General features: G+C 41.2%; 1 protein-coding gene across 5 annotated transcripts; it reads right to left on the bottom strand.

Annotated features, from left to right (window-relative positions):
• Positions 1–26,289: 26,289 nt before the first annotated feature.
• On the bottom strand, positions 26,290–56,144 carry LOC148039995 (BTB/POZ domain-containing protein At3g50780-like). 5 transcript variants are annotated; one of them, XM_087695723.1, is made up of 5 exons: positions 55,890–56,144; positions 27,690–28,155; positions 27,194–27,449; positions 26,882–27,094; positions 26,290–26,698 (listed from the first exon to the last, which is right to left on the bottom strand). In XM_087695723.1, the coding sequence occupies exons 2-5, from the start codon at positions 28,011–28,013 to the stop codon at positions 26,400–26,402; spliced, it is 1,092 nt and encodes a 363-aa protein (XP_087551849.1). In that variant the 5' UTR covers positions 28,014–28,155; positions 55,890–56,144; the 3' UTR covers positions 26,290–26,399. The 5 variants fall into 5 exon arrangements, with proteins under 5 accessions (XP_087551849.1, XP_087551826.1, XP_087551842.1 ...); XM_087695700.1 differs by adding an exon at positions 28,599–28,751 and having other exon boundaries at positions 26,882–27,449; positions 55,890–56,143; XM_087695716.1 differs by adding an exon at positions 28,599–28,751 and having other exon boundaries at positions 26,882–27,449; positions 55,962–56,143.
• Positions 56,145–72,089: the final 15,945 nt, after the last annotated feature.

The following is a 72,089-nucleotide window of genomic DNA, read 5'->3' as shown; positions in this document are numbered from 1 at the left end:
GTAAATCAACTTAGTACCAATGGACTTATTACCAAGAGGCAAATCACATAGAACCAAGTGAGCCAATGATAGGTATCAAAAATATATTGATGTGCAACATAGGTATAATGAAGTTACAGTAATTTTGTTGATATAGTCAAGAATTCTGCAATATCGAGTACCACACTTCCTAGATCCAATGATCTCATGAAATGAATATGTTATTCTGTGAGGATTCTTCTAGCAAGGGAAGGTCCAACTAGCTTTACACCTCACATAGTGATGAGTACTCCTCTAGATTTACCCGGCCTCCCAAAATTTATATCTTACCAAATTGTTGTTTTAATATGTTTTGCTAGTTACCACCAATACAACCCATACCATGACCTCTTGAAGAGGATCTACCATGTCTCCTTCTTGAACTTAAGTAAAAAGCTTGGACATTTTCACTACTTCTTTCAAATGATTCACCTTGTATATTGATCTATTGAGTGATCATGAGAGAGACCAACTCATCAAAATCTGGAAACAACTTCTGTACATACACAGAAGTAACAAAAGATTTCTAGGTCTTCTCATCATTAAGGCCACCCAAAGTGGATGAAACCAAATTATCATCATTAGTTATTGCATCAACATCTATTAAAGCATATATAATGCTTCTCACCTTCAAAACATATTCACTTACAAGCATATTCTTTTTCTTCAAAGTATTCAACTCTTGCTTGATTTGAATCTTCCGTACCTTTGTATTTATTAAAAACATATTCTCAAAGATTGTCCAAGCTTCATATGAACTTTTTGATTTTTTTCGTATGCCCCAACATAGTGTTAGTAATGATTACAAATAGTTGATACATTACCTTTTTGTCTTTTGCATTCCATTCTTTCCACACCTTTAATTATTCTCACGATCACTTAGCTCTAGTTTCTTTTCTTCATTTGAAACAAACTTGAAGAGGCATTTTTCAATGAGGAGGTTTATCACATGGAGCCTCCATGATGGGTAGTTATTCTTGTCTAGATTCTCAATAATAGAAAATTTTCCACTATTCTCAATCATAATGACACAATTGAGTACCAAGTAGCAAGTAAAACTTCTACAATCCTTCACAAGATGCGTATAGAAATAAATAGAATAGCCTTTTTTGCTAACTACTCAATAATACATACAATCTACAACATGTTTGCATATAAAGCTTGTATTTGCTTCTTGACAAATGCCTCAAACTTACACATTTAAAATATCCAACTCACACATCAGAATCCTATGAACTAAAACAAGGCCTTAAATCTAAGATTTTTGTTCTACCTTGCTTGTATACCAAATCTCACAAAAACATAATATTTTTGCTCTACCCTATCTCTAGTGCCTCCATAGGCATATCTAAGGGAATGAGAGAGAGAATGGGAGAGCTTCTTACCGATTCCTTGCTTGCTTGAATCCTTGCTTCTTCTCCTTCACTTCAACCTTCAAAACTAGCCTCTCTTTGTTGCCCCACTCTAATACCATGTCACGAATCGCATGGTGGGGGGACCACAGGTAAGTTACTCATGAATATATGTGTGCATCACATGGGTTCAGAATAAGATATTTTTAAAATACCATTTTTTACATATATTAGGGTGTAATACAAAGGGGTTATTTATAGATTGAATAGAAAAGGGTTATTTTTCATTCAAGTAAATTTTATAGATAAGGAAATTTATAAATAGGCCTTGAATGCATGTGATGTAGAGGATATATATATATTAACTTCCCTGAGAGGGGGACTTTCTTGAGCTACTATATCAAACACATACAATACACATAAGAGGAAGCTCACTCAAGAGCAAAGTGTTGAGATTTATTAAATCACACTCCTAAGACATCCTGTTTGTATGGAACAGTAGGGCAAGGGATATGCAACAGTCTTGGAGAAGCTGTATGAATCCCACATGCACAATAAAGAAAGTGGAACCATCCTACAACTATAAAATTATGTACTGGACATTGACTTAAATGATGAATACTATTGTATTTTATACTTTTAGTATTGTCTCTCTACTCAAGATTGTGTTTATGAGTCCAAGCTAATCTATCTTGGAACCTAATTCACTTGAGGAATAGTAAGTGTCTAGTCTCAATCATCATGCTTCTTATCATTGACTTATGTTCTCCATAGATAGATCTTGCTCAAGATCTGTGTTTATCAACATGGTATCAAAACCATAGTAAGATCAGTTTAGCTCAGCTCACTACTCCAATTCCCCACAACCTCTAGTTAGTTGAGCTCCATAAGGATGGTTCGTCTCTCACTTCATTTTCACTTTACTATTCTTGATCTCCATAAATAACCAATAGCACCTACCTCTGTTGGAGCAATCATATCTCTTCAATTTTTCTTCTCGAGAGTTGTTCTTCAGGTAAGGCACAACCTTTTGGCAAAAATTTTGAGAATATTAATATGCATCATGCCCGAAATTTGCATTTTTTCAAATTTGGGTGCAGTTTTGACAGCGACCACTTTGAAGGCTTAGATCTCTCAACTCGGGCAAAACAAGTACAAACCCTCTTAGAGAGACTTAGATCCATTAGTGAGTGTTGAGAATCTGCCAATCACACCCTATGTATGCCCCTTTGTATGGAACAACTAGGCTAGGAAGATGCAGTTCATTCTAGGAAGAGAGACAGATCCCATAGGCACAGTGATGAAATGTGCTACCAAGCAATCCTATATAATGATGTACTTGACTATCACTTTTATATGATGATAATGCAATAGAACTTGTCTCTTTCTGTCAAGTCTCTGTGTCATTGTCAGTCCTACACAAGATTGTGTTTATGAGTTCAAGTCTCAATCTTGAAACCTAATTCACTTGTGTAACAGTTGTCTTCTTTGTCAATGTCAACATGAGTAGTACCTTCATCTTCCATCCTCCATAGCTTCCGTCTTTGTCATGCTCTAGATCCCGCATTTCTAACATGGTATCAGAGCCCAGTTGGGCATGGCATTGCTTCTCCAGCCTCTCTTGATTCCTCTCAACCTCTATCCAGCTCACATCCAACTCAATGTCAGCTCATGACTCCATTTTTCAACTTGACCTTCATCTTGAATTGTGTCTGCCATAGCCAGGACTGCACCCTGCCTCCTTGGAGCTTCTTGATCTCCTTCCACACTCAATATTTTGACCCGCTTTCTTCTTGAGATATCTTGTCTAGGTCAGGGCGAAGCCTCCTGGTACATCAAAGTCTGATGTTGGTCCGTCTATGCTCCAGCATTGCTCAGATTCGTGATTGCTGTCCAGATCTGCGCCTGTGCTGGTCGTACGTCTGACTCTACCTCTGCGCTACGCGATTTACCCTGCGGGTTTAGGGCTTTTGAAGCTTACCCCATAGGCTTGCTTCTCATCAACCAGCACGCCAAATAATCCATCCCACGAGTTGCAGCAGCCCAAAAACCAGTCGGCTTGACTACAGAAACCCTAAAGCTCCACCATAGCAATGTCAAGTTCAAGCTCATAAACCACTTGAAATTTTCACTTCTATCAAGCTATTGGCACTTAGACAAGGCTATTGCAACTCAAATCTGAAGCTTCCAGCATCAAATCAGTAAAGGAAGATTCGAAGACATCAACACCAAGTCTCAAGCTTCTTCCTCCATTTGGCAAAGCAAGTACTGTCACTCTGATCCACTGTGTTACTGAAGTTCCTAGCAAGAAAAAGATTCAAGAAGATAAGCATCAACAAAATCAAAGCATCAAGAATCATCATCAAGTTCAACCATAGTATCTTTTGATACTACATAGTGTGTTTTCACACTGCCATTGGTTGTGTCTTCTGACACATTAGATTTCAACTCTGTGCTGGAAGGTTCCAGAAATTTTAAGCTGATTCCATCATGGAATTGCCAAGCATGAAGTCTCTTGGGTGGTTACATGTTATAAAGAGTAACATTACTCTTGGTGCCCATTTACATTGCATGCAAGACTTGGCTATCTTAACTGCAGAAAGACATGGAGCTGTCTACATCAAAGTTCAATCAATGAATCCATCAGAAGATTTTGAAGACATTTCCACTACCTCAAAGAGGATACCTTTGCTTGAGGGGGACATCGACATGAAGACTAAAGTTGCAAGCAAAGTCAAAGAAGAACTAGGACAAGAAGACCATAAGATCAAAGAGCAAAGGAAGAAGGACAATAAGAAGATCAGCCATGAAGACCAAAAGACCACATCATTCAAAACTGAAGAACCAAAGATGAAAGACAAGAAGATTTTCCATGCTGACAAAGAGAAATCATATGCTGAAAAAGACCACAAGGGCCTATCGGTCCTTGTCTCTCATTTTCTGTTTTAAAAGCATTGTACTTGCCTTAATGTTCCTTTCATAAGCTTGAAAAAAACTCCTCATGTAGCCTTGTACTATAGCCTCTGTACACTTTGTGAGGCCCCTGTTACAGCCTCTGGATGTCCACCATGTTTATGGTACCCACACTTAGCCTTTTCTGCGACAACCTCTGGTGTTTTGCCATGTTTGTGGTATGCCCACACTTTGCAGGTACTGCTCTCACTAAAGCCTCTACACACTTTGTACTTTCAGGCTGTGATTGAGGAGGGGTGTTGAGAATCTGCCAATCACACCCTATGTATGCCCCTTTGTATGGAACAACTAGGCTAGGAAGATGCAGTTCATTCTAGGAAGAGAGACAGATCCCATAGGCACAGTGATGAAATGTGCTACCAAGAAATCCTATATAATGATGTACTTGACTATCACTTTTATATGATGATAATGCAATAGAACTTGTCTCTTTCTGTCAAGTCTCTGTGTCATTGTCAGTCCTACACAAGATTGTGTTTATGAGTTCAAGTCTCAATCTTGAAACCTAATTCACTTGTGTAACAGTTGTCTTCTTTGTCAATGTCAACATGAGTAGTACCTTCATCTTCCATCCTCCATAGCTTTCGTCTTTGTCATGCTCTAGATCCCGCATTTCTAACAGTGAGGATCCTCCACCTCAAAGGTTTTGAGTAGATTCAACCTGTAGAGCTTGTGGAAGCTAATTTACAAGTCATTGGTTCTTGTTTTGACATGACAGTCATAGCCACTTTGATCTCAAGCTCAAAATTTACTTCATTTTCTCACTCACTTGGCTCAAAAAACCCATTGCAACTCTAATCCACTATACCACTGAAGTTTTCGCAAGTGCAACCCTCAAACTCAGCAAGAAGAAGGTTCAAGAAGATCATCAACATTCAATATTAAGCTTCAAGCTAATATCTCTTGATACTAAATAGTGTTGTCTAAACACTAATTTTAACTATTGTGTCTTTTGGCACAATTTTTTCTTTTTCAACTCTCTTACTGGATTTACCTCAATTATTGAAGTTGATTTGTTGTTGTTCGTATCATCTACTATGGGGAAAGATTCACCATCATGTCACTTCAAAGGAACAGGCTTCCACACTTGGCAAACAAGGATCAAGTTAATCCTGATGAAGAAGGGTCTTTGGTCAATAACCACATGCCATTAGAAGAAACCTAGAGATGTTACTCTTACAATAGTATGGAAAGAGAATGATGACAAAGCCCAAGCCATCATCAAGCGTGAGCTTGATGATAGTTATATCCACCAAGTAGACACATGCTATACATATCATGCCACTTGGAAATAGTTGACACACTATTTGGTGCCCAATCTAAATCTTCAAAATATGGATTTTTTATTGAGTTTTTCAAGTTGGATATGAAGATTAATACATCCCTTGCAACTCATCTTAATTATATGGAAATTTTTCTAACTCAACTTGCAGGGATTAACTTAAAAATGAAACAAGACGTACAAAATATGGATTTTTTATTGAGTTTTTCAAGTTGGATATGAAGACTAATACATCCCTTGCAACTCATCTTAATTATATGGAAATTTTGCTAACTCAACTTGCAGGGATTAACTTAAAAATGAAACAAGACATATGCATTGGAGCCTTGCTCAATAGTCTTTCTCAAGAATTTGGTACTGTCTCAACCACACTAGTTAATATGCCAAATCAAAAGCTAGTAGACATCAAAACATCACTCCTTGAAGAAGAAAAGAAACTCAAAGGTAAAGAAGAAGCAAGCATTTCAAAAGAAGAATAGGTTCTCTATGTCAATAACAAGTACAAAGGGAAGAAAGACATTGTTTGTGAGTTCTGCAAAAGAGCAGGACACATTGAAAATTTTTGTTATGCCAAGAAAATATCATAGAAGGCCTACCTAGCAACTGCCAAAGAAGAAAATACCTTGAAGAAGAAAAAGAAGAAGAAGACACTCAAGAGCAAAAGGAAAAGCCTCATCAATCCTTCTATTCCCACAATTCAGACTGACTTTTTAAAGCCTTGTATGTACTTGCATTAATGCTCCAATCATAAGCTTTGTAACCCTCATGTAATCTCTGCACTGAGCTAGATTTGATTATTTTAAGTGACCGTGGAAGGTGGAATTTAAAAGCGCTTCTAATGACAGATCTCGCAAAAATTTCAAATCTTTAGTAATTGTTTTGGGTGCCGAAACAGAGTGGAACAAGTTCCAGGTAGTGCAAGACTCCGAGGCAGACATGGAAAAATTTTCGGACTTCAATTCGATCGCCAAACGCATAAGATGGCTCTACTCGAGCAAGAAGGGTCGAAAAGAGAGTATAAAGAGACTTAATAGAGGGGGGGGTGACCCTTGGCCTCCCTATCCCCCCCCCCCCCCATATTTCACATGACAGGGGGAAAGGGGGCATTTTTTCAATGGTGAAAAAAGAAAGATAGCATCCTCCTACACAAAGATTAGAAATGGAGGGGGAGGGGGCTAGAGAGCTAAAGAATACCTATATCAATTGACTATACCATCCTCCTCTAGTATTTTTTTGCTTCCAATCACCACCTCTATCTTTGCAAATGGTGGACTAATCAAGTAGATCCAAAATCTATCTTTCTCTCTCCCCTCTTATGGGCTATTCATGTGGGAATTCTTGTGGGTGAGAAGATCGAGATGGAGGCTTGAACCATACTGATGTGGGACCATGCCAATGTTAGTAGTGATGACCAACACTATTTGAAGACCAATGTCGAGTCCGATCGCTGCTCACAAAGTCAAATCTCGAGACCCGAGATATGCAAAATGGCAGTAACTCTATTTATCAATTAAAATTTGAATCTTTTTTTATTTTATGATTCAAATGGTGTTCATATGTGATGAAATTTTGTTTGAAGCCTCATTGTGATGTATTTGAGGGGTGCAAATTATAAAAATGTAGAACTCATCTATGTTTGTGAGTTATTTATATTTTAGAATGTCAAAATGCATATTTTGAGAGGAAAATTGATGTTTTTCTTGGTTTTGGGTGATCAGATCATGTTCATATGGGAAAATATTAAATGTGATTATGGACAAGGGTTCAAACTAATTTCTTCAATCTAAAAAACTAGAAAATACAGCATTTTATAAAAAATATGAAAAATAATAAAAATAATATTTGAAAACAAAGAAAATAGAAATTTTTTGTTTTTGTGCATAAAAGATTATGAAAATTTAGAGATATGTTTGTGCGAGTAGAATGGAGGCAAGGTATGAGAATTTGTCTCAATTTACTTCCATTTGTATACTTTAGTGTGTATTTTTTACTTACATTATGAAAAAACATACATGGAAACACCTCTTAACCTACCCATTACAAGCAAAACCTTAAATGGTAGCGAGAGAGGGGGTTTTATGTGCTAGTTATGGTTTGAATCTAAATCTTTTGCTTCCCTTTTCATATAGGTTTCAATCTTAATTTAAGTATTAAGAGGCAGTGGCACAGAGTAGTCTACCATAGCTGATAAGCTGGTGGTGCTCCCTTTGTCTGCGTTACAAGGTGCTAGCCACCTATATATTTGGGTACTCTCTCTGCTTGAAGTTGGAAAGGATATTACGTTGGACTAAAATCTAAATATTGTATCTACAAATGCATTCTTTCAATAAATCTGTTCATAGTGTCTATACGCTCCTGGCGCATAAGGCCATGGGGTTGTTTGGGTGAGTATAGGAGGCTTGGCCAGAGCCCTAGAGTGAGTGTCAGGCCCATTTTTAGTCCTGATAGGTGATGCATTTATTGAGAGTCACTAATAAGTGGTGGTTTTTGAAGCTTGGCTAATTAAGAACTAGTCAATCATTTTATACCAAACAGCGTTGAGATAGACCCATTATTTCTTTATAAGCACTGTCAAGCCAAGGTCCAAAAACAAGAAAGAGCCAAAGGGCTAGATGACCGACTGAAATCCTTAGGAGGTTTTTCTCTCAATGTTGCATCCTGATATCCCTATGAGGGAGAGGTCTTAGTGACCCTAGTGCCACAAATAGTCCATTACGAGAAAAAGGAAGCTCTAGTACTTCTCTTCTTCCAATAAGTCAATCCATTTCAAGTGGGATTGTAGTCACATCGTTACAAACTCCTATAGCAAATTTGATTGTCTTCATGATGCAACCTATTGAAATTCCTATAGGAACACCAAATTTGCCGGCTTTAGGTTCCCCTCTACCCATTTAAATGGATTAACAAAGGAGGATGCGGAGCTTCACATCAGTGAGTTTAAAAAACTCGTGTTTAATTGTCAAATTCAGAATGAGGGACATCTAGTGATGTTCTTTAACATGACCTAAAAAGAGAGGACTGTAATGTGGTATCATGGCTTAGAAGTTAGTACCATAACCACAATTGATTTATTCTTTGCAATCTTTCAAAGGGAATTTGCCTATGAGAGAGGTGGACAATATTGGCTATGTGTGCTAAATGTGACACATCAAGAGCCCCATGAAAATACCTGAGCATACGCCAAGAAGATGAAAGAGGTCTTTCGTAAATTGCAAGCCTCTATCCCTATCCAACTGCAATATTTCTTACATGGATTGGACCTCAATATCCAAGTGTAGTTGAGTAGTGTCCCTCTAGCGAATATAGATACAACTATAACTCGAGCAAAGGAAGTAGAGTCCTGCTTACAAGCGACCTACGCATCGAGGAGGGCAAAACTAAATTTGAGTTTTAGTTTTGGAAATAATTTGGAATTGGTTAGTGGAGATCAAGGTGTGATCAATTCCCGTATGACCAACCCAAATAGTAGAGGAAGCATGATATAGAATGTGCCTGTGTTGCTAGATCCTCTAAATGTTGTTAAGCCATTAGCTAGCCAAAAATCTCCTTTTGTAAACTAGGGTCAATACAGGTAGTGTGGGGGGTAGCTCCTAAATCCACTGGTTATGAGTCCTCTGCATCAAACGTTATAAAGGAAGTAAAATATATGATGAAACATTATACAAATATGATCACTATGTAATATCACCAAATCACCCTGGATGTTACTTTTTTAAAGTATTAGCAAAATCTGATGGATACTAGAAAGCATAATAAACTACCTATTGGAGTAGGGCCAATTCTCTTCAACAAGGTAATTAGAAATCTAAGTCTGTGAATCATCATGCGAATAATGAGAATCCTAAAGAGATCCCTAAGAAAATTTTGCAATCCATACTCAAGGAAATGCCCAGTGGGGTAAGTCTGGTTAAAACTTTGCTAATCAGTGAGACTTTATCTCCTAACAATATTAGGATAGTAACTAGGGGATCAGGAATTGAAAGACGATTAGAAAGATGACCTTAATACAAGCAAAGTTAACCCTAAACCTAGCAGGGATGATAAGAATATCTTGGATGACTAGCCGGGTCCTCTTAAAAATGATATTGTTTTAGAGGAGCTTGCAATTAAAGAAAATGAAAATCAAAAGAAAAGGAGGGTACTAAGATTTTCAAGAAGCCAAAAGAGCAGTTGGTATGAAAAGAGAATAGAGTAGTGGCAAAATTTCGTGAGTTTGACCTAGTAACTATACTATGTGAAGTCAAAAATAGCATGTGAATCTGCTACAACTAATCCAACTGTCATCGAACATTCATAAGGAGTTCAAGAAAATCCTAGAATGGGTTATATCGTAGAAACTTTTGGTGTCCATCAGGTGGGTAGTGAATGGTGGGATCATGCAGAGAAGCACTATCCTAGGATGCAAGTATATGTCAATGGAATCTTGATATAAAATACAGTGGTGGACCCCAACTTCTGTAAACATTATAAGTATGGATTTATTGGAGAGGTTGGGTCTACCAATCCAAAAGGATATCACAACAGTTTTCAAAATGGTTGATGATAGCCTAAGGCAACCAAAAGATATGGTAGCACAATTACATGTGACAATTACTAATATTAAGTGTGTTCACTAGGAGGCCAAGCTATGACTTATTGCTTGGATATCCTTGGATATTATATTCCAATTGTTTGGTGGATATCCCAACTGATCGGCTAATTTTTGGGCATGGGTTAAAGAGAATAATTCTTGATGTATATCTTGAGCATCTATTGGATAAAAGGGCATTACCTCCCACTATAGAATGGAAGGTACTCGAGGGAACTTTAGCTATTACAACCTCAAATTCCAGTGATTGGGAAGAGGATTCTACTAATACTGAGGAGGTTTACCAAGTATGTTTAACTGAGCCACTAGAGGCAAAGGACAGGATTTGTGATGCTCATGTAATAGGGCTAGATTTTGGGACTCTGAATGATCCCCATCCCATTAAACTCGGAACTATGTTATCTGCTAATGAGTGTGTAGATTACGTGGCACTCCTATAGGAATCTTGGGATATATTTACATGGATTTATGATGAACTAAAGGGGATTATCCCCTCTATTTCCATGCATACGATTCCATTGAAAGAAGGTAGTAAGCCAATGAGGCATAAGGTTAGACGTATGCTTTTTGAGCTTAGAGAACCTCTTTTTGAGGAGTTAATGTGTTTAAGGAAGGCTGGTCTGATCTTTCCCAATGAGCATACAGAATGGTGCTCACCGGTGGTAATAAGAAAGAAAAAGAATAATCAAATCTACATATGTGTCGATTTTAAGGAATTGAATAAGCAAACGGTGAATGACTATTATCCTCTGCCCTTTATATTCGATCAAATTTTAATCAGTTGGTAGGGCGAGAGATATACTCTTTCATGGATTGTTTCGTGTTTTATAATCAAATGGCAATAGCTGAAAAGGATAAGTTAAAAATAACGTTCATCACAGTTTTTGATAATTTGCATACCATGTGATGGCTTTTGGCCTATGCAATGCTCTAGGTCTTGGTAGCAAAGAATGATTGACAAGACATTTGCTTATATATCCCCTAAAGAGCTAAAGGTTTTCATAGATGATTTGAGGGCAACTACCATGACCCATCATAGATAATTAATTGTCCTATGTGCATGCTTTGAGTGATATCGTGAGTATTGCATAGCCTTGAATCCTTCGAAGTGTGTATTCGGGGTGTCTTATCGTTTGCTATTGGATCATGTTGTAAGTGCAGCTAGTGTTGCCACCAACCCTAAAAAGGTGGCTTTTATTATGGCCCTAAGCCCACCCACTTAGCCCAGGGAAGTTCACAATTTTATTTCATCCATGGGGTGTTATCGTCGATTCATTAATGTATTGGCTGAACGTTCATTACCCTTGACGAATCTTTTATCTTAGAGCCATGTTTTTAAATGGACAGAAGCATGCAAAGGAGCATTTGAAGATGTTAAAATGGAATTATCTAAAACTTCGATTTTAAAAGCTCCAAAAAGGGGAGCCGTGAGGATTTTTATGAATTCATGGTTGCACAACAAGGTGTAGTATTAGCTGTTGCCTACTATCGCAAATCTGGGAGGCAGATCTTTATCATCATATTGCATTCACAAGCCATAAGTTGAGAATTTTAGAGCTTCATTACAGCTATTTAGAGAAGGTTTGATTGGCTATGGTACCAAGAAGTTCTGACACTATATTCTTTATGAGAAGGTGGTGCTCTTCACCGAGGTAGAGAGATTGTGCTTACTATATCGAACAAGCTTCAACCCCCTAATGGCCTAGGCAAGTGGTTGATCTCTTTGCACGATTTTGACTATGAGATTAGGAGCAAGCCAACAAACCGCAGGGTATCCCAGAGTGAGTAGTAGATTTTGGTGAGCCTAAGGAAGAGTGGCTAGCCGAATTAGTGACTATGGGGATTTATGCAAAATTGATATAGCCTCTATTTTTTCATGCTATGCATCTATCACACATTATCTATCAACAAGCAACCCGACAGAAACTCTTTCTAAATCTGAGAAAAGAAAGATTAAGCAGCAAGCACTTCGCTTTTCAATAATAGCAGTGTTTCGCAAGCGGTGATTAGGAATAATCCCTCACACAACTCAAGACACACAAGAAAAAGGAGCGTTGACATTACAAGTTGTGGCTTGATGCTAGATCTCACAAAACTTGAATGCTACCCAGAACAAACTGTGTAACTATCTCCAAGTTACAATACAACTCAACAGTTGAATAACATTTCCCCAACCTCAATGCATGAGAAAATCTTCAGAGCTGTGTCTCTCGTGGCTCATAGAGATAGAGAACATCAACACAACCAAGAAAGAAAAAAATATATTTTCTTACACAAGCAACACTTCAAATCTCAATAACAACTTCAAATACCACAAGTACTTCTTCTAAGTACGAGTTCTTAGAAAAATCATAACAAAAGCTGACACATGTATGATATTCAAAGACTCTCGGCTTCTTCTATTAAACTTCCTCTAACTCGTCCGCAGGAGTTAATCTACCAATTATTCGCAGGCAGCCTCAAGACGATAATAATATGTGTGTTTCAATCCGAGCATAATATTGTAAACAAGGATGATTAATATGGTCTTCAACTATGATGATAGCCTAGTTTTTAAGCGACACAGCAATGGATAATCCGATCCCATCAAACGAAATGAAATCTTTTAAGCTTTTCCTCCCATCCAACGACCTTTGAAATTCTCCTTGCACTATTATGCACACATTAGATAATTCACTAGACCCCGCTGTACACTCACTATCCTCTCAATACCAACCTAAACACCCACCCTATTCTTAAGTGAGGGTCCAAGGGGAGGAGGCCCTAGTGTAGTGTATACTTATATGCGCACCGCACCTACTTTAGCATGCACTGGTGTACACACATTACCCTATTTGTAAGCGAATTGATATTGAGTATAGAAAGTTCTTTCAAACTTTCATACATCTATGTCTCTGTTGGAAGAATGCATAACGAAAAATCCATATATATGTGCCTTTTTTGGAAGAATGTATATTACAGAGTGACAAATCAATTCTTTTTTACAAACAAGGATGAATACTGGCTAGGTTAAAAACATAGCCAAATTTTGTATGCATAATGCTTAATATACTTATCAATGACTTCAATGTTTGCCACTCCACACTTGTTGATAGGACCATATCTGTAAAAATTTCTCATGAATAACCTTAATCTTAGTTAAAATAATAACACTGCAAATTACCAACTCAATCATTGCCTTACAATAGAGTGAAAGATATTATAGAATAAATTTTTTTTGTTGTTTGTTGATCTTTTGAGGATCTTTATAAGAGAGAAGCCCTATTAACCAACCATGGAGCTTATAGACTATTGGATATCACATATCATCCACTCTTGCATTATAGCATTTACATGCCTATACAGAGTTAGATGGTTGCTTAAAAGAGGCCATGAAAGAAGAAGCCTCAAGTATTGATGAGAAATGAGATTAGAATAGAGTAGAGATAGTGCAAAAAGGCATTTAGAAGAGCTAAAGTGCCAAAGTAATGAGAGTTATGAGACAAATGTACAAAAATGGCATGAACTACAAAAACCTTTGAAATGTCTCTTATATCAAGATAAATTATTTTTAGTTATTTTAATTTTGAGACCCCTATCTACTGTAATTTTTCCCATACAACCATACTGGCAAAAGGTCTCTTCTAAGAGAAAAGTACACATTGCATTTGTTGTCTTAGTACGTAGAGCTCTCCCTTCTACTTGATTAGTCAAGTCTTCACGAGCAAGTACAAGATATCTCATTTGCCAAAGACCTATAGGCATCGTGGCTAAATCCACCACCCACTTAAAATGAAGAGACAATGGATATGTGGGCTGCAATCCATCCCGATGTCTCACAGATGAATACATTTGACATGTCATACATGTTTCCACAAAGTGAGCAACATCCTTATACATACCCTACCACCAATATCTTTCTTTGATCTTTGCAAAAGTACCCCAAACACCTCTATGGCCAGCCCACAAGCTTTCATGAAATTCTTGCATAACATTTACTTGTGAAGCTTTGTCACCCAAAACTCGCAATGGCATACCCTATTTCTTTCTAGCATGTTTCCATAAGTATCCATCTTTTTTTTAAAAAAAACCCATACGCTTTCCTCTTGATTTTCTTAAACTCCTCATCTGACCATTCATCTCTCTTTGTTAATGTACTGAGGTATTGACCAATTCTTAGCCACTCTCCTGCATATTTGTCTTCCAGAAACACTTCTACACAAGATACAAAACATCTAAAGTGTCTTCTCTTTGTTGTCCGAGTTTTTGTTAGTGCTGTAGCAACTCCTTGCATTGCTAAATTCACTCTTACAACATCATTTTCAGCTGCAAGAAAGTCATCTTCTTCCTTCTCATCCATCATCCCATCTTCATTCTCATAGCGTGCCCAAGATAACATGTCTACCACTGGGTTATCTCTTCCTGCAATATGCTGAAATTCAAGGTTTAGCGATTTGATGTATGCAATCCACCAAAGCATAGCAATGTCCGGGGTAGCACAACTAGAAATCATACCCCATACTAGCAAACAATTGGTCTCAATGACTACACGAGCTCAAGTGGCCGTGGTAGTACATACAACTACTAGCAACCAAAATGTTAAATGATATTCATAGCTCCATGAAGTTCTCTAAAGCTTGAAGATCCATGGGACTCTCCTGGTTTGTACAAATTCATGTTTTGGCATATTTTCAAGGCTAGCAATCCACATCATTGTCCTTCTATGTACATTTGTAAAGATATAGGTGAAACATTCCTTGCATCTATAGTTGAATAAGGCTCAGATTAGGTGGACATGTGCATAGAGGTGATGTATACTCATGTCAGGTGCCTGGCAATATCATTACACTTTGGTATTTGATTGCACATTCTTCCTTGCATATGTACTTCCATTATTAATGATGGATGAAAAAAGCGGGTAGTCGGATCCCTCTAAAAACAAAGATGGTGAATCAGCCTTTGACATTGAAATTTATATGCCAAGCAGGTTGGTAGAGAAAGCCTCGATGAACAAGTATTGGATCTTATTTAATGTCCATGAACATTTAACTTTGATGGGAAGTGTGGATACTAATCGTTTTAGCTTTTGAGTTGGACGTAGGAAGGTATATTTGTTTGAGTTTACATGTGATCTTCTATGTCTTGATGCATGCATAAGAGTTTTAATTTTACTAGTAGATAGGGGGGGCAAGGGGATTTTGGAAGAGATGCTGCCCTAGCTCAGTACCTAGGATGCATCCCCCCTTGTGATATTAATGTGTATATTGACTTCACCCCTTCCAATCGTGCTTAGCTTACTATTCTCCAAGCACTTTCAAAGGTGATGTGTGTCTCCAACATCACTGCAAATGCAAACAAGATCATCCTCGTGGAGAAGGAGATGGTGAGACACATATTTGGCACACGTTTACATGGGAGGATGGTCAACTCTAACACATTGGGAGCACATTCAAGGCTCCAAAAGTGGAGATTGTGGGGCTAATGTGATGGAGGGGCAATTTCCTATAGCTAAGAGATGCCACAAACAAGCAGTTGAAGCCATCAAAAAGTTGCCTCTTCGTCTGTGCAACTAGTGTATTAAAGCTTATTGCCTTGTACTTCCTCTAGTTATACACTGGTGCCTAGCTCAAAAACCACTCATTGTAAAAGCAAGTTATATATTAATATATTTTTATTTTCATATGACGTGTGGAAAATATGGTGTCCTATTATTGTTCCAATTCAGCTGTGTACATGTCTAAAATTATGTGACGTTATCAGTTAGATCATAGTCATGGATATCTTGCATTAAACCAATGATCGAATTTAGTCCAAGTCATGCAATACGGTAGAAATTTGTTGCCAAACTCATTGTCTACCACTTGGAGAGCACGAATGGTGCTATCAGAGGATTATTGGGGGGGGTGCATGGTAAAAAATCCTGCCATGGCATGAGCACTGTGGTGAGGTTTTTTGCCTTGCATCCCCCTCGACAATGCTATTTGTGCTCTCTGAGGGCGAAAGAATGAGTTCAACAAAATTTCTACTGGATTTCATACCTTGGTCTAAAATCAATCCCGTGGTGGGGGTTTCTTACGCAACACACCCTAGAACCGCGAGCAACCCCCCAACAATGCAATTCATGCTATCTAAGTGGAAAGTAGTGCTTCAATCATGAATGAAAAAATATTTATTTGTACATACCTTTGCAATAATTATCACAGGAGAAGCAGGACAAGCATTAAGTACATTCGGTTGATGTAAGTGAAAACATGCATTACTAAAAACTCACTAACATATGCAAAAGAATATATACAATAAAAAAGAATTAGATTTCATTAAAGTAAAAATAGAAGGCTCCGCAAATGGATTACAAACTGGATTTATCACGCAAAAATTTACAACTTCAGGGAATCTAATCTCTTTCCCCTCTAATCCTCCTAGCTTTTTGCACTTCTATGTTCATGAGGAACACACACTTTGCATGTATTGTGCATAGGTATGCATCCTCAAATAGGCTTAGTAAAGTAAGCCTCTGTTGCCTCTTACAGGACCTCTAGCTCTACAACTTGCATCCACTTGTCATCTCCATAGCTCCATAAAATGTCATTTATAGTGTGAACAAATGGTGCTTTGCATATTATAAGGTCTATGCTCTTCTTATATTTTCTTATCTCTCTGAGCACCTTTAGGTCGTAGTTTCTCCTCCTCCTCCTCCATTGCCCTAGCACTCTATTACCGAAGGTTTTCTTTGGCATCCTTGGGGAGGTGGTGGCCTTAGTGAAGCCACTTAGTGCTAGGTGTTGGCTAAGGGGGTTGCTGCTATGGTGTGGGAAGTCCTGCAAGTTCGTGCATAAGATTGAGGCCTTCACCACTCAGGATTCCCTCCATAATACATTCCATGCTCATGGTGCAGGTTTTCATCTCCTTGCTCTCCTCATCAATATGTGTCTCCTTGCACGCGGAACCCTCCTCTTGATCTTGTTGCTGCTCATCTCCATGCTTCTCACCTTCTTCTTGCTGATCTCCATGCTCCTCATTTCCACTCTCATCAAATGGCTTATATGTTTCATCCTTGACACGAAGGTGTCATCAACATCATCCTTCCATGCCCTTTTCCCCTTGGCCTTTTCGACATGTTCTTCCCTATGATCGATGCATAACTATGCCCAGAGGTTGAGGATGAGCCTTCAAGGCACAAGAAGTTTGGAAATTCTCGTCTATGCCATGATGGTAGCTTTTGGTTTGAGCCATTCACGTGGAGAAAGGAAGTATAGAGGCCTACAGCAAGTTGAACAAGAGTGAAATATAAGAATAAACTTTGTATTCTCTATTTAAATATGAAGTTGGTTATGGGGGAGGAGGGGGCTGAGGATGGTCATCTTCTACTGTGCCATGCATTGTATGTATTTGTTGCATTACTAGTCTGCCATCTTTCACTGTCTTGCAAGCTCATATTTCATTTCTAATAGATTTTGTTAAAGCAATGGCCCTTGCATTTTCTAATGTTATTGAATGAACAAATGTGCATCTATAGAACCAATTGAACATTTCAACAAAGTAGCAAGTTTTCTAATGACCTCCTTGTAAAAATTACACAGTGCAGCAAACAGAATCTAAGAAAGAGATAGAGAGTACACAACAGATAAGAGGAGAATCAGTAAATTCTTTAGCTCCAAACAACTGATACAAAGATGGATCTATCCACCCGTGCACTTCCACTATGTGAAGCTTAGATGGCGATCTAGACAGAAGATAGGTGAAGAGCTTAAGGCTAGCTGGAACAACAACTCTGACTAGGTGAAAGATGAGTGATCGATAGCTGTGAAGGGGTTTAGCTTTTATAGCCTGCGAAGGCCGTGAGGTTGGCCTGACCGACCTACCATATAAGCCTCCACTAGTCGGCCAGGGAATATTCCCTTTACCATCGGGCCGGGGGCGCTACCCCCGGACCCCCGCCAAGGGGGCCGCTGGCCCCCCTGGGACCCCCAGACCCCAAAATAGGGGCCCCTTTTAACTTCCTTACCCCGCAACTCGATGCAATGCGCCTCGAGTTGCTACCAGCTTAACCACTCCATCTAACCCAAAGATTAGACCCACAATGGTCACCTTTTTGCCATCCGGGAGCACCATGGATCATTGGTAGCACCTGATGAGGGTGGGGCATTGATCATATCTAACACTCCTCCATGGCAAGTATTTTTAAAATAGGCATCATGAGCACGATATTGTGGCTTCTTCATTCCTTGTGTGCTCCACATTTCCAAGGACCCATACTTGTCCAAATAGTATGATCGATGGGTGTGCAACATATGCTGCAAAAATTAATATTAGAATTACAACACCAAATTATACTCACAAAATAAAGTACAAGGAGGGAAGTCAATTTTGTACCATGTAATGGGTGATATTTGTTTCCCCCCATTCATTGACACAGATTTTGTGAAATCATCAACTACTTGATGGAATTCTGATCATGTTGGATTTGTTTAGGGTTTCAACATAATGGAGACAAGCTTATCAAAGAAATGCTAGACTTTGGCTCGCGCATTCCTAATGTTGGGATTTCTTTCTAGTTCATATTGCATTGACATAGATCTTTCCAAAGCTCCCAATTCAACGTTGATGACTTGCCAATCATGTTACTTAGGAATCTTTTGGCCTTTGTCCCACTCATGGATATCTTTTGGGCTATGTCATGAGTTAGCCCTGATGACTTTTGGTCTTTTTGGATCTTTACCTTGCCTCCATGCATGCCTATGGAGCTCAATAACTCCTCAATTTTCTCCATAATTGCTTGGTGCCTAGGTGGAGGTTTCATTGTGCACACATAATTTATATGCAACTTTAAGAGCTTGTCAAATATATGTATGAGGCAACGTAAAGTGAAAAAATGAATGTTGTTGATGTCAATAGGGAATATGGGTTTCCAATTCTTATCTAAGTGTGACCTGCCTTTCTCATCCATGCCAATGCTACATCATTCCATGTGACATGTTCCAAGGACTTAGAACAATTGTTTGTTTTCATGCAGTATGGACATGGCACTGATGCCATTGCCTTAGTGTCACAATTCAACATACACTTGAGTGTTTTGAGATCATCATCCAAGTGCCAATCATTCGACATTAAATTCTCTGATGCCTTCCACACAGAGCATCTCACCATTTTTTTGCCTAGCAATTATGTCGGGATAAGGGATTTGTCAAAAAATCCACTATGTTGTACGACTCCTTAGGCACCTCAACTACTACTAGCCACCAAATTTCATTTTTTGACTACACACTAAATGGAGGAACAAGTGTTTCATGTTTAGCATAGGCCATTTCACAATTCATAAGCGTGAGGCCTACTCTTTCCAATTTGCATCCCTTTACAATTTGGCATTCATCTCAGCTTCACAATGAACTCCATAGTAAAGCCATTGCCTATGATAAACATACCAAATCATAAGCATATTACAACATAAGTGCATTGGATCATATTGTTAATATTATATCACAAGTCAATACCTTGTATACATTGCACCTTGTAAAAACGAGCCATTGTGCACTGTAACTTAAGTAGGTCAACAAAAATATTGTTGCACTCATCATACTCGAAGGAAATAATTTTTTTGTGTTTGCTACCTTCTCCTTCCATCTGCTTCATAATAAAAAAGTATTGCTATCATGTATATGGCCTCGTAACCTTGTTGGCTAACCTCAATTCTATCACATGTGATTTGAACTTCTTCCACTAATAAGCTATTAAGAACCTCATTCAAAGTAGCAAGGCAGAGGATTTGATGTCAAGGATCTCTCAAGACTGCCATCGGATGCTTACGTTTTAAGAATACCTTTAGAAGCTCCAACTAATGGCCCTCACCTTGGCCTCTAGCATCATCAAAAAAGTTCCTTTAAAAAAGGCACACATTATTAAGGGGAATGTAGTTATTTCCAAATTTAATTTTAGTCAACAAGAGATCATGAACCTTAATGCTTGCACATGTCTTTTTCACACTTCACCATTACTGACAACATTGGTAGTAGTCGATGTTTTATTTCCTTGTAACCCACATGAGTTTTGTTACACCTTTGCAACTTCACTTCTACAATGTTCTTATCCTTCTCCATTTGCTCCAAATGTGATTTCAATGAAGCATTCTCCTCTTCCAAGGTCAAATTTCATTACGTATTCTCTGCCATCTCTTGTTCCTTATCTTTGCATTGCTTCAACTCTTCTTCAAGTTTCTACACTGTTTTTCTGATCTTGAAAGGCTTTTTGCAACACATTTAGAGAACCCTTGGATTGTAACAGAGATTGGTTAGTGTTATATAACATTGATTGATAATATTGATGCAACTGAAGATTGCCACCCAAGCATTTGCAATAACCTAGTAGACCTTGTTCACCATCCCCAACAAAAGTGAGCAATGAAGAAGTGGAATTCAAAGGTGGATTTAGCCTAGTGCTAGGACCATTAGGATACTAAGAACCATCTACCAAAAGATTGATAATTTTTATTTCTCTTTGAATGATATTGAGAAGCAGTTGTTACATTTAGGCCACGCTTGCTATAAGGGGTCTTTGTATACTCTTCATCCACTCAAACATACAAATCCACTTTCCTCTTACAATTACTTGTCCCTAAGTGATTTCATTAGGAAATGCAAGGTAGGTGAGAGAATGGAGTAGAGTAAGTTTGCCACAATAATAATCATTTAGAATGATTAGATATCAATACAATACATGAAAAATGCTTAGATCTATATATAATATGGTCGTCATTAGAGGTGGAAATACCAATTTTTGAGAGAGGAGGAAAAAAGTCACTTTTTGGGGTCATAATTAATCTGGTCTACTGATGTGGCACTTAAGAGGAGCATTGGGGCATAGAGAGGGTATGTATCTAGCTCTACAAGGTCCCAAGAACCACTTATGAGGGTATAAAAAAGTGTAAATTGATTTGGAGGTTATTGAATGTAAAAAGGTGTATTTAAAATGAGTATTTCAATTTGCAATATGATTGGGCACCTTTTAAGGTAATTTTTTTATTTCCTGTGAGAAATTTTAAAAATTCATTTTTTGGATCAAAAATAAATATGTATTGTTGATGTGGGAATTTTGGAAGAGTGGTTGGAGGATGAAAAATGCTAGCTACTAGAGTGAAAAGAAAATGAGACTTTCTCCTTTCTAGGTGGGGTCTACAACAAAAAGTAGGGTGGAGCCTAGGAATGTTAGGGAAGGGGACAAAAAACATGCAATGACGACTATAGAAAAGAGAGCAATCCAAGATTAGGGATTCCTAATCAATATTTTACGAGGCCCTTTGTGAGTCCATATTTCCCCTAATGTTTTCAGCCATGTCTCAATAGGTCAGGCCTTCGTGCCATTTTTTAGATGGTGAACTTGATCAGAACAAGAGCCTCAAGCTCTACAAGAACCACGCAAAAACCTTCTTCCCTATCTTTGACAAATAAGAACCCTTACTTCTTTTGTCAAGTAGCCCCTCTGCTTCCTCAAAAGCTTCCCTTATGCTTTTGATCCCACGCAAGCTATGAGCTTAAGTAGCCCCCATGCTTTCAGGCATCAACCATAAATCAATTTCCATTTGTAACCAAACTAAAATCATGTTGTAATACATTGTTTGCAATCTTCAATGGCTTCCAAAATGCATCCAACTCTAGCAATAATGCCCCAAATCTGAGCTACAATAGCTCTATTGATCCTTGCACCTATTTTGTGTGGATTGGTTGAAGATTTGTACTTGATTTAATGGTGAAAAATAAGCTAGATCCTATTTGACATGCTCCTCAATATGATTCTCCACTCCCACGCTCTTGCTTTTTATACCAATTGAAAAGGCTTGATTTAGATGTGCAATGGAAGGGAGATTGTACAAGGTATGAAGGCTTAATTCATCATCTTCTTCTTCTTCTTTATTCTTCTCTTACCTTCATTCTCCACTGCACACTCACTGAGTAACTTCCAAAAAGTGGATAGATACTTTGACTTTTAGGACACTTTACATATAGCCTCTCTTTATTCCATACAAGCATAGGATATAAACTTATGTCATATTTCTTAACATATACTCATATCAGAGGGCTAAACTTAAGGTCAAAACAAATTATAAGACTCTTGATAAGAAAGTAAAACCTATTATAGTGCCACTGGCTCCAAACAATGCGAAGACAATTGACTTGGGTTCTCAACAGCCAACTTTGAGGGATACATAGAAGAGTGGTCATATGTCTACTACGGAATCTCTTAAAGAGTTGAAAATTGGTTGTGACGATTTTCTTTTGCTTGTAGAGAAACGATGTATGGCAGGGCTTTTGCATTGCAATCACAATTCAAATTAGCTGTGTACATCTAGGTATAGTTTCTTCTATGGTGATTTTTACTATTCCAAATGTACCGTGGAACTTGTGGCCAATTTCAGTGCCAAAAACTCAATTGTAGAAATTGATTGATCTTTTTGAATGAAAAGATAAAGATGGGAATCCTAGATCCTTCCTCATCTCCTTACTCGAATAGGTGGTTCACTATGCCTAAGAAAAATGGGACTTTGAGATTTATACAGGATATGCAACTGGTGGTCAATAAGGTGACTATCAAGAATGTGGGAGCATGTCTTGTTGTTGATGAGTTCGAAAAGGCTTTTTCTAGTAGAGAAATATATTATTTAGGTGGCTTGTACTCTAGCTATGATTAGTTCTAGTTATAGCGATTGAAAGCATAGATCTTACCACCATGAAAACACTGTTGCAAGTAGTGTGCATGTACACTTTATCACAAGGGGTGACGAATTCCTTTTGTACATATGATGAATGCTATGAAAAAAGTAATGTATGATTATATATATCATCTGACTATACCTTCTCTAAATGATATGCCCATAAAAGGGTGTGTAGAAGAGCATACAGATGAGACATTGAATGAATAGGGATGCAAAAGTTTCATTCTTAATCATATTGCTAACTGTGAGAAGATCGTGGCTTGATTAGAAGATGTAAATTTTAGGTCAAAAGTTAGTCTTCATTATAAATGAACTGTTGATTGTTGAATATGTGTGAACCATATGGCACAAGTCCATTACCAACAATAGTGGATATGATTAACAAAATGGATGAGACTTTGTCCTTAGTACCTGAGGTAAGGAAGTTTTTGGAAGCCTATGTATCTTATTTGGATACCACATTTTGTGCATAATGTAAATGCACTATACCAACTACTACTAAGGAAATGACAAAAGTTCCAATGGAATAAGATGCATATGAAGGACATGAGAAAGTTGAAGGAATTGTTGAAGACTACATCTACTTTGAGAAAAGTAGATTACACAAGTGGAAGACCCATTGTCATCACTATGGATACAAGCCCTATTGGCATTGGTTGGGCTATTGGACATGAGGATGATCAAAGAAACAGATATGCAATCAAGTGTGGAGAAAAAGTGTTGAATGAGAGACAAAGAAGATATATGGAAATACAGAGGGAATTGTGGGGAGTTGTTACATCTCTCAAATGATTCAAATAAAGTCGCTAAAAATTTAACAAATGAGTTTTAGAGGTTGAATGGAAATAATCATCACTCCTATTAGCTTGAATTAATCAATATTCACCTATCTTATTTTAGCCTTTATTAGCTTGAACTAATTTATATCAATCAAAAAATTAAAAGTCAATAGATCTTAGATTATATTAAAGTTTTTATTTATGAACCTCTAGATGCTAAAACTTATTGACTATAATTAAGATTCAAGACTAAAGTACCACATTACCTATCTACCCATATCAAACAACATACATAAGTTTAGATAATAATAGATTGGTCATTTTAATTGTCTAGTACTATGCTTGTTATGAATCTTACAATGTATGGGAAAACAAGCTAACCAATATCTCTCTCGCTCTTGATGAACAATCTTATTTAGGTTAAAAACTCACTTGTGGAAGTTTAAGGACTTGATTATATACAATGTATACGCCAACAACATATGTAAATGGTTTGAACTCATTGCCCTCCAACCTTTCCTAAATAAGCACCTTAAGAGTCACCTTTCGTACATTGAACAACTGATTACCAAATTACTCTTACCAAAACAAGTCTGATCAAAGAGATTCTTACCTAGTACCCCGTGCTAGCAAAGGGTGTTTCCCTTTGGTCTTCATAATCGATGAGCTCCTTAAGAAAGGCTCCATAAGCATCCACACAATAAGTGGCACTTATTGCACTGTGTGGATATCTTATGGATGCTTTGTGCCAAAAATCAAGGCAATAAGTGACACAAGTCATCCACACCATGGAGGGAAATTTGACCTTAGGTGGCCTTATCTTCCAACAATGCAAATCATTGCCTGTAATGACTTGAACCACATTACTTATACCAACCTATATATGCATAGTGGACTACCTTAGTTTTAAAAAGCAAATATACAAGTAGAAAAATTTTATACATATGGACTCACAAAGAGAGAGAGAGAGAGAGAGAGAGAGAGAGAGAGAGAGAGAGAGAGAGTTGAAATCATAGAGCCTAAAACCAAGATTGCAAATTGACCTCTAATATAGCTTGTTGGATGTTCCTATAAATAAATGCCTCGATTATTTTTTCTCTTCACACCATCATCCATGGCCCACAAAATGTACTATCAAGAGCATAAGAGACAAGTATGTTGATGATGCTCCTCTTTCTATCACTCCATCTATCAAAGAAAGTCAAGCACATGTACTTCATTCAACAAGCACAAATAGGCTCAAAAAACTTGTTTGTTCTCTCCTTGCTCTCATCTAGCTTCTTTTTGTGCATGTAGTTGTAGATAACTTCATGTCACCCCTCGTAGGATTCCACCATGGTTATGGCGCTCACATTCTCTTCAATCTATTCATTGTAAGAACATAGAAGGAAAGATTATACTCAATGATGGTATATACAATCTCTATCTCTATATTATTTTACTACTTGCTAAGAAAATAGCGGATCCCAAACACCTTCTATGGTGTCAACAAGTGACTTCTCTCTTGGGTCTCTTGGACCTAATTGTGGAAACTATAGAGACTATTGAAGCAAAAGAAAAATCTAAGGGACCTAACAATCCCTTCATAGTAGCCATAGCTCAAGGGATAGTTGCAAGTATACATATATCAAGCGAGACAATCTCCTCTTAAGCTTGGGAAACAGCAAATCTTACTAGATGTCTTTAACTTGGGCTAGTACTTTATAACCTCATCAACCAAAGTTGAGATCCAAGCGTGGGCTGCATTCTCCGTTCAAGTTGGACAAGGGATAAGAAGTCAAATCACACACCTAGTTTGAATCACTCTCCTAGTTGGAAAAGGAGGTTAAAAGAGAGAATCAAGCTTGAGAGCTTAAGAAGTCCATCCTGCAGCTCTCTCACACTTTGTCTTGGAAAACAGAGTGTGATGGACTTTTTGAAGAGAGCAGCTACTCAACAAGCCAAAAATTTGATTAAAAATGGACACGAAACTAGAAAACTCTCAGTTTTTCAAGACAACCTTTGAACTGTGTGCAACCTTGGTAGATCAAACAAAACCAACCATACTGGATGGATTGTACAATACCATTCTACCCATGTTTTATTTGTGTTTGCACCATTGCGCATTATACGAATTTTTGTTTCATAAGTTCTGAGCACAATTGCCGCTGCTTGGCATCGATACACTAGTCACTTTGCATGCAAAATATGTCATTTAGTCTATGTACTTTATACGAGTTGATGTCTGCATGTTTCATTTGTGTATGTCTTTTTATTGTAAAAGCCTTCATATTTCGTTTGCATTGTAGGTATCAGCACATGGATTCTGCTTAGTGCAGATTCAGTGTATTAGGTGTTTGTTAACATTTATTTCACAATTGCATTGACTATACAAGTTTGCATATTGTGAGCATGGACAGCCATCAGACCAGCATTTTCGTATATCTTGTACAAACAAGTTATTGTGTACCTTGTACAGCAACAAGTTAGTTAGCACCCCTTATCTTCTACTACCTACATTGCATGTAAATACACTAAGAAATTTCAGAAGTGCCTTTAAAGACTTAACTTTGACACACGTGCACCTTAGATTCAGGTCATTTTAGTAATAACCAAGAATCCACTACTATCAAGAATGTAATATAGAAGAGGAATCAGTCTTTATGACCTGTGCAGAGTGAGCACATGTTTAGTTATGCCTACAAAAGGCTTCTGTTTGTCTTCCTTTGGCTTAGACAGATGCACATTACCTTGTAGCAAAACACCAGCGCTCAAAACACAGCTGCAAGTTTGGCCACTCAGAAGAAGAAGACACATATTCCCTCAGCCAGCAAGCAAGAGCAGTCTCCTGCTCAAGGTCTGTAAGTGTGAGAATGTTCTGTTCAAGGACACTTATAATCTGAGACTTTTCAGAGGGTGTAAAAATAGGAGAATCAAAACCGCTCTTCGCATGGCAAAAGAGAGGAAGCCATAATAGAAGTATTTTCATTTTCAGATCCCTGCTTAGATTGTCTACTTCACGTGCCAGTTCCTTCAAGAGAAACACTGAAACAAGAGAACAATCTAAGAATCAGAAGGTGAACTTATGATTAGAGGTGTTAGTAAAATTTAAGTCATCTGTTTCATTTCAAGATGCACATGAAAAAGTTGTTGCTTCAAACACTTGGGAACTGAAGAGTGGTCCCAACTAGTCAGAACAGTTTTCACAAAAAGACGAAGAGAACATACCAGAAATTCGCAGCAGTGAAGCTTGTACACGTGGGTGAGCAGACAAGGACAGGGTTGCTAGGTGTGACTCACTAGCCCACTTTCTAATAGCTTCATCGGTGGCGGAGCATCCCTGCAGCCTCTCGGTGAGCCAAAGCAGCTCCTGAGCAAGCTTTTCTGGGAGTGCAACATTATTCGATGTTCCAGCACTAGTTGACCGTGCAGATGGAAGTTCTGTTGAGAATCTTCCACCTTTGACCAATGGAAATAGAAAGCTGCAGATGGACAAAACAATATTTTCTAAAGAGAAGACCTGAGAAGAGGTGAAATCACCTCTAAAAAAGATTGATTGGATCAAACACCATGACCAGCTAGTTCCTTTTCCCACTTGCTGCCTCTGCAGTTCTAGCAGTGCGAATGTGAGTAGCTTAAGTGTTCTTGAAAAGGCAACTGCAAGTGCCATTCTATTCGCCTCTCTTATGGCCACATTACCCTGCTCCATATTCTGCCACATTATTTTATCAGCTAAAGCCCGTACAAATTCATACTTCTCAGATGAGACAGGTGTATCATTCACCAGTTCTAGAACCTGAAAACAATCAGACATAAACTCAGCTTTTGAAAAAGACAATGATATCGTTTGTCACATGTTTGGTTCAAAATTGTGCAATTTAAAGCCACAGAGAAGCACATGCTCCATAAATTACATGCATGCTGTGCCTAAAGAGAACAGGATTCATATCTCATGCAAAGACCGCCTGCATAATTTGGTCCAATCAACCTACTTCTGATTCACTAGATACAGCAGAACACGTATGAAATTCATGACCTGGCAAAGCGCTCTCCCTATGGAAGTGGCTGACACCATAGATGAGCTCTCCTCCTCTTCATCAAGGCCCAACCATGTACTTTTCACCATCATCTGTGATGGAACATGGCATGGAAGATGCTCCCAAAGAAATTGAGCAGCCAACTGTGTGAATTCAAAAGCAAGCATTATCATTCTTCTGATCAACTCCAGTGCTGTCCATCTTTTCCTCCCCGATTTATCAGTAGTGAATATGTATGCCATAGTGTTCAAAGCACACACCAGAGGAAGTAAAACAGGAATTTCACTGAGCGGCTTAGATACTGTATTTATCTGACTCGCCATCTCGTAATATCAGGAAAGCTGTCTCACATAGTATGACCACATAGACTGTTTTAGTCTCCAGAATCTTCTGCACCAAAACTGTACAGCTGCTGATTTGCTGTCTCAGACATGTCCTCTTACAGGTGAGGCTATAACCACATCTCTGCAAGAAAGAACAAATAAACATCAACCATTTCCATACAAACCTGAAAGACAGCAAAAGAATGACATGAAAGATATCGCCATGTCATTTCATAAAGGGATCTTAAAAAACAGTCAACAAATATTGACATCAGTAGAGCTGCAACATTTGTCAAACTTGAGGCTTGAAGTAATAATGTGAAATACAATGTAAACAGAACATAACACAACGTAACCGTTCAGAATTCAGTGGCACAAAGATGATCTGAATTATTGAAGCCTGGTCAAAATCAGAGCCTCTTATGAACACGGGGAGCATCTAGCTAGGTCAGCCCCTCCCTTGGAAATCTCGTGGGCAAATCCAAGAGGCAAAATGGTACTGTCTTAGATCTTTTGAAATGCTATAAATAATGTTGTCTTGAGGCATCAACCCATGGCAGCATTCCTTGGCAACGCATTGCCTACCTGAAGATGCCTAGCTTGTCTCTCACCAATGGTTGGTGATAGAGTCCATGCACTTGCTTTAGTACCCGCTCACCAGATCTGAAATAGAATCCCTTTGAGACACAATGGTGCAGAACATCATAGCTAGAGTGGACAATCTCGACTATTGTGTTGCTGCCAAAAATCATAAACTTGATGTTAACCACATAGTAAGGTGACTTGATGCACATAATTGCCATTGAGCAGCCTAGCAATTGCTTCAAACTGTGCTGCTTCCATGAAAAGAGAAGCATACAAGCAGGTTGAAAGACTGTTAAGTACTTAAGCTTCCATTGAGCAAGTTTCTAAAGTGCCAGCACATTGAGATGTTTGGGTGTGCAATATCTTAAACTCTTATCAATACATGAGGTGAGTAGATGTGTCCTGTGCATGAATGAGAAGACAGGACATAGTTACAAGCACCCCTTTCTCTCTCCCCGTCATGTTGCAGATACACCTGTGACTCCCAACAAGACTGCAAGTGAATTGTCACAGTCAGGAGGAGGCTCTCTCATGGCACTATACATCATAAAACAGAAACCTGAAAATAGTGACCCAAGGCTGTTCCACCACTGTGTGCCACACTTGAGAGTCTGCATCCTGATTCCCCAAAGAGTCCATGTGCTGATTCCCCATAGGATCTACTGCAACTCTAAACCTGTGGTTGCAATTATGGAAATGATGGTCTTGTGAATCAAAGTGTTGACCGTTCTGTTTCCTTGAAACAAGTATTCTATTTTGCCATTGTATTGCTTGGTACTTACAAGATCTATTGAACATCAACAGAGGGTGCGAGAAATAGGTCTTAAGCCCATCCAAGATAGCACAAAGAACACTCAAAGATGAAGTACAGGATGAAGAAACAACTTCCCACAGGTAGTTGCCAACTAATGTTCAAGATTAGTTCAAGGAAGAGTTGCTCAAAGCTCCAAGAAGACCATCCAATAGTCCTCAAAACATATGCACTATTTGGGACACCGCAGTGTCAAAAGATGATGTACTAGCGAGACAATAGGGTTTGCGGGGAGGAACACAAAGTGAACTTGGCAAACGTGGAGAAGAGAAGAGAAGAGACAAGAAACTCTGATGAATGGAATAATGAAGACTTGAATCATGGAGTGAACGTGATACAAGGGACCAAGGGTGACGTAGCACAAGGAAGATGATGAAGACAGCCACAAACCAAGAACCACAATGTCCTCTTGAAAGGGTGTTAGGGTAGTGGAGAGGCCGGAGAGAAAAGGTGACGGACTGTATGAATCAGCCGTAAGGAATGAATGAGAGAGTGGCCTATAAATAGGCATAGTCAATCTAGGATGGCGCCCCTTTTTGGGCCTGCAAACCCTAAATGCAAAACGCAAAAACGCAAAAACGCAAACTGCGGGTGAAGGGTGAAGGGTTTCTCAACACACATAACATTGAAGAAACAGAATCATGCCTCAATCACTGAACTTGGCTCTCAAATCACCTCTAAAGCACTAGGCTGAATCATACAAAGAGATGGAACAAAAATACACCTAGGAGGAACCACACATGAACCCCTCCTCAAGGTGAGTTTCAGGTACTTATAGTGAAGCTACTAGCTGCCCCTCTAGGGCACCACTTCCCAAAGTCCCCTCTAATAGGGTGAACTAGGAAAACTACCACATGATCCTATGAAAAGTATACCTAGGTTAAAAAGATCCATTGGGCCCTTCACCATAAAACCACTTAGAAACAACCAAATCCTCCAATGGATACTTAAGATACCACTTCCTGGCTAGAAGCCCCCCTCTTAGCATATCTCCTACATGGCTTCAACTTGCATTAAGAACTTCTCAACAAAAACGAGTGGACATTGTGGAACCAACCTTCCTTTCATGGATGGGTAGCAAACCCTTGATAACAACTTAATTACAGCAGCAAACAATAAATGCAAATCTGAATATACAAATTTACCTACTAATCTTGGACAATGCACACCTGATTGGCCCCAAAATTGGCACCCCTTTCGGTATTTGTCATGAGGACATGTATTTTTGAAACCTCACTTAACATGTTGATTAATTTTTAATCACATGATTAAGTAAACGATGCACATGTGAGGGGCAACTGGGGTTAAAGTAAATTTACGAGCCCGGGACCCGAAGAAATCACAGGATGTCAAAGGCAAAAGTTGCTATAAGTTATGCCACACAGGTACTTGGTGGTATCTAGTGCCAGTTGTTGACCTGGGTCATCCATTTGGCCATAAGTGTCAATTGGTGACACTAGAGAAGTGGCGTTTAATGGTACCTAACGCCAATCTGATGGTCAACGATGGCGCATAGATACTCACGAGTGGAAGATGTCTAGCCAATTTAATTATTGGCTAGTCAGATTATTTTTCAGGGCACCAAAATAATTATTAGATTAATTTTCAGTATTTAAGGCTAAAATTTGATATTTAATTATGAAAAATACTGGAAAAACCATTTGGAAAGGCTGCCACTTGTGAAAAATGCCAAGACTGAAAAACGTCTTTAGAGACTGGAGAGAGGCATTTCTATAAATTCAACCTACAAGAGAGAGGGAGGGGAGGCTACTGGTCTGATTTTTGCAGCCATTGGAGAACCTTCTGAGGCAGCCAGGGGTAAAAGAAGACCAATCAACAGTAGGAGACAGCATCTACAGGCTGTTGAGACAGGGCAGTAGCAGTAAATGATTGATTTTCTTCAGTTCTTTGCATCTACATGCTGTTGTGGCAAGGCAGCAGCTGCACTTGACTGATTTTCAATCATTTTTCACGATAAAACTCTGAATTTTCTCTCTCTATAGCTTTCCCTCTCATCTCCCAACCATTTCACAACCTTGCTTCAAAGATCTCAACATTTAGACCCTTGGAGGCTAAGAAATTGCAAATTTCTCTACTATAAATCCTAATTTACTGCATAAATCAGGGTTTAGCAGTACCTTAGGAAGCGTGCCAAAAATTGGAATCTCCAAGACTTGGATTCAACAAGGCTGAAGATGAATTTCAGCTGAATTCTAGTGGAGGACTAGTCGGCCATTGAATTTGGGGCATTTCCATCATCTATGAAGTGAATGAAGGCCAATTGAGCACCCGAATCAAGGGGCAAAATAGATTGAAGACTTACTCATCACTTTGCACAGCAAGGGGAGTTGAAAGACCGAAAGGGATTAGGAAAATCCCATTGGATTTACCACCCTATCCGAGGAGGAGGCTGATTTCAGTATTTCTTTAGCTTTATTGAAGAAGAAGTTGATTTACAATGGGATTTTCCCAATCCCCTTCGCAATCCAAACTCCCCCTTGCTATCCAAAGTGACCAGCAAGTCTTCAATCTTATTTGCCCCTTGATTCGGGCACTTAATTAGCCTTCACCCACTTCATAAACGATGGAAATGCCCCAAATTCAATGGCTGGCTAGTCCTCCACCTTAGCTGAAATTCACCTTCAGCCTTGAAAAATCAAAGTCTTGGAGCTTCCATTTTCTTGCACGCTTCCCGAGGTTGCTGCTAAACCCTAATTTCTGCTATGAATGAAGGTTTATAGCAGATAAATTTGCAATTTCTCAGCCTCCAAGGACCCAAATGCTAAGATCTTCGGAGAAAGACTGTGAAATAGCTGGGAGATGAGAGAGAAAGCTGTAGAGAGAGAATTCAAAGTTTTGTCGCGAAGAATGATTGAAAATCAATCAAATGCAGTTGTTGCCCTGCCACAACAACATTAAATGTTGTCGCCTACAATTGAGATATCCAAATCAACTGTCATCGTATATCTGGATACAAGTTCCCGGCTATGGAGGGTCCAAATCTGCAATCGCCTCCTCAAAACTCACTCGTGGCTAGCTGCAATGGCTAAAAATAGGCTGGCCATGGCTGCTCACAGCTCTCCCACCTTGGCTACAGCAAGAATGATCTCATTTTTCCTGCAGAGTTTTTCAGTACTAGCTCCAAAGCCAAGTGGCAGCCTTCCCAAATGGTTTTTTCAACATTATCCATCATTAAATATTAATTTTCAACCTTTAATTACTGAAAAGTAATGTAATAATTATTTCGGTGTCCAAAAAAATAATCTAACTAGCCAATAATTAAATTGGCTAGGCATCTTCCACTCCTGAGTCTCTCTGTGTCATCTTTGACCATTAGATTGGTATTAGGCACCATTAAACGCCATATCTCTAGTGTCACCAACTAACACTTATGGCCAAATGAATGACCTAGGCCAACAATTGATACCAAATACCACCAAGTTCCTGTGCAATATAACTTATAGCAACTTTTGCCTTTGACATTCCGTAATTTTCTTGGGTCTCGGGCTTGTAAATTCACTCTAACCCCAGTTGCACTTCACATATGCAACATTTACACAATCATGTGATTAAAAATTAATCCACATGTTAAGTGAGGTTTCCAAAAATACATGTCCTCATGACAGCCCTTCCCCTTGAAATCCTTGCAATCGTCCTCGATTGCACTGCCAAATGCATTAAAAGCAAAGTACTACACTGGAATTTTCATAGGGCATCATAGTCAACACAACATTGCGCATTGTTGTTCAACCATTCCATATGCCCAACATATGCTGAAAATTACCAGCCAACATAAAATAACATAAGACTCACAAAGAATCTCAAAAACATTGCCAAATTATCATGTGACATGTCCATTTATCATGAGCTCAACTCATCTCGCAAAACCAAACCATAGTATAGCAAAAACCAAGCATAAAACATGGCTGAAACATCAATGGCATCATAAGACATATTGTTGTCCACAAAACCAGCTGAATACCACTGAATATTAATGATCATATGCTGAAAACCAACATTCGATAATCAGCCCTTGACGATCATTAACTGATGCTACACTAAGCATAACCAATGCCATACCAAGCATAACTGATTACACACTGAGTATAACGGATGCAAATGTACAATTTCAGAGCTGCAGTGAAAACCATACCAATATGCATATCAAACATAGTGACTAGTACTCTAAATAGTAATCTCCTGGCAAACATACTCTTCAGCTACAGTATCCTAAATGTATGCTGAATACATTCAAGATCCACTACTTCTACAGTTGTCCATTACTGAGGAGCAGAGGTGCTAGCTCCCTCACAAGCATCAGGTAATACTCTGGACCTCTGCTCTATTGAACCTGATTGAGTCCGAGAACTAAAGCCGGCTCTAACTGGAAAGCATCAAGGTAAAGCTGCAACAACTAAGGATGGTCTGCCAAGTCATCCTCCTCCGTCCATTTGGCATCCATTGGTGAATAATTCTAAAACTTCACCAAGTACCTTCTGGAACCCTTACCCCTGATCTTCCTCTCTTTGTGTGCCAAAATCCCCTCTAGTATCAGTATTTCATCGAGCTCTTCAACCTCTAGCTGAATTTCAGTAGATACATCCTCTGGCACATCTCCATGAAAAGGTCTAAGCAAACTCACATGAAAGGCATTGTGTATTCGCCAGTGTGGAGGCAATTTCAGCCTATAGCATACATCACCGATCATCTCCAACACTTGAAATGGCCCAAAGTATCTCATAGACAGCTTTGGATATAATCGCTCTTTGCCCTTCATCTTTTCCTGTTGTGCCTTTTCAAATCGCAGCAACACATAATCGCCCTCTGCAAAGTGCAAAGCACGCCTATGATGATCAACTGCTCTCTTTTGCTTATCCTGTGATCTTTGAAGCGCATACTTAACCTTCTGATAAGTTGTATCCATGCTTTCCACATAGTGATTAGCCTCAAAGATCTTATCTTTTGTGTGCAAAATAGGGGGTATTTTCTTATCACCCTCTACCACCTCAAAATTACGAGTGGAACTATGGACTTTGTTGTTGTATGCAAACTCAACCAACAGCAAATATTATTGCCACTGTGCTTTATGGTCTGGCACATAGCACTTCAAAAGATCAAACACTCTGGAATTTGCCCTCCTGGATGCCAATATCCTTGTCGACCGTGATGCCTTTCTTCCGAAGGCTTTGGCAAAAGAGCACCATGGTGTCTTCCTCCAAGAGCTCATTAATTATAGTGATCAAAGAGGCACCGCTTTCGCATCTACCATTTGTTGGAAGCAAGAATCGTTGGTGAAGCCTCTTTTTTTGTGGGAGTCATTTGGCTATCAATCGCCTCACCTCCAAAGAGTGGCCTTACGCATTCATGCACAAGTTTGAAAATCTCTTCTTTTTTTCATTTAATTCTAGTTAAACTTACTTTAAACTTACTTTTTCTTCACATGGTTTAGGATTGTTCATCAGGTGCATGTGAGAGGAATTGATCCGCCTATTCCCTCGTGCACACCAAAATTCGTAACAAGCTTAGCACACGACAATTGGAGCGACTTATTTATTGTCGCTCCAATTTACGCATGCCACACAATATGCATGAGATGTCTATAGCAAGACAAGTATCGTATACCTAATTTTTATACTTTTTAGTTCATAACTTTATTCATAGATTATGAAATATATTTAAAGAAGCTTCATTTGTTTAATCTAAGTTCTTCATTCTTTAAATGTATAGATAAATGTAGATTCACTCGAGCTCTCCGCTAGTACACTTAAAAGTATGACTCATGAGAGAGACTTGGAAGGGAAGTAAATCTTTAGAGAGCTTTACTTGGAGCTTGAGGAGATAGACCGGCGGGTCTCTCGCACTCATGCACGGCATGCCCGTGTTGTTATTCGCCCTCGCACCGGTAGCAATGGAACTTCCACTTTGGCATCCACATCGGCTATCCGTGATCACTGCCTCTCACCTAGAGCTTAGAGAGCTCGAGTATGATGGCAAGGCAAATGTCATTAGTGAGGGTGATTTTTTTGAGCAGGATGATGGCTCCTTAAGCGGTGACAAGGATGCTTCCACCTTCAATGCTGAGAGTGATATGAGCACCTAGAGTAATCATGTATCTTGATTCGGATTGAGCCGTGAATGATGGCTTTTATCTCAATCCATTCTTGTACACTTTTTGTATGAGATTGCACATCTGGCTCATAATAAAGTTGTTGGTTTCATTATTCATGCTACATAGTACACTCTCAAGTCTTGTTTCAACTCTCTTTTGCACTTTTAACTTGAATCTCTAAGTTTATGTTTTAACTTGTAAGTCCAAACATTAAGCATAGACTTAAAATTATATGCATTTTTTCTTTCATCGGACGTAGGTCTAAGATTTATTAGTCCGATTAGTATCGTACTAGCATCGGACTGTACTAATCGGACATCATCGTACGTGACAACCATGGTGGCACCTACTACATGAGCTTTCTCAACATGTAGCATACTATGCATCTCATTGTGCAAAGCACTACTAGGCGGATCCTAAGCTATCTCCATCGGAGGTTCTTACACCACACCACTTCACCCCCCCTTCCCTCATCATCGACACCCTCGAGTGGATAGGTAGCTTGTCTATTTTGCAATGGTTTGGATCTAACCATCCCTTCTCATTCTTCCATATCGTACAATTACTTGATCGATAGCCAACCATCTCTCCAAACACCTTTATATTTATTTATTAAACCCAAAAAAAAACAACAACAACTACACAATTCATTGTGGTTCCATCCGCGTTTATAGGACTCCATAGGCCAATGGGCAGCCGATGAGCACCCTTTGTCCAATGCCCTGTCCTCTCTGGGGTGACTATATGGATTCCCTTGGTCAGATATCCATCACCTTTGTAGTCTTGGAGGCCCTTGTGCACCCTTTATCCGATGCCCTAGCTACTTTGGGGTGGGATACCTTGGCTAAACCTAGGTTGGCCTTCCTTTCTAGCCTACTCTTAGGCTTGCGAGGGGATGTTGAGCTAAGAAATGCATTTCATGTTGATTAGCCTCTTAAACAGCCCCAAAACATAATTATTTAATGAAAAACGCAAAATTAGTGCGCGGTTCAAGAGAGTTTCTATGAAACCCTAAGGTCCATCCACATCTATATATAGATAGGCTGTTCCCATTTAGTCTTCATCCGTTGTATGTAAGTTTTTCACATTCACGTGAAGATCTTCGCCATCAACCTTCCTCCATATGGCTATCCACCTTTGTGATTGCTACCACCACTCCGTCTCTATTGCTTCAACCCTTGGCGACTACCCTTCCTGCCGCCACCTGTTACCTAGCGCTTCTTCCACTACTACATTTGGCCCTAGATAGCCATTGCCAGCCCTAGTCGACACCTCTTCTGTTGCGTTTGGCAATTTCAGCCATCGCGGGTATCCTCCTGCATCTCCACTACTATCGCCAAGCATCCTACTGCTTCGGGTTATCTAGGTTTTGGTCTTCTACACCCTCCAACACACTCCAACTAGTGGTTACAATACTCGGGATCCGTCTTCAGTGGACATCACACTCCGACACTCACCGCTCTGCCCTTGAGCATTTTGCATACTCTTACAATCATTTATTGCATTGATTCATTCACTTTAGAGTTCTCCTTCCCTCTGTTGGGATGAGTGCGCAATGGGAAGTGTAGTAGTAGCAATGTTGAGTGTGAGTAACAGAAGTGCAGTAGCAACAGTGTTGAGTGTGATAGTGGAAGAATCCTAAGATGAGTGTATCAATTCGTCATAGCACACAAAGAATAAAATGTATTTATATGTTAGGGTACAAATAAGGGTGTGTTCACACATGTATAAGTTTATACATGGAGATTAAGGGACTTTATACCCGAAGAGACTTTACACCCAACAACATCCCAATTAAAGGCCCGAAGTGGTACCTTCAATATGGCCAATTCCCACTAATCGGATGCAATGCTTGTGTAGAGCCTTTGCAAGACTCTTAGTGAAAACATCTATAGGGTTATCTTGGGTTTTGACCTTAGTCAGTGTGACAAGACCATCATCCAAGACCTATCGAATGAAGTGGTACCGAACATATATATGTTTGGTACATGCATGAAACATGGCATTCTTAGCCAGACATACTGCAGCCTGGCTATCATAACCAAGCATTGGAGTATGTGAAGAGAGACCAAAATCCTTAACCAAACGGCCAAGCCAAATAGCTTCCTTAGAAGCTTCTGTGGATGAAATATATTCAGCCTCTATGGTACTCAGTGCTACAATTTTCTGCAACCTTGAACACCAAGAGATAGCCCCATCAGTCCAATTAAAGACATACCCACTAGTAGATTTCCTAGTGTCAAGAGCTCCTGCCATGTCCAAATTACAAAATTCCTGCAGCTCTAGTGTACCCTTTCTATAGCATATACACTTCTCTTGTTTACCTCTTAAGTATCTAAAGATACATTTCACTGTTGTTGGGATATAAAGGCCCAGTGACCTCAGTGTATACAGTACACGCACACTATACATGTGAACGCACCCTTTACGTGCCCTAAGTATAAATACATTTTATTCTGTGTACCAACACATTGTTGGTACACTCTTATCGCCTCGAACTTTCACTCTGCTCACACTCTCTCCAACCGTCACACTCATACACTCACTCCTACTCAATCTCAAACTCTCTAAACTGTGTCCTTTCCAGTTCCAACAACTGGTATCAGAGCCAAAGGTCCCACACACTTCCCAAGATTGACAAGTCTGGTTTGGCGGACGGAACCAACGAAAAGGCAAACGTCAGACATCGCATGACGAGCGACAAGCACCAGCGTTGGTAGACGGAACCAGCGAAAAGGCAAGCGTCAGACGTGACGGGATCGCGTGACGGTTCGCGACTGGACAGGCGCGCGACCTAGATAGGTGGGCGACGTGACGCGACGGGGTCAACAGACCCCCCCCCCCCGTTAGTTCCTTTGTTTTTTCAAAAACAAATCAAATTTTTCTCTAATCCCCTCATTACCACTTGCCACTGACGGGAGTTCACACGCCAAAAGCACATATCATAGATCTGTGAGGGTTCCAGCCAAAAATTTGGGGCTTTTCCCAGATTTGATATAATTCATGCCTGTCATTGACTTTTGAGTCAAAAACTGCAAACATCGCGAACGGTGACCTCAATTAAATTGGGGATTTTGCCAATTTTGTCGAAATTTTGCATGTTTTGGGTAAAATTTTCTAACATTGGATCCCAGAAATTTGGGGCTTTTCATGTATTGGCAAAGCTTTACTCAAGTGGGTCAGATTTACTAACATTCATGCAAATTTGGACTTGAAATTTTGAGAATTTGCGCAGAATTTCGGTAAATTTCTGCATCTTTTGCCCGTGCAATGGTTAGTTAATGTATAAACAGCAGAGTTTTATTTCTGGTTAAGGAAAAACAGCAAGGTATTTTACTGGTTCAGCATGTGCTTCCGCAGATTAGTGCATTTACTCTTGTGTTCGTGATAAAATGGCTGCAACTTCTTCCAGTTCAGACATCAAGAGTTTGATGGAGATTAAACGGTTTGATGGTCATGGATTTGACCTTTGGAAAGACCGTATGTTGGGCATTTTGTTACTGAAGGATTGTGAGGATGCTTTGCAGGAAGATAAACCCGCACTAATGTCTGATGCAGATTGGGCCAGAGTGAATAAAAAGGTTGTGGCTTACATAAAGATGGGTGTCACTGATGACATTCTGACAGACATTAAGGGTTTAGACACAGGTTATGCAATATGGGAGAAGCTGAAGACTACTTATGAGATCACCACACCTGTTAATCAGGTGCATTTAATGCGCAAGTTGGTGAATATGCGACCGGATGAGTCAAAGCCTGCAGACAGCTGAGCACTTGAGTGCATTTACAGGGATTCTAAATCAGCTCAAAGATGCAAACTTGGACTTTGATGATAAGTTGAGGGCGATCTTTTTGATCATGACACTGCCGGACTCGTGGGAAACCTTGGTGGTTTCACTCAGCAATAACCCCAATCTCTCATATGATGGGGTGAGGGGTTCTATCTTGAATGAAGAAATTAGACGTATGTCTAGTGGAGAAAGCAGCAACTCAGCTTATAATGTAAGAGGCAGGGCTGAAAAGAAAAATGCATTATGTAGGGCAGAGAAATAGGAGCAAGAGCAAAGGAAAGGATAAGAGTGATATTACTTGCTATCATTGTGGTCGGAAGGGCCACAAGAAACCTGATTGCAGGTACTACAAGAAGGAACAAGAGAGAAAGAAGAATGCAAGAGATAAAAAGAAGAAGGAAGAAAAGATAGATGCATTGGAGAAATCCAAAGGCAAAGAAAAGGCCAATGTGGCCTCCAGTGTGGTCATAGAGGAGCTTTCACATACAGAGGCTGATGTATTATGTGCAGTTGATTATGATGCCCTTGTATGTCACATGCAGGATATGCAAATTACCAAGGCTGATGTGATTGATGCACTCTTGTCAGTTGATGATGGTGTCACTCAGACTTAGATTGTAGACTCTGGTGCCTCTTTCCATGTAACTCCTTGCTTGGAGTGTTTTGCTATGTTTAATGCAAGCAGTTATGGAAAGGTGTACCTTGGAAATAACCATGCTTGCAGCATTGATGGGATTGGCACCGTACACTTGTCTTTAGACAATGGTCAAGAGCTTGTGTTGAAAGATGTCAGATATGTGCCTGGCATTAAAAAGAGTTTACTATCTGTTGGTCAGCTTGACTTGCATGGCTACACCACACTGTTTGGTAGTGGTTTGTGGAAAGTAAAAAAGGGTTCCATGCTGGTTGCAAAAGGAACCAAGAAGGGCACATTGTATTGTTTGCATTGTAAAGCCTTGAATGGCAAGTTTCTTACAATTGCTGAAATTTGCAGCCACTTGGAGTAAAAAGGATTTGATGTTCTTACCTCTCTGAAGAGGGTTGATGGAAAAGGCTCTAAACTTGATTTTTGTAATGAGTGTTAGTTTGGAAAGCAAATAAAAATTTCCTTTTACTCTAGTGTCCCTTCTAAGTCCAATGTCTTGGACTTAGTGCATTCTGATGTATGTAGTATGTCCGTGAAATCATTGGGTGGGGCTTCATATTTTGTCTCCTTTATTGATGATTGTTCCAAGAAGATTTGGGTGTACTTGCTGAAAAAGAAAAGTGAAGTGTTTGTTGTTTTTAAAACTTTTCATGCATTTGTGACCACTCAGATAGATAGAAAGCTGAAATGCTTGAGAACTGATAATGGGGGTGAGTTCACATCAACTGAATTCAAGTCATTTTGTGACTTACATGGTATTAAGAGGGAGCTTACAGCCCCTTACAGTGCTTCAAATGGGGTGGCTGAAAGATATGACAGGACTTTATGTGAAAGAGTGCGGTGCATGCTGTCCACTGCCAATCTCCCTCATGCATTTTGGGGAGAGGCACTCAAAACCGTGGTTCACATTTGCAACCGCTCTCCAAATAGGTCCTTAAATAATGGCATCCCTGAGGAGGTTTGGTCTGGCAAATCGGCCTCATATGACCATTTACGTATATTTGGCTGTGATGCTTTTGTACATGTTAGGGATGAGCTGAGGAACAAACTTGACCCAAAATCCACCAAAGGCTTTTTCATGGGCTATGGTGATGAGGGTGAATTTGGCTACAGAGTGTGGTTACCTCAGTCCAAGAAAATTATTCGCAACCGTAATGTTGTGTTTAATGAGGCAAATTTGCTGAAAGGCTCTTTAGCCTCTAATGAAGATCTGAAAAATGTGAAATTTCAGAGTTTGCAGCCACCCATAACTTCAGAAAATGAGCCTCAAGGTGCTGTACCACAGGCTGAAACTGATGATCAGCCGGTTAATTTTGAGCCAGATGATAATGGACAGCAAATAGAAGCACAAGGAGGTCATGGACAGCAAGATAGGCTTGCTGATTATGAAAATGCAGGTGCTGGAAATGAAAATGAAGGTGCTGTACAACATGAACAGCATGCTGAAAATGGTTTACAGCAGCAAATGAATGCTGAAAATAATATACCTCCTGATGTAGACCCAATTCTTGACAATGTTGATCATTGGGTACGCAGGTCTACATGCGTAAGAAGGCAACCACATAGGTTTGACCCCTCCTTGCATTATGTGATGCTTACAGGTGAGGGTGAGCCTCTTACATACAAAGAGGCCAAGTCATGTGAGTTCAGCAGTAAGTGGCAGCTAGCTATGCAGGAAGAGATTAAATCTCTAGATGCAAATGATACTTGGGACCTTGTGTCATTACCAAAGGGAAGGAAGCCACTTCCAAACAAATGGGTGTACAAAGTCAAGACAATTGATGGGAAACCCAAGTACAAGGCAAGGCTAGTTGCCAAAGGTTATGCACAAAAGGAAGGGATTGACTTCCAAGAGGTCTTCTCATCTATTGTGAAGATGACCACTTTACGTGTGCTTTTTGCTCTTACTGCTGTTTAGGATTTAGAGCTGTATCAAATGGATGTAAAAACAGCTTTCTTGCATGGTGACATTGATGAGGAAATCTACATGGAACAGCCCGAGGGCTTTGTAGTTCCTGGAAAAGAGCAGATGGTGTGTAAGCTAAAACGCAGCCTATATGGGCTGAAGCAAGCACCACGACAGTGGTACAAAAATTTTGATACTTTTATGCTATCTCATGAGCTTACACGCAGCCATGCAGATCATTGCTTGTACATGAAAAAGGATACAGATGGCAGCCCCATAATACTTGTTTTGTATGTGAATGATATGTTACTAGCTGGGAAAAGAAAGACTAGCTTGGATGCTCTCAAAAATCAGCTGAAATCAGCTTTCTCCATGAAAGATTTGGGGAATGCAGAGCATATTTTGGACATGAGGATTCGTAGAGATAGAATGCAGAAATTGCTATTTTTATCTCAAGAAAAGTACATTGGAAAGGTACTTGACAAATTTAGCATGGCTGAAGCTAAGCCTTTTGGGGTACCCTTACCTCCTTATCTCAAGCTTAGCAAAGCCAACAGCCCGAAAGATGACGTGGAAGCAAATGCTATGAAGGGAGTTTCTTATGCATCAGCTTGTGGCTCTCTTATGTATGTTATGGTTGTTACTCATCCAGACATTGCTCATGCAGTGGGAGTTGTTAGCAGGTTTATGTCAAATCCTGGAAAAGCACATTGGGAGGCTGTCAAGTGTATTCTTCGATACCTTAAGGGTACACAAAGAAAAAGTATTTGCTATGGGTAGGGTGCACTTAGTTTGCAGGGTTATTGTGATGCAAACATGGCAGGTGACTTGGACACTCGTAGGTCCACCACCGGGTATGTCTTTACAGTTGCTGGTGGGGCTGTTTCTTAGTGTTCCAGGTTGCAAAACATTGTTGCACTGAGTACTACTGAAGCTGAATACATATCAGCTATACTGAAGCTTCTAAGGAAGCTATATGGTTGAGCAGACTTGCAGATGATCTCGGCATGTCTATGGGTACTGCAGTTTTGGGATGTGATAGCCAGAGTGCTGTGTATCTAGCTAAGAATGCTCACTACTTCCCAATGTGGCTTGCCAGGGCTAGACATGAATCTACTAACAACTCCCACTGCATGAGCAATGTCAGGGCGAGTTGCAACCATGGCATACATCAGAGATCCACAAGCCGATGCATAAGGTATGCCCTACACAGCACTACCAGCTACATCATCTTTTGGGCAATCAATTTTGCTAAGCTTTGTATGTGATGGTAAAGGCACACCAAGAGGCTTAGCATCAGCCATATTAAACCTATCAAGTACTTTGCTATTGTACTTGTCCTGTGAGAGAAACAAGTGCTGCTCTATATCTCTTTTAATACACATGCCCAAAATGTGTTCAGCTGCTCCCAAATCCTTCATTGAGAAGGCTGAACTTAGCTGCCTTTTAAGAGCATTCAAAATACTATTATGCTTTTCAACAATCAGCATGTCATCCACATATAAGACCAGCACAATAAGGCTTCCATCATCAGCCTTTCTAGTGTATAAGCAATGATCTGCATGACAGCATTTAAATCCATGGCTGAGCATAAAAGTATCAAACTTTCTATACCACTATCTAGGGCTTGTTTCAGCCCATATAAGCTGCGTTTCAGCTTACAAACCAAATGCTCTTTCCCTAGAATAGTAAAACCTTCGGGTCGTTTCATGTACAGCTCTTTATCCAAGTTACCATGAAGAAAAGCAATCTTCACATCCATCTGATCATCAAACAAAACACAGAGCGTAGTCTTTTTCACCACTGGTGAAAAAACCTCCTAGAAGTCTATGCCTTCCTTCTGTATATAGCCCTTAGCAACCAAACATGCCTTGTACTTGGGCTTCCCATTAATACATTTCACCTTGTAAACCCATTTATTAGGGATAGCTTTCCTATCCTGGGGCAAATGTACAAGCTCCCATGTGTTATTTGCAGACAGAGGTTTCATCTCTTCCTGCATAGCAAGCTCCCACTCTCTTGTTTTTACATGACTGTGCCTATCTAAATGTCAGAGGCTCACCTTCATCAATCAATAAAATGCAATGGGTCTACATCCTCAGGTATGTGCACACCATCACCTAGTGGCTGATTTTCAACATTTTCTTGCTGTTGTAACCTACTTTCAGCATGTTCTTCTTGTTGTCCTATTCTATCCTGTGCATCTATTTGCTGTCCATTATCTTCTAGCTATAGCACAATAGGTTGTTGCTCATTTTCAACATCAAAAGGAACAAAATCTTCAACTAATGGCTGCTGAATGGCTGGCTATTCATGCTGAAATTTAACCTTCTTTTTGTCAAGGTCACCTTGTGTAGCATTTTTCAGCAACTTTGCCTCATTAAATACTATGTCTCAACTATGTACTATCTTCCTACCCTAAGGAAGCCAAACTCTATAACCCATCTCTCCCTCATCTCCATATTGTTGAGAATAAGCAATCACACTCAAACAGCCTCTTTGTATGGAGTCTCAGGGTCAAGGATATGCAAGCTAACTTATCCCATATGCACAATGGTGCCTACTGCAGTTTCCTACTTTCCTATAAAGCATTGTACTTGCTTCCTTTCTTAATGCAATGATAGTACTCTTTTCATTTCAGTAAAGTGTCAATGTCATTGTCCACATACACAAGATTGTGTTTATGAGTCCAAAACTCAATCTTGGAACCTAATTCACTTGTGTAACAAACAGTGTCCTTTCCATCATGAGTCTACACTTCTTTTTCCATCCTCCATAGCTTCCGGTTTTGCCATGCTCTAGATCCCGCATTTCTAACATGGTATCAGAGCCCAGTTGGGCATGGCATTGCTTGTCTAGCCTCTCTTGATTCCTTTCAACCTCAGTCTAGCTCAATGTCAGCTCATGACTTCATCTCCCAACTCTACTCTCACTGAAGCTTCCATGGCAGCCATAGCCAGCAGCACCCTGTCAGATTGAGCTGCTTATATCTCACTCCACAGGTCAAATCTCTTGGAGCTTCCTTCTGGAAAAGTATTCCCCAACTCACAAAGCTTCCCTGTATCACATCAATCCAGGACATTGGACCATCTGGAGCTCAGCATTGTGAAAATCCCCAATCTCTGCTCTGTGTCTACCATAGCCAGACAGGACCTACCTTACTTGGAGCTTCCATAACTCTTCAACCAGGCCATTTCAGCCCACGATTTCTTCTAGGGAGTTGTTCCTCTGCTCAAGGCGCTTCATCTTGGCACGAGAATCGATGACATTACTGCGCCTTGGCTTCAGCATTGCGAAAATCGCGGAATCCTGTCAGAAATGCGCCTGCTGCTGTTCGACGTGCCTGCGTGCTGCATACTGTCCACGATTTTGATGATTATGATAGAGCTTTGGTAGCCCATGAAATCAGCTTCCTAGGCATATAAAAATTTTTGAAAATGATCCACTGTAGCTCCTGCAATCTGAGAAAAACCAGGCCCCTGTCTCAGAAACCCTAATTCCACCATAGCCAAAGCTTCAAAATCTTGACATTTCTCACTGTTTCTCTCACTGAAGTTATCAACAGTGATTTTAATCACTGAGCAATACTCTCATAATTCTGATAGACTGTTTTAAAAGCCTTGTACTTCCTTGCCCTAATGCTTCCTGCCATAAGCTTTGTAAACTCCTTATGTAACTTGGCATTACAGTCCCTGTACACTTTGTGAGGCCCCTGTTACAGCCTCTGGATGTCCACCATGTTTATGGTACCCACACTTAGTTTTTTTTCTGCGACAGCCTCTGGTGTTTTGCCATGTCTGTGGTATGCCCACACTTTGCAGGTGGTTCTCATTACAGCCTCGACACACTTTATGCCTTTTTCTAGTTGTGATTGAGGAGGGGTGTTGAGAATCAACAATCACACTCAAACAGCCTCTTTGTATGGAGTCTCAGGGTCAAGGATATGCAGGCTAACTTATCCCATATGCACAATGGTGCCTACTGCAGTTTCCTACTTTCCTATAAAGCATTGTACTTGCTTCCTTTCTTAATGCAATGATAGTACTCTTTTCATTTCAGTAAAGTGTCAATGTCATTGTCCACATACACAAGATTGTGTTTATGAGTCCAAGTCTCAATCTTGGAACCTAATTCACTTGTGTAACAAACAGTGTCCTTTCCATCATGAGTCTACACTTCTTTTTCCATCCTCCATAGCATAGCTTCCGGTTTTGCCATGCTCTAGATCCCGCATTTCTAACACATATCCCATGAAGATGTCCTTGATGGATTTCATGTCCAGTTTAGTCCTTTGATCTACAGGAACATGCACAAAGGCATCACAACCAAAGACACACAAATAGTCATATGAAGCAGGTTTGCCATACCAAACCTCTTCAAGAATGTCATTTTCCAATGCATGATTAGGAGAGCAATTGCATATATAAACTACAGTTTTAAGAGCCTCTCCCCAAAACTGCTACAAGAGATTAGTTGTGGACAGCATGCATCTGACTCTCTCACAAAGTGTGCGATTATATCTTTCAACCACACCATTTGATGCAAGATCGTAAGGGACTATCAACTCCCTCTTCATGCCATGTATCTCACAAAACCTTTTAAACTCATTAGAGACATACTCGCCCCCATTATCCGTTCTTATAGTTTTTAACTTAAACCCTTTCTGTGTGGTAACAAAAGCATGAAACCTTTTAAAAGCATCTAACACTTCCTTTTTGCTCTTTAACACATACACCCATGACTTTCTACTGAAATCATCAATATAAGTAACAAAGTACCGTGCACCCCCATGTGAATCAACATGCATAGTGCACACATCAGAGTACTAAATCACATGTTTTCTATATACACAATCATTACAAACTTCGAGACCATAGCCTTTTACATCAAATCACCCTAAAGAGGAGAGAACTTGAAGGCCTATCTGGCTCATATGGCCAAGTATTTTGTGCCAAAGTTTCATCTGTGAGCGAACTTCAATCACAGCCAAGAACTTGCCAAGTAATGCTTTACAATGCAATTAATACGAAGTCCCCCTTTCGCTCCTTTAACAATCAGTATTGAGCCCTTGTGGATCCAAGATCCACCACCAAAGGTAGTAAAATACCCTCTTGCATCAAGCTGCCCAATTGACAATAGAAGTTTCTTTATGCTAGGTATATATCTTACATCCTGCAAAATCAGCTCTTGACCGTTTTCAAGGGCCAAGTGAATGGTACCTACACCCTCTATCTCACATGCATACTTGTTGCCCAAGTAAACCTTGCCTAGGCAACTTGCAGTGTATTCTGAAATGACTCCAAAGAGGGAGTAACATAAAAAGAGACACCACTGTCCACTATCCATGATTGTGACAGGTCATCATGAGCTGAAAGTAAAGAATCAATTACCTCCTTTTTGGTGATGTGCATATCACTTGTTGCTGCCATAATATCCGCATCATTACATGAGGCTACAAGAAGTATCTCTCCAGTGTCAAAGAGATCTTCAATGAGCACACTACATGCAACATTCGCCTTTGCAACTTCTTTTTAAGGAGAGAAGTCATCATCTTTCTTGTCATCCTTCTTTTTCTTTCCTTGCTATTTCTTTCTTTCTTGCTCTTTCTTTTAGTATCGACAATCGGGCTTTTTATGCCCTTTATGCCCACATTGAAAGTAGCAAGTAACATCCTACTGTTTGCCCTTGCTTTTATTCCTACTTTTGCTTTTATTTGTTGCATTACCCCTCTTCTCTGACCTACCTGTAAGATGATAGGCTAAACCACCACTTTCTCCATTGGACTTTCTTCTGATCTCCTCATTGAGAATAGAGCCCCTAACACTATCAAAGGTTAAAGCAAGATTTTGAATACACTCAACATTTGTGTTTCCACATAACCACAAGCACCAAAAGACCATCTGTTTAGAGCTTTGAAAGGTTTGTAAACCATCTACTCTTGGAAATATCTGACATGTTTGCTGCTGGGCTAGCTTAGATAGATTGCTAGGAAGGAAATTTTTCATCATGTGGTGTTGAGTTAGTGACTCTTAGAGGCCAGTTGCTGATTCATCTACCAGCATGGAACTAGACAATGAGTTAAAAAAAAGCGTTCAAAGAAGCAACTACTCAATGCCCAATACAGTATAAGGACTCCATAGATGGAATGTTTCGCTCCTATAGTCATGGGGGAACCAGTGGGGCTTTGGTCCTCATCTCTCGTTGATCACCTATGATGAAAAGGGAGCCTCCATAAACCCCATGCAGTGCAGTGTGTATTGGAAGACCATATTCTAGACAGTGGACATAAGCCCAAAGTATGGTTGAGTATCCTAGTTTAGGGATACCTATTCAGTGGGAAACATTGTACAAAGGTTGTTTTAAATAAAAACATGCTTAAGAGCATGCAATAGTACCATGTGTAAAAGGTCTAATTAAGTCAGTTGTTTTTATATCTCAAAGAGTGTGGTAATATGCTTTATTTAGAAAACTAAAGAATGTCTTTGGTGCATTGTGGAAAGTGGTGGGTGCATTCCTAACAGATGCACCTTATGAATGGGTGGATCCAATTTGTTAGGTAGCTTTCCAAATAGAAAGGTGATAGTTTAGATAGTTTGAGAAGCACTTATTTGTAGATGTACTGTATATTATGAGATTAGAGGGAGATTTCATTGCCTTTTTCAGGAGGGGTTTGGACCTCTCTGCAAGGTGATGGTGTACGAGGACTAGAGATACCTAAGAGTATTCTTATTGGAGATCCAAGCATACAGAGAGAAGCTTCAAAGGAGCAACTTGCAAGACAAAAACAGAGGTAAAGTCAGCGAGCCAGTCGATGTTCTTGCAGAGTTTTTCAGTACTAGCTCCAAAGCTAACTCACTACATGCTGCTATTACGAATGCTACTACTATAGCAATGCCACCACACCATCCACGAGTTAGAGGGGTCACAGCAGACCAGGCAGCCACACTTCGTAGAGCACAACATCCACCACCCCATTGCCATGCCTAACATCCTTACCTCCAGCAGATTCAAGCCATCGTTGCTCACCATCAAAGATGAGTACCTCCCCTTAGTGGACTCAATGTCTAGGATGTTGAGATATCGAGCTCCACTCGTGATACGCCAGGGTGACCGTTGTATATTTATGTCACCGACTTGTCAGTTGCAGACGCGGTTGGTACACCGCCCATGAATAATAGCTACATGATAGCTATCCTTATCTACTCTAGTTCGTGGCTCAGTTAGTATGCCACCTTAGTTAGTTGAGTTTGGTTTGAGACCCATATATAGGGTTCTTCTATTTCTTTGTACTAGAGTTCTTTTGGCTTACACAACTAAGAAGAGGAAAACTGTTTTCAGCCTCCACCCTTGTGTGTCTTCCCCTATTGTGCAAGCAAGAAAGCTTCAAGCGAGACTCCTTCCTTCTCTCCCACAATCTTGACATGGTATCAGAGCCTTGTTCGTGGTAAGGAGCTCAAGAAAGCAAGCCAAGCTCGCGGTGGTCTGGTAAGAGGAGCAGTGTTGCTTTCATTTCCTGTTTTGGGAGCAGATCTCTGCAGGTAGCACAGCCGGAAATTGCAGGAGTGCATTGTCTCAGGTTGAGACGCCCTTCGCGGTGAAGCAAGAGGGCAGTATATGCTGCGGGAGAGGGCTTTAGCCCTTGGCGACCTTGTTTTTTTTATTTGAGGCCATTTCGGGGCCTGTTTTGCAGACGGAAGTTTTCTGCACGCACTCAAGAAAAGGCTCAGTTTTATGCTGTGCGACCACTGTTCTACAGGTCGGTGAAAAGTTACTGTAGAAATTGCATCGTATGCTTGTGCGCAGAGACATTGGGAGTTTCAGAATCATCCTTGGTTCCTGTTTATGCAAAATCGTCACTAGGAAGTGACTGTGTGGTCAAATACCACTTTCGCCAGTTTTGCAGATTTGCCCTTGTGAGGGTGAAGCTGTGTTTTTTGCAGTGACAGAATTTCTTGCAGTATTCTGTAATGGCGTCTGATTCTCTTTCACAGATTGTCACTGAAAAGCTTGACAAGAACAACTTCCAGGCATGGAAGTTTAGAATGACGAATTTCCTTATGGGAAAAGGATATTGGGAATTTGTTGCAGGAAATGAAGAAGAACCAGTTCTTCCGGATGTTCCCAATCAACAACAAATGCAGGCATTTAAAACATGGCATGAGAGAGCCAGGAAAGTTATGTATTGGCTGTCTATCAGTATTTCAGACTCTATGATTGTGCATATTCAGGATGCAAGTACGCCAAAGGAGGCATGGGATACTTTGTCAAAAATGTATAGCACAAATACGCAAGCCAGGAAAATGCAGCTCAAGCAAGAGTTGCATAATGTGCAAAGAGAAAGTATGAGCATCAACGACTACCACATGAAGGTAAAGAAGATTGCAGATGCACTTGCTTCCATTGGGTCGCCAGTGGAAGATGATGATTTAGTTTCCGTGACCTTGAATGGTCTAGGAAAGGATTATGCACAGTTTCGGACATCCATTTCAGTTCGTGAAAGATTTCCTGATTTTGAGGAGTTGATTGCTCTTCTAATTTCTGAGGAACAGAGAAATGGTGGTGCATCTTCTTCAGGAGGAACTTCAAAAGAAGCTGTCTTCTACTCAAATGCTGGAAGAGGTAGAGGCAGAGGTAGAGGAGGCCGATTTGGAGGCCGTGGCAGAAATCAGAATATGCAGCAAACTCAAGAAAACCAGTCCTATGGAGGAGGACGTGGTAACTCTAGAGGCAGGGGGAGCCAAAGAGGTCGTGGTGGATGGCAAAGAGGCCAAAATGCAAACAGTAATGTTGAATGCTACTACTGTGGTAAAATGGGTCATATGGCTAAAGACTGCTATAAAAAGCAGAATGACATCATGAATGGAAAACTGCAACAAGGGAATTATGCATCTTCTAGTAGACAGGGTGATGACAGAAATGAGCATTTGTTCATGGTGCAGCACATGAACAATTCTATGACAAGTGCAGAAGAAAGCAATGATGTATGGTATGTTGACTCAGGTGCATCAAACCACATGACAGGTCATGCAGAATGGATGGAGGATGCAAGGAAAATGGAAAAACCAGGATTTGTGGAGACTGGTGATGATACTGCACATCCTATTGTGCAGATTGGAAAAATTCCCTTGTCTATGCAGGGTGGGAAAAAGAAATACCTGTCCGATGTATTTCATGTCCCGAATATCACCAAGAATCTGGTTTCAGTTGGTCAAATGGTTGAACAGGGCTTGCAGGTCAGATTTAATCCTCATGGATGCTTTGTTGAGGATATGAAAAATAAAGGTCGCTTGATAGCAAAAGGAAAGAAGAAGGGCAGAATGTTTACATTGGATGCAGACATGTCTGAATTGAGTGCAGCAATGTTTGCACATGGGACCGGTGTAGTTGCAGATATTGATATCTGGCATAAACGCATTGGTCATGTTAATGTACAGCGACTTAAATCAATGCAGGCCCAAAATATTGTTAAAGGATTGCCCAAATTCAAGGTTGCAGAAATGCATAAGGTATGTGAAGCCTGTCAGTTTGGAAAACAGGCAAGGAAACCATTTCCTAGACATGTTCAAGAGAGTGAGAAGCCATTGGAATTAATTCACTCTGATGTGTGGACAACTAAAGCTGCATCTCTTGGAGGCTGTCATTATTTTGTCAGTTTTATTGATGACTATAGCAGAAAAGTTTGGGTGTATTTTATGAAAAAGAAAAGTGAAGTTTTTGGGCATTTCAAAAATCTTAAAGCTATGGTTGAAAAAGAAACAGGCTTGCAGATAAAATGCCTAAGGTCAGATGGAGGGGGAGAGTACCTCTCAAATGAGTTTGCAAAGTTCTTGCAGGAGCATGGCATAAAGCAGCAATATTCATGCAGTTATACCCCACAACAAAATGGAATTGCAGAAAGGAAAAACAGGCATATTGGAGAGGTATCTCGTGCCATGCTCAATGAAAAAGACTTGCCAGATTTTTATTGGGCTGAAGCAGTTGCTACAGCAGTCTACATAATGAACAGGACTCCCACTGCAGCAATACATGGAATGACTCCAGAGGAGAGGTATACTGGTAGGAAACCAGATATTTCTCATTTGAAAATTTTTGGTTGCATTGCCTATGTACATGTGCCAGATGAGCTGAGATCCAAGTTGGATCCAAAAGCTGAGAAGTGCATCTTTATTGGTTACTCTCTACAGCAAAAAGGGTATAGATGCTATAACCCTTCTACTCGTAAGTTTACAGTGAGCAGAGATATTGTTTTTGATGAGATGAGTAGCTGGTATAAACCAGTAAATGTGATTGATGATGAAGATGCACAAAATGGTAATGCTACACAGAATTCACAGCAGCAGTCACAAAATATTAGTGGACCTGGAGCGTCCTCTAGCAGTGGTTCACATTCTTCGCCATGGACAGGCAGATTGAGATCAGGAGAATCTTCTCAAAGCAATGCAGATAGTGGTATGCAGGTATCACGAAAAGGAAAAGAGAAGGTTGATCAGCCCATGTTTGATGTGAATGCAGGTCACTCTTATGTGGATGGTGAATCCAATGGCTCAGAACAGAGCATTGATGATGAGTTGGGTATTCCTTCTATTGTTACACCTGGAGTAAGGAAGACCAGGGATGTTTTGAGAGCACCTGGGAGTGAACCTACTTTGCGCAGGTCTACAAGAGCTAGGTATCCTGTGGATAGGCTGAAATATGATGGATTTACAGCCATTCACTATGCATATATGGTCAAAGTGATACAGGAACCAGAACCCACATCTTTTGAGCAAGCCATGGGAAAAGAAAAATGGGAGAAAGCCATGAATGAAGAAATGGATGCCTTGGAAGCAAATGCTACATGGGAGTTAGTACCTTTGCCTAAAGGTAAGAATGCAATTGGCTGTAAGTGGGTTTATAAGGTGAAGCACAATGCTGATGGTTCTGTGAACAGATACAAGGCAAGATTAGTAGTCAAGGGGTATGCACAAACATATGGCATTAACTATGAAGAAACATTTAGTCCGGTTGCAAGGATGGCAACCGTAAGAGCAGTCATTGCTATGGCTGCATCAAAGGGATGGTCTTTACATCAGATGGATGTAAAGAATGCCTTCTTGCATGGTGATTTGCAAGAAGAGGTCTATATGGAGCAGCCACCAGGTTATGTGCATGCTGTTCATCCTGAGTTTGTTTGCAGGTTGAAGAAAGCCTTGTATGGCTTGAAGCAAGCACCTAGAGCATGGTCTGACAAGATAGGACAGTATCTTGTCACTATTGGCTTTCAGATTTCCAAGGCAGATTTCTCACTTTATGTGAGAAAAACAGAGAAAGGTATTATGTTGCTTGTCATTTATGTTGATGATTTGATTATGACAGGTGACAGTGATGAAGATATCCTTCATGTGAAAATGCTATTGAAGCAGAAGTTTGAGATGAAGGATTTGGGAGAGCTGCGTTATTTCTTGGGCATTGAGGTGATTAGATCACCAAGTGGGATACAGCTCTTGCAGAGGCAGTATGGATTGGACATGCTGTCCAAATATGGGATGACAGGCTGTAAGCCTATTTCAGTTCCTTTGGAGCAAAATGTGAAGCTGAGCACAGATGCAGGTGAGCTTCTAGAAGACCCTACTATGTACAGACGCATAGTAGGAAGTTTGATTTATATGACTATTACCAGGCCAGATTTGAGCTATGCTGTTGGATTGGTAAGTCAGTTTATGCAAGCTCCAAGGAAACCACATTTGGATGCGGCTAGACGCATACTTAGGTATGTGAAGTCCACATTGCAGTATGGACTATTTTATGAGACTGGGGTTCAGATACAGTTGCATGGATACACTGATGCTGATTGGGCTGGTAGTATTTCTGATAGACGATCTACCAGTGGATATGTATTCTCTTTTGGGAGTGCTGCAGTCACTTGGAGCAGCAAGAAACAGCCTACAGTTGCCTTGTCGAGCACAGAGGCTGAGTACAGGGGTGCAGCAATGGCTGCATGTGAGGTAGCTTGGTTGCATAAGCTACTTTATGATATGCATCAATCTACAGATGGGCCAGTTGTCATTTATTGTGACAATATGAGTAGTATACACTTGGCAAATAACCCAGTCTATCATGCTAGAACAAAGCACATTGAGGTGCATTATCACTATGTGCGAGAGAGGGTTTTACTAGGTCTTATTGATCTAGTTTATGTCAGCACAGAGGATCAGGTAGCTGATATATTCACGAAGGCATTGGGCGCAGAGAAGCTGCGCAAGTTCAGAGACCTGCTTGGTGTGCAGGAATTGGGATTGAGCTCGAGGGGGAGTGTTGAGATATCGAGCTCCACTCGTGATACGCCAGGGTGACCGTTGTATATTTATGTCACCGACTTATCAGTTGCAGACGCGGTTGGTACACCGCCCATGAATAATAGCTACATGATAGCTATCCTTATCTACTCTAGTTCGTGGCTCAGTTAGTATGCCACCTTAGTTAGTTGAGTTTGGTTTGAGACCCATATATAGGGTTCTTCTATTTCTTTGTACTAGAGTTCTTTTGGCTTACACAACTAAGAAGAGGAAAACTGTTTTCAGCCTCCACCCTTGTGTGTCTTCCCCTATTGTGCAAGCAAGAAAGCTTCAAGCGAGACTCCTTCCTTCTCTCCCACAATCTTGACATAGGACCACCCCGTGACAGATATTCTTGCCTCGAGAAGTAAAGAGGTTGCAATAATGTGCAAAAATTTGCAATAGTCAATTCCTGTAAAAGCCTACTAAATTTGAGAGCCCATACTAGGAAGATTTTTTGCTCAACTGTACAAATGGACCGTAAGGATTGCTATCATTTTCTAAAGCCTTTATCACATGATCATGTTGCGTTAAGGCCCAATTGACTCCCAACGCTAACAATACATCTAGAGTAAAGAGGCTGCAATAGTCAATTCCTGTAAAAAACCTGCTAAATGTGAGAGCTCAAACTAGGAAAATTTCCTGTTCAACTGCACAAATGGCATTTAGGCTGATTTGGGCAAGCAGAAGAGCCCTTGACTACATGGAGACAAAGTTTCAACAAGTGCTGCTGCTGATGGTGTTCTGTGACTGCAACTGTTGTTGTCCACATCTAGTCTGTTGCTGAACTGTCTACCATCATGGCTAAGCTCCATAGGGTAAGCCGGGATGAATCGAGAGCTATTATCAATGCAAGTTAGAGTAATTGTAAGAGATCTCTGTAGTGATGTTATTTGAGAAGCTAGTGTAGATCCTTTCTAGATCCAAAAATAAGCATTAGAAGTATGATAATTACTTCCACTTCTAATATGCATCCATTAGAGCAGACCTAATTCAAGGTGGTTGGAAACCACCGAGGAGACCTAAATTCCTCTGGCAAGCACCAGATGATGGCTCTCATCCCAAGCTGGAAAAGACACAACATTAAGCCGGCCAGCAGTAAATCCAAATATCTTCCGTATTTCTTGTACCGACCATGGCTCATGCCTTGTGAAAGGCCTTCATTTTGTGCAGACAGTATTTCTAAGTTGTAGATTCATTTTGCAGACACCCCAGCTCCTGTGCTGGAGCAAAGCTTAATCCGATGGAGTATACAATAGTCCACATTAATTGCAGTGCTCAACAGTTTGTCACAGCAACCCATTTCAGCTCAGTCGTGTTTCATTTTTGTTGCGTTTTGCCAATATATTAGGGCCAGAGCGGCCAGAGCATGTGTGCAGTTCCCCTTGCAGATTCTCATTTTCATTTTCCTTCATATAATCAAAAATCACATTTCATGTAGACATATGTGTAGAATTTCCACTATTGATGCTGTCAAAGAGTGAAAAACAGGGTTAAGGGCCTCCAAAAAACCGAAGTGAAGGTTAGTACAGGCACACCCAAATGAACCTGCAAAAGCATACAGGAGTTTCTTTCCAATTTTTCTGTAGGTAGCTTTTGTGTCAACAATACTGTACATCCACTCATGCTACAGCAATGGAGTGCTAAAGTTATGATTCTAGCATGTTAAAAGATATACCGCCAAAGAGGCATGCAGGAAGAAAGAAAAGGATACCGTTGATAAACTGCATGAAGCGGCTTCATTTCTGCGGTCACTGATTTGCACATGGAAGAAAATACAGAATACCTTGACAGATTTGCATCCAGTAGCTTCATTGTTTTGCGAGCATTGATATATTTCAGCTGAGAGAGCGTCGGCAACAATAGAGCTTCGCTCTCTCTCACATGATGGACTCCAGAGTCCAGAGTCCAGAGTCCAGACAGAAGGGGTGGAATTTTTGGATTGAAACAAAAAATAACAGAGGAATATAATTGATCCCACAGCCTTTAAATATTTTACATATTTCATTTAAAAAATGCCCAAAAAGCAGTGGTGGGGGGGCTTGCTGACTAGGATTCGGGCATCCCCGCGCCCCCCCGCCCCCCCCAAACAAAAAAGAAGGGAATAGAAGTGAAAAGCTAGTCGATTAAAGTAAAAGGTTGTCAATTAGGAACTTTACATGGAGGTGTCTTGAGTGATAAAGAAAGGTTGTCAATTAGGAACTTTACATGAAGGTGTCTTGAGTGATAAAGAAAGGTTGTCCTAGTAACTTTAGAGGAAGGTGTGTTTCTTTGATGAAGAACAATTGCCGTAGTAACTTTCGAGGAAGGCTCTTCTCTCTAATGAAGAAAGGCTAGAACAAGAAGTTTCTCCGAAGGTAAAGAGAGTTGTCAAAAGGACAATTAGATGTTTCATGAGAAAGTGAAAAGGTTATCTCTTTAAGGAAGGGTCAGAACTTTTTAGCCAAGGCTACCAAACAACTAACTCAAATCTTGATGAGTTCCAATGATGTAGGACATAGCTTCAACTTTTTAGGAAGTCCTTATTTTGTAGAGTTCAATGTTTTCAACCTTCTTCTCTACATTTTGAAGGCTTTTTGGAATTTTTGCAATTCATTTTGCATTTAATGTCTATGTTTTATGAAAGTTAATGGAAAAGCATGTAAGGATCAATAGTTGAACAACCCCATAAATGTTAGTCTTAGAAGTGTAATAAAAAAGAGAGCATAAATAGACACCCTTATTGTTGCAAAGTGAAACTTGTGGCAAATTTAAAATCTCAAATATTAAATACAAGCAATGTTATGAACATAAAAGACTTTGAACAAGTTAACAAATTCACAAAGAATAAGAGAAAAACACATGACAGGGCCCAACCTCCTCCATGACAAAAGTCACAAATTGCTATCCTCTAGTTTGAAATAGATTTAAATACGTAGCTATTTACATTCGTATCATATATCTAACTAGAATACAAAGATCAACCAAACTACAAAGTCTTATATATTAAGAGATTTCCTATGGCTCTCTATAGTTGATGCAAAAATTTATGTGTGTTGAATCATGACATTTTGGCATCATCATTGCATCCAAGCGTGCTAAAACCCCCCAAAACGATTCTGAAAGCTTTGAATTCTGACTACAAATGAGGGAGAAACAACAAAACCAAGTTTTTACCATGTTCTCTTGTTTTGCGTACGACAATGTTGCTTTTATAAAGAAAGTTAGAAAAGTTTTCTAAAAATGAACCATATAAAGCAAATAGCAAAGCATTCTATAAAGAAATCTCATGTTAATAAAATGATATCCTCAATCTATTATTCTCATATTATTTATATTAAATAGATTAATCCAAATAATTTAATAAAAAAGACCAATGACTTATTTAAAATTGCCAGTAAAGAAGCTTAAATTTATAATTCATAAATAAACTAATAATTTTAATAACACACAATATCATGTGACTAATATGCTTACTATGCATATTCAACTAAAGATTATTTATATAATAATGTGCTCGCCACATCACAAATCACATTAATATCCTTTCATCTATCTACTCATGCAACAACTCATGGATTATGTGGCAAATAGACAAAATCCATAATGAAAATCATCTTATCTCCATAGTGAATTCCGGTAAAATACTATAGATATCATAATTTCATAACACTTATCAATAGTTGTGATCATTTACTTATGTCCACAACTTTGTCCTCCTATCAATTGATGTTGCAATTATATAAGACCCATCAAATTATTGGCATCCTTAAGCTATAATTAGAATGGGTATATCTTGCCATGAGGGTATCACATGTAGTAACAATGGGGGTACTATAAATAAAGTGATCTCACATGCAGTACTATGGAAGCCATCCATCAAGAACTCAGCTAGGATCTAAATCAACTAGAAGTGAGTAGAATTGATATCCATAGTCAAACATCAAAAGATCAAAATACACACCTCTAATCAAGTCACTTTTGTCCTAAAGGCAATTGCATATAAGTGTCGCTAGGTACATCATGTGGTTGAATACCAAGGTTCACATGATGTGTTTGTATATGACTATGACATTGGTCACTTGAACACTCAGTCTATCCTCCTCCTTGGTACTAGTAAGTAGGGTCATCAAGGAGGAGGTTCCCAATGCAAGCAAGCTCAAGTGTTCATTTGGCTTGCAAGTTATCCAAACTATGCACAAGAATAATGCCATGATAGCTCTTGCCTCCTCTTCTATTTGATATTTGGAGGGAAGGTATCCCTACTTATGGGTGTTCGAGTGTGTGGGTTTTACCTCATTAAAAGCTCAAGGCACTTATGGTAGCTCAAGCAAAGATGATGCACCCCACCTTTTAGTGCCTAGAGCTACTTTTGTCTCTTCAAATACACAAATCACTAAGAGATTACTACTAAGTACAACCGTTTTAAACATTCAAAAATGTCATCCATTCTATTATAGTATATTTTGTAACCTATAATAATATACTTATTGTCGGTGCTCTCACAAGCATGCTGCCAAGACCCACAGACCACTTATTGCTTTAAGAGTTTCAAGCTGAGAGCTATGGGTATCTCTCGCATAGCCATGCACACACTCTCACACACAAGTGTAGCGAGGTTACCTTTGAATATGATCAAGTTGCCTCCTCCCCCGAATCCGTCAATAACTCCACAATCCAAGATGCGCTTTCAAGCAAGCTCCATAGCAATGCATGTGAGAAAAAAGAAGAGAAGGAGAAGATAAAGAGAGGAGAAGAAGAGCTTCTCCATAGTCCCTCGCTCCCACACACACTCTCTCTCTCTCACTCCCTCTCTCATACACAAGAATGAAGTAAGAAGCAAGAAGCAAGAAACAAGAAGAGAGCAAGTTTAGCCACACACCAAGAATGAGCTTCTTCATTCACTTTTTGACTTTTATACATGCCCTACCTCCTCCTTGGACGGCCATCCCCTTTTGGGTTCGGCATTTATCCATTTCTCTACTCTTTTTCCTCCTCCTTTTCTATTAGCATGGCCTTAACCCATGCCTCTTATTCTTTGCAACTTGCACAAGAGAGAGCCCGTCACTCTTTTACAAAATAAATTACAATGCGTCTAGCGCTCATTTTGCAAAAATATTAAGTTGCTCTTATTCTTGTGCACCTCCCTCTTACATTTAGAAATTTTTCATGCGCTTTGTGTCTTTAAATTTTCCTTAGTGTGCCTTTGTTCTCCGTCATCCTCTTGCCTTGCGACTATCCTCCACTTTTGATTTTCTAGATTTTCCGTCTTGGTCTTCCAAGGGTTAACATTACCCCCTCCTAGCTGAGTGCCAGTCCCACAGCAATTGATGGTATGGGTTGAAGATGTTTAGGGTTGGTATGGAATGGTTCTTGGAGCTATTGGGGAGGTTGGTCTTGTTGGAGATGCTCTGTGAAGCAATTTTTAAGATTGATGATGTCGAAGGTAGATTGGTGGTTGAAGAAGGCCTCTGCAATTGTTGGCTTATCATGCCACTGTCGAGGCAAGCCTAACGTGTCGTCCCACACACTTGAGGACCCCATTTTTGTAATAAGAGGTGCTACATGTGACATAGGGAGATAGGTCTATCAAAATGTCCTACCTTTTATGTGCCCTAATTTGTGAAGTGGGGGAGGGGCTAGGGTGGTCTCTAGGTGTAGTAGTTGTGACACTCATAGGGTATAAATGGAGAGATTTCATTTTTCATTTATTTTGTTTATTCTTTTATTTTCTTTTCTTTTTCTTTTTTTAAAAAGTTACAAGGGAGCACATTAAGTGCCATCTCATTCATGGGCAGGGGCCAAGCTGTTGCAGGGAGACTTGAGGGATTCGCTTAAGAAAGGTTGGTTTTACATATAGCCCTTCAATTTGATTCTTATATTGAGGGGTATGGTGGATAAAAATGGGTGGTTGCACCCAATAAACCTACTATCACTCATATCTTCTAATAAGCTCATATAGAACGTTGGCAAGAGGGTGGCTCTTATCATGAGGTAGGTCATTGCACAGCTATCTATCCCTACATTAATTTCAAAGAAGAGGGGCGGTAACTGTTCTTCCTCTACAGTAGGCTTTTTTTTAGTAAGATCCTTAAGAGGTGGAGATAATTACAAGTGGTGATGAAGGCATGATTTGGGCAAGAAGATAATTCCTTGAGAAAGCATGCTATGAATGGGCAGAGCTCCCTCTCTATGAAGGTCATGTACTCTTCTGAAGATGCAGTATATTTATTGTAGTGGGAGCTCACGCTCAACACCAAGACCCACGGACTGCTTATTGCTTCAAGCGTTTCAAGCGAGCTCTAATGGCTATCTCTCACCTAGCCGACACGCCGTTGATCCTACGAGAGCAGTGAGCTTACCTTGATGCCGATGTGAGTAGCCTCCTCCCTCGCACACCTCGGTAGCTCCAAGATTCTTGATGCCAGCTCAAGCATCCTCAAGCCTCCTCCACCTCCAAGCTCCATCCTCCATAGCTGCGCATGCGAGAGAAGAGAAGAGAAGAAGAGAAGAGAAAATGGTGAAGAGCTTCACCCTCTTGATCCCTCACTCCCACACACTCTCACACTCCCTCTCTCAAGAGCACACACAAGCAAGAAGAAGAGAAGAAGAGAAGAAGAAGAGAGCTCTTGATAGCCACACACCAAAAAGAATGAGCTTCCATTTACTTTTTGAACTTTATATACAAACCCTAAAATCCCATGGGCACCCATCCGTTTTTTACATGACCGGCCATTGTGGCAAGGTATTTTTTCCATTTTCCTCTTCTAGCCTTATGCCTCTACCCTATGCCCATCTAATATTTTACAATTAGCACAGGAGGGAGCTTGGCGCTCTTTTACAAGAGTTTTTCAAGTTTTTTGAGGCACCTTTCATTTAAAATTGTGCCTTTGGTCTTGGCTTAGCTTCTAGAGATCGCCTACGTGTCTTGCTCTTCTTCCATGCTTTTTTCGCTTTTTCCTTCATTTTCCGCCATTTTTCGCCATCTCGACTTGGGGTTAACATTACCCCCCTCCGAGACGGGTGCCAGTCCCATGGCACTTCTATGTTGTTGTAGGGTGGTAGTCACTTGGGCAACAATGGTGTAAAGGGAAGGGCCGCATGTAGATTCAAGTGCGTGTGGAAGCTGATGTTTGTCGGGGAAGCCGGATGGATAGCGAGTGGTTGACGGGGGCCTCCGAAGTTGGTGGTTTGCCACTTGTATGATGCTGTTGTAGTGCAGTGTGCTCGTGCTAGTGGAATGGGGAGGTGGGTCTAACCGCAGGCAAGCCTGGGTGATGTCCCACACTTGAGGACCCCATTTGTGTTAAGGGAGGTGCGGTGCAAGTGGCTTAGGGTGACATGTCTAACCATAGGCGAGTGTTAGCTCCCTAGGTATGTCCTACCCTTGATGTGCCCTAAGCATGAAGTGGGGAAGCAAAAAGGGCTAGGGGGTTAGGAGCGGAGCCGGCTGACCGAAGCCACCGGGCACGCCTAACTTGAGAACCCCTAGGTGCAGTGATAGTGCTTTGTGGTGTTTAAGTGCTTCTGCAAGTGAGTGCTTGTGTGCTTTTCCTTTCATGTTATTCTTTTCTTTTTTTTCTTTTTTTTTTCTTTTTTTGGTTGCAGTTGTGGAATGACAGTCAGGCCTAATTGTCTTCATCTGAATGAGGAGGGGAAGGGGGTCGAATGGACTTGCTCAAAAACTGGTAGCTCTGCATGTATCCTTTCATATTCATGCGGACGTGGAGAGAAGTGGTGGAGAGGAAAGGGTGATTGCACCTAGTGAATTGGCTGTCATTCATATCTTTTAGGAGGGCTACGCAAAAAGAGGGGAGGAGACTAGCCCTCATCATAAGACGAGCCATGGCGCAGCTGTCAATAGCGTTAGGGTCAAAGAAGAGGGGAGGTAGGCTGCGCTCTTGTGGAGTCAGGTCCTGCTTAAGGAGTAGCTTAAGTAACCTAAGATAATTACATGTTGTTACAAGGCGGGGTCAGGGCATGAGGAGAAATCCGCAAGAAAGCATGTCATAGAATCATCTAGGCTTTCGGAGGTAAAGAGAAGGGCATGCTCGAAGGATACTACATTAAAGAAGGGCATGCTCGAAGGATACTACATTTGAGAAATCCGCAAGAAAGCGTGTCATAGAATCATCTAGGCTTTCGGAGGTAAAGAGAAGGGCATGCTCGAAGGATACTACATTAGAGTTATAAATAATAGGGAAGTCGTACCGCCCATGGAGGGTGGCATCAAAATCCACACCTACCCTTCGAGGGTATGCCATGTAGGTGGGGTTGTTCCGCTCGAATGGCAGGGTGTTACAAAACGCCATCCAGGTGAGTATACTGATGTCGCATACTCGCCTCCTCCACAGGGGTTGGCTTTTGTAGCCCTGTACAGTGTGTGGGACTTCAAAAACTTTATTCTACCAGTAAACAACTGCTTCTGTGCCCCAAGAGGTCGGGGTTTTTTCTTGCTCTTCTAGCCATCTTTGCCCCAACCGGCCACCGATCGCGATCACCTCATCCATCACCTTGAGCGGCAAGACCCTCCGCAGACTGTTGGGTAGGAGAAAACTAAAGGTGAATGGATCCTTTCCTTGTTCTTGTATCTCCCACAGCACCAGTTCTGTGTGGAATCCCGTGGGGATATCATCAGGGCAAGGTGGGAGGGGTGCGGACGGCAGCATGGCTGGTTTGGCTCTCAGCTGTTTCCTATCTTCCTCTACTAGCTTTCTGCGTCTTTCCTTAGATGCGGCTTGTCTTTCCGCAGATGGGTCCTCTTGTGATGGCTCTTGAGACTGCGGCGAGGGGGGTTGGGGGACTACATCCTCCCTGAATCAGTTCATGTTGATCTCAAGTTCTGCTTCCTCCCCTTGCCGTTCTCCCTGTGGTGCTTCCTCTTCGAATCCGAGGGCGTTGATTTCCTGGGGGGTTAGGCTGGCCAGCAATAGGTATTTTCGTTTCTCGTCAGCCTAACCTCCGCAGGTAGGGGTGGCATCTGCAATCCAGCATGTAAGGCTCTGCGTGCAATGCTGAGCTTTCTTTGCATCACCTCCAACGACTCTCCTTACGCTGAGCAGGTGGTGTCCATGATGGTGTCAAGGAAGGCTTTTTGTTGGGCACCGAAGGCCACTTGGGCGGCTTCTGCCTTACTCTTTGCAATGATTTTCTCCTTCTCTACTAGAGCAAGGCGCCGTGCCAGTGTCTTCACCCTCTTTTCATTGTGCACAGCCCACTCCTCTACTCTTTTGTTCATTTCTTCTAAGCTCTCTCCTTGCTTTAGGGTTAGTATCATGAGTTTCTGCTCTTGGTCCTCCAACTCCCTGACCAGTCTCTCTTGCTCTTCCTTCAGAGTTTAGTTGATTTGTTAGGCGTTCAATCTCCTCTTACTGCTCCTCTATGTCTTGTTTTCTCTCCTCATCTCTGGCATTCAGCTCAGCCACAAGCGCATCAACCTAAGCAGATTTCGTCGAGCTCTTGATATTGCACTTTCAGGAGCTTGTGCTCTCTTTGCATTTTCATTAGCGCCTGTGTTTCGTTTTCAAGCTGCTGTCTCCAGTGCTCCTCCCTATCATCCTTAGCCTTCATTTCTTGTTTGAGATCTGCGATCTCCCTTTGTTGCATGGCTATCATCCTCGTTTTATCCAGCTGGAAGGCGGCTACTGATTCCTTCTCAGCTGCCAACTCAGCCATGGCTATCTTGCGTTCCTCCTTAGCTTTCTCCAATTGGGAGGGTAGCTCGGCAACGTACTCGTCGTAGTTAGCCGATGGTGTCATCGTTGTGTGGATGGGTGAGGTTGAGGCTTCTACCTTCTGCCTTTTAGGATCTTGCCTGGATTCCGCATCAGTAGCTGGCCTCTTTTGTCATGTGGCCGTGGTTCGTGTGCTCTGTCCCTAGGCCATCTCTTTATTGATGAAGTATTGCATCCATGCCACGAAATTTGACACGTCGGCACTGGTCGGGATGCTAGGGGTGATGGTGGTGGGTTCAGTGGAAGGCACCAGGAGGGTAGGAATTGGATGAATTGGGGCCTTGCCCTTGCCCTCAGTAACTGCAGGTGGCACGATCTTCGGCACTTGTGTGCTAGACCGTGGCCTTTCTTCTTTCTGTGGGCTCCAGTTCCCCAATTCATCAGCTCGGCTTTGTTGCTCGATGGACCGGCATGTGGCTTTAGCCAGGTCCTCTTCCTCCTTCCTTCTTAGTTTTTCCTCTTCCGCATCAGCCTTTCTTCTCCTTTCCTCCTCTGCTTTTCTCAGCTCTTCCTTCTTTTTCTCTTTTTCTTCTTTTTCCTTTCTTTTCTTCTCCTCTGCTTCCTGTTTCGATGCCTTTCTTGCTTTATGTAATTCTTCTTTTTCCCTCTCTTCCTCCTGTCTCTTCTTCCTCTCTCTCTCCTTGGCCTCTTTTAGGGACTCTTTCTTTGCCCTTTCCAAGTCTTCTCTCTCCTTCTTTCTGCCTTCATCATCCTTCTTCTTTCTCTGCATTGTCTTCTTCTTGGGCTTCTTGGTTGTCTTTTTGCTTGTTTGTCCTTTCCCTTCTTCCTCAGTCTCAGTTCTATCGGTGGACCTATCCTTGTCCTGGTGAGGAGGCGACCTTTCTGGCGTTTCTCCTTCTCCTTCTTCTGCATCATGTGCTTCCTTCACTGCCTCCTGGATGAGTGCAGTCAAGACGCCTCCATACCCGATGAAGGAGGCTTTGGAGGAGGCTTTATTTCTTTCTGTATCTTTAGAGACTAGAGATTCTCCTCGTGCTGGCACACTTCCTAGGGCCAATGCTTTGGTTGCCTGGTCGATCGTTTTTTGCACATACCCGTTCCAATCCACTTCATCTAGGGTATGGGCTGCTACATTCTCCAGCACAGATACGCTAATTTGATGCATCAATGAATTGTAGTGCTGGCTGGAGAAGAGCACATGTATCAGCTTGGCTTGCATCCTGGCTTCTGCGTTAGGGATATCCTAGATGCTTATGCCGTCATTTGTGAGCACATCTTCCTTCTTCATTTTAAGCATGGCATAAACATCCCTTTTCTGTTTCCTCTCCGTCTTTGGCTCCAACCCCAAAGCCTTCTCCACTAAGGTTGGGTCTAAGCGGACCTGTACCTGCTTTGCATCTTCTCCTCTGCCCACCGTCACAGTACCACATTCTCGATCTGGGTTGTACGTTTTGAGGAACTCCACGCACTTTAGGTGGTCCGGCTCCTGCGAGAACTTTTCAAGATACTTCGTGAGGTTGCATTGTTCAACCACCCTCCTGGCTACTTCCTCCTTGGCTACCACAACTTCTATGTTGTGGATGGTTAAAGGCGCGGTTCTCTAGATGGATGTGGTATTGCTCCCTTTTCTTGTCTGTGAACAGGAGTCGATGGGCGCGGTCTTGCTGTGACATTTTATGCTCCTGCCATAAATCGTAACTTTCATTAGTGCTTTCCACATATTAATTCACTGATTGCTGGAAAAGAAAAACTCTATGCTTTTTGAATGAATTCATTAAGAAGTAATGTAGATTTTCCTTTTTAGACTTGGACTTTTTGCCCTTTACTTCAAAGTTTTCATGCCCATTTTCCTACCCCATCCGTTTTTTCATAATACATGTTTATGTTTTTCACTGATTTTACTTTGATTTATCCCCTTTGATTCATTTCTCATCTGATTCATTTCACCTTACCCCTTTCTCATCTGATTCATTTCACCTTACCCCCTCCCCTTCCTACTTGAGAAGAATCCTTCCTAGGATTGAGGGTCAAAAGGTCAAGGGCTTTTGGCATGGTGGTGTAGGAGTTACTTGTGAAGGAGCCAAGTATAGAAATTTGGATTGTATTCCAATTGAGCTTCACGATCCAAATCAAAGGGTCAAATTCCCATGTGCGTGATGTATGTGAGAACATCTGTGAGGAAGTTACCAGAGTTGACACAGCTAGCAATGTGTAACTCTTCCTCAGTCAACAAGCGATCGAGGTAGGGGTGTCTTTTGATGTGTTCTTCCATGGGTCAGCCACGAAGAGTGGTTAACACTCTATACGAGGTGGACGCAATGTAAGTGGGATCATACTCTGCTGTTTTGATGGCATAGCGTTGCTCAGCGTTGGTCATTATGCGACATCCTTCAACTTCCCATAGCAACCTAAGAGCGTACCACTGCCTCAAGAAGAGTGATTCCGCGATTTCTTGGTCAGTGATAGCAGAAGTGGTTCGTGGATCGTATGACATTATAAGGCGCTGTTTGATGGCTTGTTCCTTGGAGATTTCGCTGTAAAGCAACTCAGCAGCGGAGCGAGAAGCTTTTGTGAATGCGAATTCAAAGGTTTCCCAAGAGCAAGGCATATTTTGCACTTCAGTTGCAAAGGGTTCTTTTAATAGACCTAAGTCCAAGCGGTCGTAGCTTACCGCGAGTGACATGAAAGTGTCATCTAGTCTTTTAATACAATCCACCACGTCATCCCCGGTGTCCTCAGTGAGGTCAGCGGCTAGCGCTAAAAAGGATTTTCATTCATAGGCGGCCGTAAGGCCAACAGGTGGTTGAGGTTTCACAGAGCAAGAACTTTTGACAATGAAGATGGGCGGTTGGGAGGGTTTGTGATTTTGTGGTTGGGCCGCTTGGATGTTGAGTGGATTAGGAGCAGCCACGACGAACGGCTGCTGCATTCAGGTTGGAGTTGGGGAGGCGGATTGACTTTGGCAGGTGATGACTCTTGTGATGGAGCCTGCGTTTTGGGCCGGTAGGCTTGTGGGACTCTCTTGGGCCTAGGCATGGATGAGGCAGATGGTTGTGGTTCAGGAGAGCACTGCGGCTTGTGGTTTTGAGGGTTTATGAAATGCGGTTTGATCAAGCTTGAGGGTGGTGTATGAATGGTATCCTTGGCTGTGTGGGCCTTAGGGATCCACAGCCAGGTATTTCCCTCGTAGTAGCCTTGAGCACGTAAGAGGGCTTTAGGGACCCATCTTTGCTTGATCATGCGGCGCTTTCTGTGACTGCGTCTTGGCCTCCTAGGTTTAGAGTGTTTGGTCTTATGAGGATAGGAGAGTCGACTCCTAGGCGGGGTTGCGGCTGCTTGAGCTTCCATTGAAATCTAGGCTGTTGAGCTTGATGTTTTGCTACTGTGGGCTGTGATTCCTAAATTCTGGGAGGTGGCTGCCGCGCACTACCCCCCTCTGTAGACTTGGTTATGGAGAATTCTATCGGTGGCTTTGTGAACGGTGATGAAGTCGCGCAGCCCTTGCTAAAGCTGTGACAATGTGCACATTGCCTATTGCGAGGTGGATGCGCTGCGACTCATAATCAACATTGTAGTGAGTCTGCTTTTTGAAAGTGCGTCCTAGCAGCGACTCTGTGCCTACGTCTTTAGCATTTGGCAACACATAAAAAATCATTGCGACAGTCTCAGACTCGATAGAAATGGCTACTTTGCACTTGCCGAGGAGTGCATAGGAATGGGCCCCATACGGGCTTAATTTAGCATTCGTGGGCTGAAGTGGTGGTCTGCCAAGTTTGATCCAATGATCATGAGTTAGGACATTGAAGTCTGCTCCCTCATCGATCAAAGCGTTGAAAGTGCAAGTTTGTTTTGCAGTGACCGTTAAATGGAGGTATGTGGGCTCTACGGCTTTCTCATCCTCATCATCAATCTCAGTGATTGTGGCCACTCGTACTTTGACAGGCGGTTCTAACATCGGGGGCTCGTGCAAAGGATGGTTGGGAGGGTAGTACTTCTTGACATGACTGCCATTGAAGAAGCCTATTTCCTCACCGTCTAAGGTTTCGAGTTCGACATTGCCTGTGTGGCTGATTGCACGAACTTTGAAGGGTCCAAGGCCTTGAAATTTCATTTTCTGTTTATGTCCCTTAATGGAGTAGAGGAGCACTACGTCACCCTGTTCAAAGTCGCACTGCTTGACATGCTTGTCAAACCAACTCTTGCGACGGGCCTTCTCACATATAAGTACATGGGTGGCTAGAAGACGGGTCTCTGATAGGCGTTCAAGCTCGACCAGGCACTGCGTCCATGCCTCCTTCGCTTCCCATCGTTCTTGAAGGGCTATTCTCAGGCTAGGAACAAATAATTCTAAGGGTAGGATTACTTCTGTTCCATAGGTTAGTATGAGCGGGGTTTGACCGACAGCCGTTTTATAAGCTGTATGGTAAGCCCACAAAGCCGCCATAAGTTTGTTATCCCAGTCGCTACGTGAGGCTGAGACTACTTTGGTCAAGACATTGACCAGAATCTTATTCGTGGATTCTGCCTGACCGTTCACCTGAGGGTAGTATGGCGATGATTTACGATGGATAATGAGAAAGGTGGGCAGGAGATGCGCTATCACTTCGTTGATGAAGTGCGTGCCTTGGTCACTGACTAGTTCGATGGGGCAGCCAAATCGTGAGATCACTTGCTCCCATAAGAACTTGGCAGTGGTCCTCGCGTCGTTTGTACGTGTGGCTCTTGCCCCTGGCCATTTCGTGAGGTAATCCGTGGCCACAATGATGTACTTGGCTTATGAGTACTGCGCTGCAGGACTCATGGGTCCTATGAAGTCGATTCTCCATTTTTCGAAGGGTTGTTGAGCAATAATTGGGGTCAACTCCATTTGATCCTTGCGAATCGGGACTTTTGTCTGCTGGCACTCGTCACAATGCTTGACGAATCGCGTGGCATCGCGGAAAAGCATAGGCCACCATAGTTGAGACCGCAGCACCTTCCGTGCTGTCGTGTCTCCACTAAAGTGTCCTCCTGCAATGCCGCTGTGTGCCTCCGAGAGCACATCGTGCATCTCATGCTCACATATGCATCTATACGGCAATCCGTCTTGCCCGAGCCTATAGAGTTGGCCTGTAATCAGCTGATAGGGCTGGATCTTAAGGATCAAGCGCCTAAGTCGGGCTTTTTCTATTGGTTGCTCAAGTAGTCCGTGCTCAAGCACTTGGACATCCGCCCAATATGGCGTTAGATCAGCCTTAAATAAATCCCTCTCACTGGATAGGTGGAATAGAAGGGCGTCGGGTAGTTCATCAACGATGCCTTGTCCAATGGCTTCTCCCGTGGGAATGCATGACATATGGTCAGCCATGTAGTGTTGTTTTCCCTTCCACACAACCGTGGAGAAATCGAATTCCAAGATCAGAAGGAGCCATCGAGCTATGCATCTTGTAGCACAAGGTTTGTTTACTAGATAGAGTAGGGCTTGATGGTCCACAAAAAAGATGAAGGGTGTGGCCAATAGATAATGCTGGAATTTCTTCACAACGAACACCATGGCTAATCCCTCTCTTTCTGTTCTCGAGTAGTTCATTTTCGTCTCAGTGAGTTGTCTACTAGCAAAGCTCACTGGATAATCTAAGTTGTGCTCACCAAGTTGGCACAACACTGCCCCCACGGCAAACTTAGAAGCATCGATGTGCACATGGAAGGTAATGGTCCAATCTGGGACTCGTAGAATTGGTGCTATGGTTAGAGCCTTTTTCGATTCTTCGTACGCTCGTTGGCATGCCTTGGTCCACTCGCAGACAATCAACAGCTTGTACAATGGTCTGGCGATTAACGCATAGTTCAGTACAAACCGCCGATAGTATCCCGTATGGCCTAAGAAGCATTGAACTCCCTTGTAATTAATTGGGGGTGGAAGGTCAACAATAACCCTGACTTTCGAGAAGTCAATGGCAATGCCGTTCTTCGACACTACGTGCCCTAAGATGCATCCGTGCTTTACCCAAAACTGGCACTTTAAGGGGTTCAAGGAGAGACGATATAAGCATCACCGTTCAAAGACTGCGCGGAGTTTGTCTAAGTGTTCGATCCAGGTCGAATGGACACACAGGTCATCGACAAAGACTTCTAACTCCTTATGAATCATGTCCTTAAAGATGGTGTACATGAGGCGTTGGAAAGTGGCAGGGGCGTTAGTCAACCCGAAGGGCATGACTATATAAGCAAAGACGCCCCACTCAGTGGCGAAGGCGGTCTTGTGCCTGTCCGCACGATGCACTTGCACCTGGTTGTACCCTGAGAAGCCATCCAAAAAACTGTAGGCTTCCTTGCATGCCACCCTCTCAAGCATGTGCCTGGTGTACGGCAATGGATAGTTATCCCTCTTCGTAGCAGCATTCACCTTCTTGTAATTGACACACACTCGAATTTTTCCATTCTTTTTCATCATGATGACTATAGGTGATACCCAGTCTGTGTGCTCAATTTCGTAAATGAATCCCGCTCTCATTAGCTTGTCAATTTCCTCTTTGACAGCATGAGCGTGTTTTGGATTCATAGGGTACGGTCGCTGCTTGACCGGCGTTGTGTCTGGCGTCATGGGTATGTTGTGAGTCACGACACTCGGATCTACCCCCTTAAGCTCTTCCAAGGACCAAGCGAATACGTCTATGTACTCTCGCAAGAGAGTGACAAGACTAATTTCTTCTTCCTCAGTCAAGTCGTCAGCAATGAAGACTGGTCGGGGTGTTTCCCCTTCCTGGGCCAGATTCATCTCCTTGACCTTGGCTGATCCCTAGATCGGTTCGTTGGTTTGTCCTTGACGTTTGGCACCTAACAAAACTACTACCCTATCCCCTTTTTTGAATTTCGTGAAGCGCTTAGGGAGGTCCTACGGTTTTTGATGTTCTTTCGTTCGCGTATCCTTGGGTTGTTTTACCTTTTCCTGCCTTAACCGTCTGCACCTCAGGTGCACGGGTAGGTCCCCCTTCGTGCGTCTAGTCGTGGGCGGCCTAGGGATTTCGAGATCACTGTCCGAACTAACCTCTGACTCAGAGTCAAACTCCCCGTCCTCACTAGAAGAGGTAGTCTCCCCTGGTGGACGCAGTTCAGATGGCGATTCTGTCCTAAGGACTAGTGTCATCCCTAGCTGGGCTAAGCCTGCTTGTTCAAGGTCTATTGCTCCTATGTGTTCCAACCAGGCGCGGTCACATTCCCTGCGCATGACCCCTTGCTCTATCCTAAAGATATTTCTCTTCTGCAGCTTGGAGTCTGCTCTTATTTGCTCTATTTCTTGTCCTTCAGTGTCGTATTCTACGATATCCACTTCACCCTCAGTTCCATCACTAAAGGATTGGCAGTCTTCGAATTCGTCGTTAGAATCCCCGTCATCAGACTGCTCGTCATCTCCCAGGGCTTGGTACACCTCTTGTCGTTGGTCAGGGATTAGGGCCCAGCTATATATGAGGTTTAAGTCATGCACTCTGGTCCATTGCCACTTGGATTCACCTAAGAGATCCTGTAATGGTTTGAAGTTTGAAGCTGAATTGCCAGCTAGCTTGTCTATCAAGTATTCCAGCATCTCCTGGAGTTCCCTTTTGTTAGTTGGGACTTGGAAGATGACAGGCTTAGGCTTTCCCCGAAGGGTTCCTGCCATCATGCAGACTGGTGAGAGTGTGTTGCTAGGCTTGCTGATCGTTTTCATGGTTTGCTCATATGCCTCATGGTCTGAGAATGGCACGTCAATTGTAGCAAGAACGTGCATCCAATCCCGCTCATCCTCTGGGCATGGGATATATTTGGCCAAGGGCCCATAGGAATCCTTGACCTGAGTGTTACCCTTGAGCATAGCAGAGATGACGTCTAGGTCGACTGGTGAGGTCTTCCAAGTATCCATCTCTATCCTTACGGCATCCATTCTGTTGCCAAGGAAGATCAAGCCGTTACCCCAATCTTTAATGACTCTAGCATTGTGCATCCAGGGTCGGCCTAATAGGATATCGTAATCCACTCCCTTCATGACTATAAAGTCAACAGAGAACTGGATGCCTAGAATCTTCATTGGCCAGTTCTTAAGTACCCTGAATGGCTTTACTCTCATACCGTTCTCTAGCGTGACATTAAACCTAGCAGTTTCGACAGGCGGGTTTCCCCAAGTCTGAAGCACTGCGTGGCTAAGCACACTAACTCGAGCTCTCGTGTCTATGATTCCCTTTCTTGTTGTCTTGCCTAGGGCTAGGACTGGTAAGACTGCGTGC

Source organism: Lygodium microphyllum, chromosome 2 (genome assembly GCF_053477565.2).
Source record: "Lygodium microphyllum isolate KBCC chromosome 2, Lygodium_microphyllum_v1.1.10, whole genome shotgun sequence".
Taxonomy (NCBI): Eukaryota; Viridiplantae; Streptophyta; class Polypodiopsida; order Schizaeales; family Lygodiaceae; genus Lygodium; species Lygodium microphyllum.
This window is presented reverse-complemented; position numbering and strand designations above follow the sequence as displayed.

Bases quoted from the DNA above. Each gene is read 5' to 3' on its own strand.
- LOC148039995 (XM_087695700.1), bottom strand. From the start codon at position 28,013: ATGGCGAGTCAGATAAATACAGTATCTAAGCCGCTCAGTGAAATTCCT. The intron at 27,450-27,689 runs GTCATGAATTTC...GATTGTTTTCAG, and splicing joins TAGGGAGAGCGCTTTGCCAG to GTTCTAGAACTGGTGAATGA. The intron at 26,699-26,881 runs GTATGTTCTCTT...CTCTTGTTTCAG, and splicing joins TTCACTGCTGCGAATTTCTG to TGTTTCTCTTGAAGGAACTG.